Genomic DNA, 72,089 nt, shown 5'->3' on the forward strand with positions numbered 1-72,089 from the left:
TCCAGAAAACATTTATGACGTCATCGGCGCATGCTCAGTTTGTCTTTCAATTCATGGCACAATATGTGTGCCGTTTCCATAACAACAGCATGACTGGTCTCAGTTAGTCCGAAAACGGCACAGCTAGGAAGATACTGTGCCTTTCTCCTCAGCTTCCTGGTTCTCCCCTTGTGACTGTGAAACGTCACACAGGGGGAGTGAACCAGGGAAGCATCAGCTTTAGCAATACAGAGTGCCATACTGCGGGGCTCGGTTGCCGTAGTAACGGTGGTCGAGAAAGAGGCTTGGAAAGCACCAGATCGCAGAAACGTCCGCAGGGGGAGCCGACAGCTAAGACAGCTAAGATGGCGCAGCCGAGTCCAGGAAGAAGCTAAAAGTAAACTTCAACAAAAAGGTATTTTCTAAACTTTTTAATATAACTATTTAATGTGCAATTCAGGGGCGTAACTACAGGGGTTGCAGGGGTTGCAATCGCTACCGGGCCCCATGCTCCAGGGGGCCCGGTAGCAAACCAGTGGGTGAACTTCCAGGATCGCAAAGGTCACACTTGCGACCGGACCCTGGCATTGCACCACTGTGGGGAGGCCCCAAGATTGCAGGAAGGGGGCCCACAAGATTGCAGGAAGGGGGCCCACTGCAGAACCTGTGAAAGAATCCTGCTGCGGGACCGTAATAAAAGGCCATGCAACGAGTGTAAAGAGCCCCAGGATTAGTGGGAAGAGCCCTGGGCTTGAAGGTAAGGGCCCCGGCCAGGGGTCTGGGGGGCCCTTCATGGTTTCTTGCATCAGGGCCCTGAAGGTTCTAGTTACGCCTCTGGTGCAATTCATTAACATTGTTTGTTCTATACATACATTAGAAAACAAATGATTATTAAAGCTGAGTTTACTTCCTCTTTAAGTGTCACTTCAACATCTTACAAAAAAAGGAGTGTGATTGGCCGGCTATAAGGGGTGGAGGAGGCCGGATGTTTTTTTTTGTGATGTTAAATAATATATATATTTTTTAAATAATCCATACACATCCACTACCTAATGTCTCTGTAATTTATTTTCAATGAGGTCATTTCTTATTGTGTTTTCTGCCTTGCATCCGTAACATCCTCCATGAGCTCCGACACCTCTCCTTTTCTCTCTCACATCTGTTTGTTTGGAATGAGCAGTGCACATTACTGGCAGTCATGTACAGTGCTCTGTGTACACTGTAAGTCTCATATTGCACAGGCAATGCACTTGCTTACTGTGAGGACCATGGAGAAGGAACATAGCCACCCTCTAACAGGAAGTGACATCACAGGGAAAACAAAGGAATTTGGAGAATAGGAGGCTGAGACCAACAGAAGGGACTTTTTTAAGTTAAAGTGATTATAAACGATCACCTAGTAAGACAACCCATTCAGTTGAAAATAAAAAAGAAAGGCAAAACATTTTTGTGTAGATAATGTTTTTTTTATAAGTGATCACATTCTCTCTGTTCTCAGCTTCATATGAGCTGGGGCAGGAGAAACAACAGTACACTGAGCTTCCCAGTGAATTGTTATGTAGACGGGGATGTGTCAGGACAAGTCTGATCATTGGAGAAGATTACACTGAGTTCTCAGCACAGCTAAGGGAACTGGCCACGCTGTGCTTTTCTGCTTAGTGTGGACAGTTTATAATAGGAAAACAGAGTGACTGGCAGGAACATCAGGAATTTCACATAAAGGAAGCAATAGAAAGAGAACAGGAGACTTTCTCATACAAGTACATGGTACAGCAGCCACATATCAGGAATATGAAGTGTTGGGGTAACAAACGCTTTAAGAACACATACCTGAACAGAATCTTTATTTTTTTTAACCAGAGTTTAGTGTCTAAAAAAAGGGGGGGTCACCAGCGCCAACAGACCACCTCTGTGGGTATAACCTACTAAAAAAGTGCTAAATGATGTAATATAATATAAAGCAGCTGCTGAACCCCCTCCTGCCATGGAGATAACATAAAGAGAAAAACAGGGGGTAAAAAAACCCTCCCAGTTCAGCGCTTGCGAGTACCAGTACCATTAAGTACTAAAAATATTAGTAGAATGTGGATAAGGATTAAGTGAGTGGTGGGAAGGATTTGCATATAATCATTCTTAGAAAATCAATAAAAACCAATAAAATGTGCTGCATACATTCAGTGCAAACTAAACATAGGCTGCACGTGATATGAATCAGAAGGGTGCTTAAGCCTAGCGCTTTATGTGTGCCACATCCCTAATGATAATAGGCAAAAAGTGGGGTTCCCCTTAATTGGGACTTTACAGGCACATAAATTATATGAAAAGAAGTTAATTAGAAAAATAATAATTTTATTATAAACATGTATGATAATGGTTTAAAAACAATGCAGGCAAAAAGAAGAGACAGGTAAATCAACCACAGCAGTCTGAACTGAAACCCGACATGTTTCGAAGCCAGGGGAATTTGCTTCTTCTTCAGGGGATGGTTCAAACGGTACTCTAGTAAATAGATAAATTAAAATAAAAACCAAAAAGTGCAGCGCTGAAATCAGTATACAATTATATAGCTGAAAAGCTCATATAAAGAAAACAAAAAAGGAGAGGGGATAATGTCCAAATGAATAGTCCCAATATTAAGTGCAGAGATGTGAATCCACGTGCAAAATAACTTTCTTCCAGTGACACCAGGGAAAAGTGTAGGAAGGGGACACCCTTGTGCTCAGGTATAACAAGCAGCTTACCGAAATTCCGTGGCTGCTCAATTTAATGAGACAGCCTCTCCCAGCTAGTAGTAAACCAGTAGGTCAACCGATATCAAGCTCAGGTGCTTCGAAAGACTCCAAAAGCCGAAAGCCGTTTCCGGTGTGTTGTTAAACCGATCACATTAATATGTGGCACACTTGGAACTTCTCATATACTCCATTGAACGTAAAGCCATATGTAGAAAGAAACAGAGGCCCATAGCGTAATCCCGTAAACCAATAGGTAAATTTATTAAAAAAACTACTTACAATTTAAAAGACAAAAACAGGCATGTAGTATGTGCCGGTCATGGATCTAACCGCGGCGTCCCGCAAGTCTCCAGATCAGCATATGGATAAACGGCCGGCTTCGTTGGGGGGCGTGTGGACGTTTATGTCTGGGATCGCCAACGTTTCGTCATAAGAAAGACTTCTTCTGGGCGCCCAGAAGTCTTTCTTATGACGAAACGTTGGCGATCCCAGACATAAACGTCCACACGCCCCCCAACGAAGCCGGCCGTTTATCCATATGCTGATCTGGAGACTTGCGGGACGCCGCGGTTAGATCCATGACCGGCACATACTACATGCCTGTTTTTGTCTTTTAAATTGTAAGTAGTTTTTTTAATAAATTTACCTATTGGTTTACGGGATTACGCTATGGGCCTCTGTTTCTTTCTACATATGGCTTTACGTTCAATGGAGTATATGAGAAGTTCCAAGTGTGCCACATATTAATGTGATCGGTTTAACAACACACCGGAAACGGCTTTCGGCTTTTGGAGTCTTTCGAAGCACCTGAGCTTGATATCGGTTGACCTACTGGTTTACTACTAGCTGGGAGAGGCTGTCTCATTAAATTGAGCAGCCACGGAATTTCGGTAAGCTGCTTGTTATACCTGAGCACAAGGGTGTCCCCTTCCTACACTTTTCCCTGGTGTCACTGGAAGAAAGTTATTTTGCACGTGGATTCACATCTCTGCACTTAATATTGGGACTATTCATTTGGACATTATCCCCTCTCCTTTTTTGTTTTCTTTATATGAGCTTTTCAGCTATATAATTGTATACTGATTTCAGCGCTGCACTTTTTGGTTTTTATTGTATTTTTTGAATCACTGTTAGTTGATTTTGTGCCAGCTGCTCACTATTGTTCTTAATCATTTGGTTTTCTGTCACATCTAGCGCGGAAATTTTTCTTCTATTTATATTATATTAAATAGATAAATTGATATATAAAAAACCATGAATTTTAAAGGTTTTTTAAACATTGCAACGTAACTCTAGAGGTTTGCATGATAAGTATAATAACATTGGCGAGTACTTACAGGGTTGAAAAATAACTGTACTCAGATAGCCTGCACAAATTAAAAGCATCTGGTGGGTGCGAGTGTCCTTGCGACAGAATGCAATAAAGGAAATGGTAAATGGATATCCTGGTCAATAGACCATGGCTGTTGAGGTCAGGTGTGTAACCCACAATCACTGGACGTCTGAAGTCCTCAAATTGAAGAAGCCAGGGACAGCCTTTTAGCATAGAAGGATACCAGGGGTATAGGTAGCACCGATCTGAAAAGTAGACAGATCAGGGCTACATTGGTTGATATATATAATTAATAAACGAAGGCAAAAATATATTAATTAATGGCACTTTAACAAACAATGTGCCCTAAGTGGCCCAACATTAGAAGGGCATATAAGGTCGATAAACAATGTAGCGACTAGGTATAAAGCCAAAAGGACGTTTAAGAATACTGCATGAAAAACGGGTCTATTGAAAAAGGAAGATCAATACCTGGATGGTAAATGGTGGTAAGGTGAACGGCGTCCTCTCTGCACCACAGCCAGCAAACAAATGCGTTGGCTGTGTGTTGCGAGAGGTACACTATAAGAGTGCTGGCCGATTAGTGAAAGACGTTTGTCAGCTGGCTTCAAAGGGGAAGGGCTTCCCGGAACGCTGGTGCCGGACCCGCCCACAAACAACGTGCGTCACACATGACACAATGTGGGCGGGAGCGGCATCTGCGCTCCACCGACACGGGGATCAGGGCCGGAAGTGTGAATACACTGCGGCTAATAATTGGTCCAGGCTGAACCACAGGGGGACAGAAGATGGAAGAGGAGGACCAAACTACCACGCACGTAGCGCGGTGTATATCTCCCCGTGCCGGGACGCCCAGTGAAGGAGGGACACAACCCGGAACCAAAACAAGATGCTGAAAAAGGTTTACAATAACAAAATATTACCGGATTGGTTATAATGCTGGAAAATGTGCTATGATTGAAACAATCAAGGGTATAAATAATAGTTATAATTATTGCATATACTTGTCAGCAAGGAGACAACCCACAGATGTAAACAATTACAGACACAGGAGAACAAAAAATGATAGGGTCATCAGCGACAGAAAGAATGTACGTATAACATATGTCAATAATAAAGGAACAATATAAGATAATGAAACAATCATCAAAAAGTATATATATGTATTTTTTACACATGACCATATCAAACATATAATCTTTATACTTTAAAGGATTACATGTTATACAATATATAATATATAGTTGGAAGCAGGGCAATAGAACCATATAGACAACGATATACAATATAATAGTATGTAGAGCCCCATTGTGCTAAGGGTGAATAGACTGATGGCAGTCTGGCTGGGAGGGAGAATTAAATCTCCATTCCTCCAGAGTTAAAACCCTCAAGGAAGGGCTTAAACGATAGGGATCCATTAAGCCCTGGGGGCTCAGTGGCCCTGAGCGAATAGATCCACCTTAATTCAAGTTGGAGGAGGGACTTATTCCAGTCCCCTCCTCTAGGGGCAGGATGGACTCGATCAAGGATCAAGAACTTCACCTTAGGCATTTTGCCGGCGTGTGTTGTGGCCACATGCCTGCCCAGAGGTAATTCAGGGTCTGCTTTCCTCATGCTTAAAAGATGGCGATAGGCGCGTTGCCAGAATTCCTGTTTGGTCTTGCCAATGTAAAAACACTGGCAAGAACAAAGTAGGAGATAAACCACGCCCATCGTGCGGCAATTGGCAAAATGCCTAGGTCGGTGGACAGTTCCATTGGGCAATATAGGGGATCTTTGTGTGAACATGTAGCCACAATATTTGCAATTGTCACACATATATGTCCCTCTGTATTTGCAACAGGTGGACATATCGGTGTCGCGAAACTCACTGCGAACAACTTTGTCTCTCAATGCTGTAGCCCTTTTGTAGGTGAAATCGGGTGAATCTGACACGTATTGGCCCAATATAGGATCTGAGGTCAATAGGTGCCAGTGTTTGGATACAATGCGCCTAACTTTTTGATGTTGTTGGTTGTAAGGAGTTATAATCCTTATTGTGTCCTCCTTTCTAAGACTAACTGGTGTTTTTGGAGCTAATAGTTCATGTCTATCACTATTGTAAGGCTCGTTGATACGCTTGTTTTAGCGATTTCTTAGAATAACCCCTACGTAGCAGACGTTTTTGGAGTGCGTCAGCAGCCGCTTGAAACAGTTTGAGGTCTGAACAGTTTCGTCTGAGCCTCAAATACTGACTGGTGGGAATAGATCTAAGTAGAGGGGTAGGGTGGAAACTTGATATGAATCAGTGGATAAATACCCAAAAAAACATCAAATTAAGATTAGAAAGAAATACATAAAAGGAATAGGAAATATTGCATTGACTATAATGACCCACATATATATATATATATATATATAGCAAATTTTCAAGCACGTCTATTGTGCAAGAGTGCAAAAAAGGTTATTCACAGGCTGTAGTAAGTCCGCATACAAATAGACAATGTCATGCAGGATTGGTGATCAAAAAACACAAATAGCTCCCAGGAGAAAGAAGGTTGAATGTAGAGGATGAAGATCGGGGTCACCACTATGTGCTCGGGGGATGTGTCAGGAAAACTCACCAGATGTGATGGATCCCCTCTTGCCTTACGGTAAAGGGGATCATTCAGGCTTAAGGTGGTCTCCCCCACCAGGGAGCTGGTCAATACCTCCTGTGATCCTCTCCTGACTCCTCTCCCTTCTCCTTCCTCCTTGTCTCCCAGAGGACTCAGGCGTGTGTGGATATGTGAGAAAGAAGGTACAGATGCCTCATAGTGTAGTCCGGATTTAGAAATCTTTATTGATTAAAAAAGTCAATAAAACACATAACTTTCCATGCAACACACAGTTTACTCCCATGCAACATTTAGAGCCCATTCACACTAGCACGACTTGTGAGGCGACTTGTGTAGCCCCAGGTCGCTTGATATAACAAAAGCAATGTTAATCAATCAGTGCCGTCTTAATTGGCACTACTGAAGTCGCTCCGACTTCAGAAAAGGGTCCTGTACTACTTTGAGGCGACCTGTGATCCGACTGTCCCATATACTTCAATGGGAGTCGCCTCCTTATCTTAATTGAAGCGACTTGTTATCAGACTTTCCAGGAAGAAGAAAGAGATTAGCCAGGCATTCCCCACATTGCAGCCATGCCTATATGGTATATATATATATATATATATGTAATGGTATAAATATTCCATTATCTCTGCTTGCTCTGTGTGAGTGGCACTGGTGGACACTGATATGTGGCACTGGTGGACACTGATTTGTGGCACTGATACGTGGCACTGGTGGACACTGATTGGTGGCACTGATACGTTGCACTGGTGGACACTGATTGGTGGCACTGATACGTGGCACTGATACGTGGCACTGGTGGACACTGATTCGTGGCTCCGATACGTGGCACTGGTGGACACTGATACGTGGCACTGGTGGACACTGATACGTGGCACTGATACGTGGCACTGGTGGACACTGATTAGTGGCACTGATACGTGGCACTGGTGGACACTGATTCGTGGCACTGGTGGACACTGATTCGTGGCACTGATGGACACTGATACGTGGCACTGGTGGACACTGATAGGTGGCACTGATACGTTGGCACTGGTGGACACTGATTCGTGGCACTGGTGGACACTGATACGTGGCACTGATATGTGGCACTGGTGGACACTGATACGTGGCACTGATTTGTGGCACTGGTGGATACTGATATGTGGCACTGATACGTTGCACTGGTGGACACTGATTCGTGGCACTGGTGGACACTGATTCGTGGCACTGATACGTGGCACTGGTGGACACTGATACGTGGCACTGATATGTGGCACTGGTGGACACTGATTTGTGGCACTGATACATGGCACTGGTGGACACTGATTCATGGCACTGACATGTGGCACTGGTGGACACTGATTCGTGGCACTGGTGGGCAGTGGCACTGGTGGACACATACGTGACACTGGTGGGCAGTGCCACTGGTGGACAGTGATACGTGGCACTGGTGGACACATACATGGCACTGGTGGGCAATGAGGAAATTAGTAAAAAAAAACAGAAAAGGGGAATCAGGTTACAACACATCATATTCTGATTGGCCAAACACAAAGTCTTCTGTCATATAAGTCGCGGTAAAAAGTCGCTCCGACATGGGGCGACTTATGGTCGCGGCAGTGTGAACCCCGGCCACGGACCTGTGACGGTCCACAGCCTGTTGATGACCGGCTGCACAGCAGGAGATAAGCGGTGACTGCGTTAGACCCGTGCAGACTGCGGTCGCCGCTCATCTCCTGCTGTGTGGCCATGCCTGCATATCCTCTCCCAGCACCTCCGCCCACCTGGCTAATGATGTCATCCAATCAGCAGGGTAGGGGGCGAGAGGAGGTGCAGATCAGAATGGAGAGTTTCACATGTGCTCTTCACATGTCTTTCCTTCCTCCTCTACTCCGTGTGCCTTCTTTTTATTTGTCTCCCTCCCTCCTCACTACTTCCACCACTCTATAGCCCTACTGTACTCTTCACATCTTTCCTTCCTCCTCTACTTCTTATTCCTTCCTTTTCCTTCACTTCTTCTCCACTACTACCGTTCACTGTCCTACTGTGCTTTGCGTGTGTGCATGCCTTTCCATCCTCCTCTACTCCTTGTTCCTTCTTTCTGCTTGGCTCCTTCTCCACTCTTTGGCCTACTGTGCTCCTCACATGTCTTTCCTTCCTTCTCTACTTCTTGTTTCTTCATTTTCCTTTGCTCCCTCTACACAACTTCCACAATTCTGTCTTTCCTTCCTCCTCTACTCCTTCTTCCTTCTGTTTCTTTTGCTGCCTCTCTGCTACTCCCACAACTCTATGGATTACTGTACTCTTTACGTCTTTCCCCCTCTACTCTATGGTTCTTCTTTCTGTAATTGCTACTCCCACCACTCTATGACCTACTATACTCTCCACATCTTTCCTAATTCTTCTACTCCTAGTCCCTTCTGTCTCCTTGTTCCTTATTTCTTTTTGGCTCCCTCTCCACTACTCCCACAAATTTGTCTTTCCTTCCTCCTCTATGCCGCCTTCTTTCTTTTCTCTTTGCAGCTTCTCTGATACTTGCACCAATCGATGGCATACTGCTCTTTCCGCATGTCTTTCCTTCCTCCTCTGCTCATTATTTCTTCTGTCTCCTTGGCTCTTTTTGCCTTTTTTATCTGCTTTAAACACTTGAACCGGCACTAGCGTACCGCAACCTCATGCATCACACAAGGTTGTGGGGTGCCCCCATTTAGTTAAATGGCTCATGTGACAGCCCGATGAACATCACAGTAGGAATAATTGTTTCCATGTGGCAAATTTACCCCCCCCCCCGCCTTTGCAGCATAAGGTAAGAAGAGTTGGGGTGGCGGTAGACGCACATCTTTCCCATTTCCCCTCCCCAACAAACACAAGTGTAAATGAGGCCTAAGGATGGGCTCACCAGTCGCTCTGACTCACCTTCCATTTGCTCTCCTTCTCTCATATAGGCATTATGGAGACAGGAAGTGACAAACAAAAATCTGAAAATTATTCCCCATGCTGTCTAAAACTAAAAACCATAACTAAAGCTGCACCAGACATGGATCCTCAAATAATATAAACCCACTTTATGTGTACCAAATTCCTTATCAAAAGTAGATAAAAGTAAAAAGTAGCAGTGACATCATCACCGTTCTGTACATAACCTGTGCAGAGAGCAGAGCTGTGGGAGGGGCTGTCTGCAGAAAACTGCAGGAGGGGGCGGAGACAGGACCAGTCACCCTGCAGAAGGAGAGAGAGCAGCAGTGAGTGGTCTTTATTACAGGAAGTCTCACACTGGAAGAAATACACAAAGTACACCGAGATACAAGGAAGAATACACATGGCTCTTGTCATTAGACAATATTTGCTGATCCGGGAGTTCAGCTTTAATTGGGGTTGGCTTTAGTCCTGTCTTTCACTTCTGTTTTCTAACCTATTGTGACTTTCAGAAAAATAGAATTGAGCTTTTTTATCTGCCAGTTAGCAATACAAATGTCTTATGTGTTTGTAGAGAGCAAAGCGCTGCTGCATGAAGGAGACATCGCTGTGGATCTCGGACGCAATGCTTTAAATTGTGACGACAACTCCTGCACATGGAGAAAAAACAGCACTGGATTCGTGAACGTGCCCGACACCCTCTCCTCCGCCTTCAGTGAGTATTCTGACTCCTCCCGTGATGAAACATCAATCTGCAGTACTATGGCCCCGGGGGCCATTTCCCAGCAGGACACTATGAGCATGAAGGCTTTGTCTACTCTCTTTGCCTGTGTGCGGCTCCTGTACAAGACAGTATTTCAGGCGTCTAGAATAGAAGGGGCAACACCTGGATGAAACGTCTATTTTCCTTTATTTATTTATTTTATTTTTTTTGTAAGTTCTTATGGTTATTGTACGATAACTGTGTGCAGGAAAGGGGTTTAGCTTCTACAGCGGATGGTCACAAGACTCTCTGCAGCTCAAAAGGTACACAGTCATCCTCTCTTTCTCTTTAGGGTGCAGTTTAGCCAGTTGTACTGCCTAATTCAGTGGCAGCTTTGGCTTAGCAATGGTATAATGCTAACCCATAGTGCATAGTTGATGTAACTGATACAATAATAAAGCATGTGTATAGCGCCATCATCTGCCATGCCAAACTACAGTGACAGATATTACAAGGGAGGATGGGGCGTGTAATACAAGAGCAGGGCTCTCAGATTCCTGCTGTATTGAATTGTATTGTAAACATACTGTCTGTGCAGATGTTGTTAAGTGCTGCACAGAGCCCTCTTGTATTAAATTGTATTGTTGCTGTATTGTCTCCCTTTATATTGTAAAGCGCTGTGTAAACTGTTGACGCTATATAAATCCTGTATAATAATAATACAGAACATGTTCCATAGACTAGAAGATAGAGCTGTTTAGAAAAAAAAAAAAAAAGCAATAAGTGGAAAATAGCTGACAAAAAGGGTGGTATACTGAATGAAGGTGGTCACAAGACTCTCTGAAGCTCAAACGACATTATTATTATTATTATTCAGAATTGATATAGTGCTAACTATAGTGACAATACAGCAACAATACAAGAGGGTTAGGAGGGCCCTGCTCCTGGGAGCTTAAAATCTAATAGACATGCACTCATCTTTTCCTTCTCTTCAGGGTCTTGTACTCTGCAGTTCAGTCAGTTGCACTGCTTAGTTCAGTGGCAGCTTTGGCTTAGCAATAACATACGGTCTGCCCTAGTGCATAATTGATTTATTTAAGTATAATACAATACAGAAAATACTCCATAGACTAGTACCTAGAGCTGTTTTGCAAAATAAAGCAATAACAAGTGCAACATAACTGCGACAAAGGGTGGTATACAGAGCAGCATGCTGTATTTTCAGTTCATACTTTTGTTTATTCTTGCATTGTTTACAGTCAAATACAATTTTTTTACACTAGTTTCACATTTTTAAATGCGTGTCGTTTTATCTTTTGATAGTGCATTGATTAAGTAGATAATTGTTGATCAGCCACTAGAGGGAGCAAACTCTCCATTTGCATTCACCCACTTCAGCTTTCCTCCCATTACCGTTGGGATGGTATGAATATGGCTGAATCCGTGTATATAAAGCGGGTGTGGGAAAACGCAATGCCAATATTATTTCACAAGATGCGCCTAATAAAGATGTCTTCTGGTTCCACAGGTTCCTCCAATATCGCAGTATTCCTCAGCGCCATGCAAGAATTTGCGACTCTCACCTGCGTTCGCTTCATCCTACGTACCACGGAATCAGACTATGTACTATGGATGGGTATGTGAAAAATTCTTCTCCAGCCTCCCTTTCCTTTTTTTCCAATTTGATGTGAATGTGGAGCCAGTACTCGTTTTTGCAGCGGCGCGAGCTAACCGTGACGGGGGCGGCTAACATTTTTTCATTTTTTTTCCTATTTATTTTATTTTTATTTTTTACTTTATTACAGGTTTTTTAAAAAAAAATAAAATCTCATCACTTTTATTGCTGTTACACTCACAAGCAATGTAAACATCCCTTGTGACACCAATATGCAGTGACAGGTACTCTTTATGGAGGGGTCGAGGGTCTAAAAGACCCTCGACCCCTCCACTACACTTTCATGTATGCAAAACGCCAAAAACGGCATTTTTGCATACAGCCGTTTTTTTAAATCTGCCGCCCTTTGCAGCAGACGTCATGGACGCCGCCTCCGGATTACGTCATCGGAGACCCGATCTAAGCCGCTTCCAGCTTAGATCGGGACTCCATCCAGCCGGCGGACGCGCCAGCTGGGTGCTCGGGTCTCCCGGTGGGACGGGAGGCCCGGGCAAAGTCACGGAAGGCGGCGAGAGGGGGGGGGGTGCTCACCCGGGTAATGATCGAGCGGGTCCCGAGCCGCATCGGTCGTTACCGATGGAAAGCCGACCGTTGGCTGTAAACCACGGTACCGGGATGGTGCCTCTAGCTAGAGGCATCATCCCGGTATAATACCGCAAATCTGCTGACGTACCCCTACGTCACTTTGCGGTAAGTGGTTAAAACCCTTATTTTTTAAAGAAAATTACTTAGAGCCCCCAAGCATTTTCTGAAAGCCAATGCCCTAGAGAATAAAATGGTAGCTGTTGCAATTTTTAGTTAGTTACTAGGGATGCACCTATACTAGTATCGCTGCCTATACCAAGCATTTTGGCAAGTATTGGTACTCACCTAGATTCTCAAAAAGCTCAGGTCCATAAAGACATGGATGAGAGAGTTTGGGATGGGGGAACTTGACTGGCCTGCACAGAGTCCTGACCTTAACTCCATTGAACACCTTTGGGATGAATTAGTGCGGAGACTGTGAGCCAAGCCTTCTCTTCAACATCAGTGCCTGACCTCACAAATGCGCTTCTGGAAGAATGGTCAAACATTCCCATAGACACACTCCTAAACCTTGTGGGCAGTCTTCCCAGAAGAGTTGAAGCTGTTATAGCTGCTAAGGGTGGGCTAACTCCATATTGAACCCTACGGACTAAGACTGGGATGCCATTGAAGTTCATGTGGGTGTAAAGGCAGGCGTCCCAATACTTTTGGTAATATAGCGTATATAGATTATTTTGCATGTGGCCACATATGTACTGTGAGTTCTGACATTTTCTAAATTGCCCACTAGATGGCGATTTAATACCCATTTATACACACACACAGGAGCAGTGGGGGAAATCCCGTATGATTTGCACCAATTTTTTTTATTGATGCAAATCGCATAGCAAAGTATTGGTACTTGGTATCGGCGAGTACTTGACCGAAAGTATTGGTACTCGTACTCACCAATAAAAAAAACGGTATCGGTGCAACCCTAATAGTTACTATAGTTGCAAATAGTTTTACATTTTCTTGAAAAAAATCACTTAAATGCATTTCAGTGTACTCAAACACAACATAATACCCATTTTTTCGTAAAATATAAAATGTGATGTTGCGCCAAGTAAATATATCCCAAACACAGCAAGATTTCACATTGCTAGTGAATTGCTGCCAAACTACGGCACTTAAAATTGTCCATAGCTGATGATTTACAATGATTCTAAAGTTTTGTCTTTTTTTTTCTTTATTATTAAAAAATAAAAAAAAATACTTACCTGCTCTGTGTAATGGTTTTGCACAGAGCAGCCCCTCTTCTTCTTGGGTCCCCTGCTGGCGGTCCTGGCTCCTCCTTCCTCTAGCTATGGAGGCACTTGAGCAGGCTCGCTACCGAGTCGCGCTCCTGTGAAAGGACATTGCAAAGTGCCAAGTGGCCCCCCGCGCTCTCCTTTTTGGCTCAGAAGTAAGAGCCAATGGTTCCCGCTGCCTTTATGAATCAATGAGGGAAGAGAGACACGGTAGAGCTGATGCTCTTGTGCACATCGCTGGATCAAGAATGGGCTCAGGTAAATATAAGGGGGGCTGAGGGGGAGCTGCACTCCCAGTATATACTCCCTGCATAAGTAAAATGCATTAAAGTAGAACTATAGGCGAAACTGTGGGGGTTTTTTTTTTCTATTTTGGATAGAGCAAGGGAGGGTTATATTTTATTTTATTTCGACATCTGTGTCCCATTGCAGAGATTTCCCTTCACTTCCTGTCTGATAGGCAAACAGGAAGTGAGAGGAAATCCCTGTAAATTAAGGGAATTCCTTGGGGACCCCCAGGCCACCTAAACTAATGTCCCCATTCAAAAGATTTTACCTTTATTTCTTTTCTGAGGACAACCCAAAATTTTGGATTTTATTTCACTTTCAATGATAATGGTAAACAGGACAAATAGAGAGGCTGAATCTTCCAAACAGGGGCACAGACTGCAATATAAACTGACAGGTGTTCTAATCCCTCTTCACGCTATCCAAAACTAAAAAAAATGTTTTGCCTTTAGTTCTACTTTAAGGCAGGGGCGTAACTACAGGGGTTGCAGGGGTTGCAATCGCTACCGGGCCCCATGCTGCAGGGGGCCCGGTAGCAAACCAGTGGGTGAACTTCCAGGATCGCAAAGGTCACACTTGCGACCGGACCCTGGCATTGCACCACTGTGGGGAGGCCCCAAGATTGCAGGAAGTGGGCCCACAAGATTGCAGGAAGGGGGCCCACTGCAGAACTTGTGAAAGAATCCTGCTGCGGGACCGTAATAAAAGGCCATGCAACGAGTGTAAAGAGCCCCAGGATTAGTGGGAAGAGCCCTGGGCTTGAAGGTAAGGGCCCCGGCCAGGGGTCTGGGGGGCCCTTCATGGTTACTTGCATCAGGGCCCTGAAGGTTCTAGTTACGCCTCTGCTTTAAGGTAAAAAAAACCTCCAAAGAACCACTTTGAAAACCAGGAGTTTGTTTTGTTTTCTTAATTTTTCTTTATTTTATATAAATTTGTTTTACACTTTTTTTTTATTTTTCATTTAACTTTATTGCTATCACCAGGAGTGAAGAAGCACCTTGCGATAGCTTTGGGCAGTCACAGGTACTTTTTATGGAGACATCAGGGGCCTATTAGACCCCTGATGTCTCCGCTGCCTTTTAAAACATCTGATTAAGCACAGATTGTGTTTGTTCAGATGCTTCCTTGGCTGTACCGGCCAGACCAAGGCAGTTTCGAAAACCGGAATTGACAAAATCTTTGTCACTTCCCGCTTCATTGTCACAGAGGAAATGGGGGATCGTGGCTGCAGCAGCCTTGATATACACTGTTCCCTACACTTTAATGTGATTGGTTACTGAATGCAGCTCTTGGCACATCACCCTTTGCGATGACATAATAAAATGGTTATCTTTCATTCCCTACAGATGCTGCTCCTATGTTGGTAAGCAAGGAGGAAGTCGAGAGGCTTTATGGTACACGGCTCTATCCAGTACGAGCTGAACCACGCTCTGGGATTCTTCCATGAGCACTACATCAATATCATATACAGCAACATCATACCAGGTATCCGACTGGGTGAGATCATTAGACTAAGGGGTGTATCATTACAGTTTCATAGCTGTTCATCCATAGAAACTGCATGTAAATTCGTTCTGTGATAATGAGTTGGATTAAATGTTTTCAGGCTACAATGTATTCTCTGCAAATCATTTGGGTTAATGGGCAAAATACTACATTGTAGCCAGAAGATGGCGCTGAGTTACATAAGAAATAAATATGCCCATCAGTGCCACCCAGTGGCCATAATGCAGTATTCTCCTCATTTATATATTCAGTCTACAGAGAATATAGCCTAAGAACATTAAATGTTGCAAAAAAGGATTAACACGCAGTTTTGATGGAGAATAAATTATGCAATTTTTTTTTATAAATATTATATAAATGTAATTAGGCCTGGTTCACACCTGATTTGCACAGGAACGCAGAACGCAGAATCAGTGCAGTACAATTTTCAGCCCTTTCATTTGAATGGGCTGATATCGCACTCAATCACACTACTTTTCAAAAATGCACTACACCAAATTGCATGGTAGTGAGTGATCTGCTGCAGCAAATGCAATTTGTGTTTGGGGTTTCATTAGGAATATATTGGCACCCACAGCGATGCATTTTGAAGGTGGTGTGGGAAATGCTCATTGAACGTGGATTTCCAGCACTGCGTTCTGGTGTGAACAAGCCCTTAGAACATATTTTGGATCATAAAATACACATCTCCGTTTCATATCTCTAGTGTATGAAAAGTAATGTTTTTGGCTACTATGAGCAGCATAAGTCGTACTTTTTAGGTCACTTTCATAAATGAGGGTCATTTAAAGAGGATCTTCCGTCAATTTAAAAAAAATGAGGTCAAATACTGTGACTGCTGACTTTTAATAAAGAGATACCTGTCCAGGGATCCAGCGCTGTTCTCACCTGGGCCCGCTCTTCACCAGTCTTTAGGTCCCCGATACCGCCATGTTTACTGTGGGAAGCCAGCTGTGACTTCCTGCAGCTTCAAAGTTAGGTCCTCACTGAGCATGTGCACTGTGCGACTGGTCCCACAGCCTCTTGGAACCTGTGAGGTGTGGAAGTGGGTGCAGGTACCTGCCAGAAATAGGTACTCACTCCCTAGAAAAAAAAAACAAAAGTGCCCAAGGATAAAGGGATCAGTGGAACTTCTTGGTGAAATCCTGCTTTAAAGTGGAACTCCAGCCTACAATTTTTAGGCCACACTGGGCGGCAAAAATGCCACTTTTCAGGGCAGTTGACTTTTTTCTGCCTCTAAATGCCAAACTATGTCAGCCTATGTGTCCATGCAGAAATAGGTGTTTATATTTATATATAGAAAAAAAAAAATCACTTGTGCGTTCAGAAGAGGTACATTTGAGCATTAAAAACAGCAAATGCACATTTACGTTAGACGCATACGTACATTAATGCATGCGCATTCACAAGAGGAGCGTTTAAGCAGAAAAAAAAATGCCTAACGCTCCCAAACATGCCTAAGCACTAGGTGCGTTCTTTCAAAAATTAATATTCGGGCCAATTGAATAAATAAACACCCGGACGCCAGACACACTTAAAGGCTTCTAATCACATTTGCAAAATATGGCTTTAGGTGCATTTATTACACTGCTTTGCTCTTGCCAGGAGAAAAAGCATTCAAAGAGCTGGACAGGGGGGCGTGTCCAAGATGGCCACTGCAGCGGACGTGTTTTACTGAAGCCTCGTACACACACAAGAAATTTCCGCCGACCGGTCGTCCGTCTTTTGTCCAGCGTGCTGTCTGTTGGTTGGAATGTGGTCTAGACTGCACACAAATTTTCCCGCATGACAGAATTCTACTTCAGAAGTGATGTCATGTGTTGGATTGCTTTGTGTGCGTTCTTTCATCTCTGAACATGCCTAGTCTTGCTCATAAGATTTTTCCCCATTGAAATCTGTAGTGACTGCACGAAAATCAGACGTGTTTTGACGTAGAACAAATATTTTATAGCCTGCACACCAGGATTTTTTAGGCCGAAAAGTCAGAGTCGGTTGTCGAGAGCACCATACTAACAAGCCGAAAATCGGCAGATCGTTCGTCGGACGAAAATTCCCAGCCGAATTTCCACTCGTGTGTACGGGGCTTGAGGCTCGAAACCTAGCTGCTGTTTTCACCCTGTTTTCTCTGCAGAACTGGGGCTGATTACCCACCTTTCACACCGCCCGGTTCTACATGCATTGAAGAGTAGGGACTCTTCCTCCTTCCGCGCCCCTGCTAAATCGCATTCAACTCTACTGCGGCCGGCGGGGTGGGATGCTCTCCTGCCACTCTCCTAAATATGCCGACCCAAACAGAGGACACTGAACCGGCTCTGGTGGAGCAAGCCAACTTCACTGCTCTCATGCAGGCTATCGCTGGCGGCCAGGCGGCCCTCACCGGAAAGATCGACCGTGCAGATGGATGTCGGCCTGATCCGGAGAGATATGGAAACCTTCCGCTCCAGGCTGAAAGAGGCCGAGAGGCGGGTGGGGGATGCGGAGGATATTCTCAATGCCCACGACGGGACCCTCCGCACGCTCACCACCAGGGTGAAGGCCCTGGAGTCCAGGGCTGAGGATGCTGAAAACCACAATAGGAGGAACAACCTGCGCATCGTAGGTCTCCCAGAGGGGGCAGAGGGCGCAGACCTGCGCACACTTCTCCCACAGGCCCAATTCTCCCCCTTCTTTGTGGTGGAGCGGGCGCACAGGATGCCATCGACCCGAGGCACCCCCCCCCCTCTTGCACTCTCATCCTGCGTCTAATTAATTTCCGTGACCTGGTGCTTCGTGAAGCCCGGAAGATAAACTCCCTCCGCTATGAAGCAGCGAAATTGATGATATTCCCGGATTACTTCATTGACACCCAGCGCCTGAGAAGGTCCTTTGACCAGGTCAAGCTGCAACTCTGCAACCGTAGCATTAAATACAGTATGCTGTTCCCTGCAAGACTGAGGGTTCTAGATGGTGAGATGGTGCGATTTTTTACATCCCCTGAGGATACTATGCAATGGCTGGAGTCGCTTCCTAGAACGCGCCCCTGATTCTCATCCTTAAATGACCTGAGGTTTTACGCTGGATGACCCGCTGAACTGTTTACCTCGTAGTGTCCCCCTTGGTTTGTGAGTATGTTCCCTTTGGGGGGCGGTGAGGTACTTGGCTGGGTGGCCGGACGGTGCTGAACGCTTGCCTTCAGGGCCTGCTCTTGCTGACTTGCGGGTCTGGTTGCCCCCCCCCCCCCCTGGCCCCAGGCCTCTTCCCTACTCCTGCTCACTGTTTTGTTTGTACCAAGTTTAAGGCTGCGTCCCCGGATCAGAGGTCCGTTTAAAGCGCAGAGAGAATCATGAAGAACAAGGAACACACCAGGCAGGTCCGAGATACTGTTGTGGAGAAGTTTAAAGCCGGATTTGGATACAAAAAGATTTCCCAAGCTTTAAACATCCCAAGGAGCACTGTGCAAGCGATAATATTGAAATGGAAGGAGTATCAGACCACTGCAAATCTACGAACACCTGGCCGTCCCTCTAAACTTTCAGCTCATACAAGGAGAAGACTGATCAGAGATGCAGCCAAGAGGCCCATGATCACTCTAGATGAACTGCAGAGATCTACAGCTGAGGTGGGAGACTCTGTCCATAGGACAACAATCAGTCGTATACTGCACAAATCTGGCCTTTATGGAAGAGTGGCAAGAAGAAAGCCATTTCTTAAAGATATCCATAAAAAGTGTAGTTTAAAGTTTGCTACAAGCCACCTGGGAGACACCAAACATGTGGAAGAAGGTGCTCTGGTCAGATGTAACCAAAATCAAACTTTTTGGCAATAATGCAAAATGTTATGTTTGGCGTGAAAGAAACACAGCTCATCACCCTGAACACACCATCCCCACTGTCAAACATGGTGGTGGCAGCATCATGGTTTGGGCCTGCTTTTCTTCAGCAGGGACAGGGAAGATGGTTAAAATTGATGGGAAGATGGATGGAGCCAAATACAGGACCATTCTGGAAGAAAACCTGATGGAGTCTGCAAAAGACCTGATACTGGGATGGAGATTTGTCTTCCAACAAGACAATGATCCAGAACATAAAGCAAAATCTACAATGGAATGGTTCACAAATAAACATATCTAGGTGTTAGAATGGCCAAGTCAAAGTCCAGACCTGAATCCAATCGAGAATCTGTGGAAAGAACTGAAAACTGCTGTTCACAAACGCTCTCCATCCATCCTCACTGAGCTCGAGCTGTTTTGCAAGGAGGAATGGGCAAACATTTCAGTCTCTCGATGTGCAAAACTGATAGAGACATACCCCAAACGACTTACAGCTGTAATCGCAGCAAAAGGTGGCACTACACAGTATTAACTTAAGGGGGCTGAATAATTTTGCACGCCCAATTTTTCAGTTTTTAATTTGTTAAAAAAGGTTTAATATCCAATAAATTTCGTTCCACTTCATGATTGTGTCCCACTTGTTGTTGATTCTTCACAAAAAAATACAGTTGTATATCTTTGTTTGAAGCCTGAAATGTGGCAAAAGGTCGCAAAGTTCAAGGGGGCCAAATACTTTCGCTGTGTGAATGAATGACGTGGACGTGTGGGGGAAGCGCTGATTTTAAAAAGTGACAGCTAGTACAAGGAAATTCTCCCCTTACTGCTGTCACATATATATAAATAAATATAAAAAAAAAAAATATATATATATATATATATACACACACACATTGGTATGCAAAAACCAATATATTAGTGTTACTTCCTATATCTAACCAACCCAAAAATATATTAATTTCACACATATACAATGTTTTATTTTTGGGGAGGAGCCATATTAGTGTTGCTCAGTGCCATCCTAAGAGCCTTATAGGCCCCTGGGCAATGCAGTGCACTGGGGCTCTGCCTACACAATCACCCACGAGAATAAAAATGCAAATTATCGATAAGGCGATATTTATTGGTATCTCCAACAAAATCAGCGTTTAAACTTTAACACAACGTTTGGACAACATGGGTATAATTTGGGTATAACATGGGTTTGAAACACAAGGAATTGAAAAACAAGAAATTACAGTACAAAAACACTTTGGATTATTGAATAACAGAGAGAACATGGCAGGTATACGATGGCACAGAGACAGCGGATGTACATGACAGGTATAGGATGGCACACAGAGGATGTACATGACAGGTATAGGATGGAATACAGAGGATGTACATAATATATATAGGATTGCACAGTGTAAGGACTTACAGTGCAGGTACAGGAGGGCACATGGACACAGAGTATACATGGGAGGTATAGGATGGCACACAAGAGGATGTACATGACAGGTATAGGATGGCACACAGAGGATGGCACATAGAGGATGTACAGGACTGATATAGGATAGCACACAGAGGATGTACATGGCAGGTATAGGATGGCACAGACAGAAGTTGTACATGGCAGGTATGGGATGGCACAGAGGATGTACAGGACAGATACAGGATGGCACACAGAGGATGTACAAGAAAGATATAGGTGGCACATAGACAATAGCATACAGAGGATGTACATGGCAGGTAAAGGATGGCACAGACAGAGGATGTACATGGCAGGTATAGGATGGCACAGACAGAGGATGTACATGGCAAGTATAGGATGGTACATAGAGGATGTACATGGCAGGTAAAGGATGTCACTGACAGAGGATGTACATGGCAGGTATAGGATGGCACAGACAGGGGATTTACATGGCAAGTATAGGATGGCACACAGAGAATGTACATGGCAGGTATAGGATGGCACACAGAGGATGTACATGGCAGGTATAGGATGGCACAGACAGAAGTTGTACATGGCAGGTATGGGATGGCGCAGAGGATGTACAGGACAGATATAGGATGACACATAGACGATGGCATACAGAGGATGTACATGGCAAGTATAGGATGGCACCCAGAGGGTGTACATGGCAGGTAAATGATGGCACAGACAGAGGATGTACATGGCAGGTATAGGATGGCACAGACGGAAGATGTACATGGCAAGTATAGGCTGGCACGCAGAGGATGTACATGGCAAGTATAAGATGGCACACAGAGGATGTACATGGCAGGTAAAGGATGGCACAGACAGAGGATGTACATGGCAGGTATAGGATGGCACAGACAGAGGATGTACATGGCAAGTATAGGATGGCACCCAGAGGATGTACGTGGCAGGTAAATGATGGCACAGACAGAGGATGTACATGGCAGGTATAGGATGGCACAGACAGAGGATGTACATGGCAAGTATAGGCTGGCACACAGAGGATGTACATGGCAAGTATAGGATGGCACACAGAGGATGTACAAGACAAGTATAGGATGGCACACAGAGGATGTACATGGCAGGTATAGGATGGCACACAGAGGATGTACATGGCAGGTAAAGGATGGCACAGACAGAGGATGTACATGGCAGGTATAGGATGGCACAGACAGAGGATGTACATGGCAAGTATAGGATGGCACACAGAGGATGTACATGGCAGGTAAAGGATGGCACAGACAGAGGATGTACATGGCAAGTATAGGCTGGCACACAGAGGATGTACATGGCAAGTATAGGATGGCACACAGAGGATCGCCCACAGAGGATGTACATGGCAGGTAAAGGATGGCACAGACAGATGATGTACATGGCAGGTATAGGTTGGCATAGACAGAGGATGTACATGGCAAGTACAGTATAGGATAGTACACAGAGGATAGTACACAGAGGATGTACATGGCAGGTAAAGGATGTCACATACAGAGGATGTACATGGCAGGTATAGGATGACACAGACAGAGGATGTACATGGCAGGTATAGGATGACACAGGCAGAGGATGTACATGGCAAGTATAGGATGGCACACAGAGGATGTACATGGCAGGTATAGGATGGCACACAGAGGATGTACATGGCAGGTAAAGGATGGCACAGACAGAGGATGTACATGGCAAGTATAGGCTGGCACAAAGAGGATGTACATGGCAAGTATAAGATGGCACACAGAGGATGTACATGGCACACAGAGGATGTACATGGCAAGTATAGGATGGCACACAGAGGATGTACATGGCACACAGAGGATGTACATGGCACACAGAGGATGTACATGGCAGGTAAAGGACGGCACAGACAGAGGATGTACATGGCAGGTATAGGATGGCACAGACAGAGGATGTACATGGCAAGTATAGGATGGCACACAGAGGATGTACATGGCAGGTAAAGGATGGCACAGACAGAGGATGTACATGGCAAGTATAGGCTGGCACACAGAGGATGTACATGGCAAGTATAGGATGGCACACAGAGGATGGCCCACAGAGGATGTACATGGCAGGTAAAGGATGGCACAGACAGATGATGTACATGGCAGGTATAGGTTGGCATAGACAGAGGATGTACATGGCAAGTACAGTATAGGATAGTACACAGAGGATAGTACACAGAGGATGTACATGGCAGGTAAAGGATGTCACATACAGAGGATGTACATGGCAGGTATAGGATGACACAGACAGAGGATGTACATGGCAGGTATAGGATGACACAGGCAGAGGATGTACATGGCAAGTATAGGATGGCACACAGAGGATGTACATGGCAGGTATAGGATGGCACACAGAGGATGTACATGGCAGGTAAAGGATGGCACAGACAGAGGATGTACATGGCAAGTATAGGCTGGCACAAAGAGGATGTACATGGCAAGTATAAGATGGCACACAGAGGATGTACATGGCACACAGAGGATGTACATGGCAAGTTTAGGATGGCACACAGAGGATGTACATGGCACACAGATGATGGCACACAGAGGATGTACATGGCACACAGAGGATGTACATGGCAGGTAAAGGACGGCACAGACAGAGGATGGAGAGAGAGAGAGAAAAAAAAAAAAATCAAGCAGCTGCAGCAGTCTAATTACCTTCCACAGTGGCCGCACAGCACATGAAGGGAGGCGGTGGGTGGAGCCATTCTAGGTGCCGAGGACGAGGGGGATCCTCCTCCTGCTGTGCATGCTGGGTCCCCTCTCCTCAGGACGTCACTGGTTGCTAGATGCCAATCGGCGGGCCTTCCTAGCAACCAGTACAGCGTAGACTGACAAACTGGTCAGGGGGGGCCCCTAGACCACCAGGTAAACTAATATGACCTGGGGGGGGGGGGGACGACGACAGATCATTGCCACCCTGTGTGTGGGGCCCCTTGGCAAGTGCCGGGTGTGCCCATTCGGAAAGACAGCCCTGGTGTTGCTTGTCATATAGAACAGAGACAGTTGCAGGTAGTTCAGGGATTTGAACGTCCAAATACACTGTTGCACAACAGATTTGCTAACCACTTAGCCACCTGGTGCTCATGACATTTTTGAAAAGCGTGTGATTTGGTTATAGACTTCTTTTAAAAATAAAAACAAAAACATATATATATATATATATATATCTGTGTGCATATCTATATATAGACAGCTGCCTATGCTCAAACAGTTTGCAAATTTTCACATTTTCCTGTGTTTTGATATAGGAATATATTTGTTGGTTGAGTGGGGAGCCATATTAGTGTTGTTTCTGTTATAAAAAACTCAGATCCGGTGATTTTGGAAAACAAGAGGAATTTGTTTATTTACATGTGCATGGAGATATATACAGAGTTCAGTCAAAGCAGCCTGTGTCATGCATAAAAATCTACCCAGACAATAGGGTTTGCACTTTTTATAGTGATGAATATTTATGAGGTATAGGTGTGTTCTGGGGCTGCTCTAAAGTGTAATAGCATTTTTCATCCAATCAATGTCCACTTCTGCATCTGGTAGAGTGACGGTTAAATCAACTGTCCCAACTGTCCCATCCTTTAGCTGTTACCGGTCAGAGTTGGTTCTGGAAATTGGTCTTGGAATGAAGCATCCTGCTTCCTTATCTCTCAAGGTTTTTTGCTGTAGGAATAGACACACAAACTTTCCTTTCATGCATGCAAGGGGGATGGGGGCCTCTATCACTAGAAATAGGTTCATCATAAAGCATCACTCTAACTACTGTGATTTATATAAAGTATTCACCTCTATCTACATTTCTAGGTTCATATATATATATATATATATATCTACAGTTACATTTAGTGAAAGATTCCTGACTTAGCCAATTCTTCCAACAGTTTCCTATATAGAACCACATTAAACTCTGAAAAAATGCAAACTGTTTTAGTGTAGCTGAACCCAGAACTCTTTCCTTAAAAACTACATATATATGTGTGTGTTTGATTTTTTTGGCATATTCATATATATATATATATATATATATATATAAATATATTTATATATATATATATATATATATATATATATATATATATATTTATATGTTTTATGCTTAATACTAAGGTGTCTACAACTTATTTTGCTTGACTGTTGGATATTGTAAGCTCTCTCTATTCATCATATGTTGTATCTTTGCACTGTAATTTGAATAAAGAGGACTTGATTTGGGGGTTTTGGCGGGAACATTTCACATTTCATCTGCCTGCTTGAGTGATTACTGATGTTTTATACATGTTCAATAAAGCTTATTCATTTGTACACAGCTCCTGTTTTTTTGTTTTCTTTTCTTCATATTTGTCTGGATGTAATTCAGATATCTTTTGTGTCTTTTGAATGTAATCCATTTCTTGTATTTTTTGTGTGTGTGCAATGCCAGTACAGTATGAACGTGTATGGCTCCATCCCTGGAAAGCGGCAGGGTTATGGTTTCTCCCTTTACTTCAGCGAAGTGTGTGTGTGTGTGTGTGTGTGTGTATGGGGGGGGGGGGGGGGGTGTGGGTGTATATGGGTGTGTGTGGGGGGGAGGGATGGGGTGTGGGGGGGATGGGGGTGTATGGGTGTGTGTGTGCGGGGGGGGGTGTGTATGTGTGGGTGTATGGGGGTGGGGCGTGTGGGTGTGTGTGTATATGGGTGTGTGTGGGGGGGAGGGATGGGGTGTGGGGGGGATGGGGGTGTATGGGTGGGTGTGTGTGTGTGTGCGGGGGGGGGTGTGTATGTGTGGGTGTATGGGGGTGGGGCGTGTGGGTGTGTGTGTATATGGGTGTGTGTGGGGGGAAGGGATGGGGTGTGGGGGGGATGGGGGTGTATGGGTGGGTGTGTGTGTGTGTGCGGGGGGGGGGTGTGTATGTGTGGGTGTATGGGGGTGGGGCGTGTGGGTGTGTGTGTATATGGGTGTGTGTGGGGGGAAGGGATGGGGTGTGGGGGGGATGGGGGTGTATGGGTGGGTGTGTGTGTCTGTGTGTGTGTGTGGGGGGGTGTGTGCGTGTGTATGGGGGGGTGGTGTGGGGCTAAATTGTAAGAAATAATTTAAGTGTGTATGTATAGATTTAACTAAAAATATATATAAATTAAGGAATAATGCAGAATTTCCGTTCAGCCTCTGTGGATGAATGTAACCAAAAAATGTAATAAAAAAAATCACTAAAAACGATTACTGAATAAAAGATTGCTACAGCGCTGTATTCATACATGACTGACTCACCTTTTTTTGGCCTAGGTTAGTGATAATGAACCTTGGCAACACAGGTGTTTTGTAACAACATTTCCCATGATGCTCACCTACACTGTAGAGTACATGAGCATTATGGGAAATGTAGGGCAAAAACATCTAGGGGGGGGGTTAAGGATTACCATCACTGGCCTAGGTAAAACATTTCCAATACATGTTAGTTGTCTGTGTGCACCACTTTTAAAATAAAGCAAAATCCCTTTAACCACTTGCCTTCTGTGCACTTAAACCCCCTTCCCATCCAGACCAATTTTTAGCTTTCAGCGCTCTCACACTTTGACTGACAATTGCGCGGTCATGCTACACTGTACCCATATGAAATTTTCACACAAATAGAGCTTTCTTTTGGTGGTATTTAATCATCTCTGGGTTTTTTATTTTTTACAAAAAAAAAAGAAAAAAGACAGAAAATTTTGAAAAAAAACGTTTTTCTTATTTTCTGCGAGTAAATTTTGAAAATAAATAAAATGTTCTCCTTCACTGATGTGCGCTGATGAGGCGGCACTGATAGGCTGCACTGATGAGGAGGTACTAATATGCCGCACTGATGAGCACCGATAGGCGGCACTGCTGGGCACTGAGAGGTGGCACTGATGGGCACTTTAGGTGGCACTGATGGGCACTGGCGCATGGCACTGATGGGCAGCACTGATGGGCAGCACCATCAGTGCCCACACTCAGTGCCCATAGTGCTGCCAGTCAGTGCTCATCAGTGCCTAGATGAGCAGGCACTGACTGGCAGCACTATGGGCACTGAATGTGGGCACTGTGGGCAATTTGTGTATGTTTTTTACCTTTTGTAATAAGGACACTGGTGATCAGTGCCCTGATTACATTCTTCTGTGTCCCCGGCGCTGGGCAGCTCTCCCTCCTTCCTCACACTGCAGTCTCCGTGTGAGGAAGGAGCGCTGGCGATGAGAGATGATCTCATATGTTTACATATGAGATCATCTCTCATTGGACGGTCCGATCACGTGGTGAATGGCCGCTGTGATTGGCCATTCACCACGATCTGTGATCGGCTGTGTCCAAGGGACACGGCCGACACAGATTTACCCGATGCGCGCTCTCGGGAGCGCACAGGGAGACTGTTTCTGGGAGGCCGTTTAAAAACGGCCTCCCGAAAAAGTGAGTCCGCGCTGCAGCCGTATATAGGCTATAGCGCGGACCAGAAGCAGTTAAAATAAATTGCAAATGGCACATGGGCATTCGCCCCTGGACCAGAAATTACACTAGATTGGGTTGCACACATTCCAGGAAGTGGTCACAATCAACTGGCTAATCATGGTGAGGGCCACTTTCAGCCGTGAAGAAATGGCATTCATATGCAGTGTGGAGGGTGGGGGGTCTGTGCTTGTAATCAGAGCATTGATTACCAGTGCAGACCCTTGGGGGATGCCACTAGAGCCACCAGGGATTGCTGACCCATGGCCACCAGGGATGCCCACCCATGCCACTATTGATGCCAATCAGTGCTCAGGGAGCCTGTTAGTGCCCTCCTCATCAGTGCTGCCCATCATTAACATCTATCAGTGCTGCCCACAAGTACATGATCCAAAACTTCCGGGTCTGGGGCATACACAGCAGGAGCTGCTCAGCAGGTACCGTGGACTCGATGTCTGCCGGCAGTCGCCCATTGTTCGGTGCAGAGGGAGAACAGCAATCTGTCTATGTAAACAAGGCAGATTGACGTTCTGTCAGTACAGAAGATATAGATCCTGTGTTTCTGCAAAGCAGGGGCACTGATCAATGTGTTACCCTGGTACAAGCACCTCCCCCACAGTCAGACAACAGCAGCTAGGTACACAGTTAACCATTTATTCACCCCTGATGTTAACCCCTTCCCAGCCAGTGTCATTAGCCCAGCGACAGTGTATATTTCTTTAGCACTGTATTAGTGTCACTGGTCCCCAAAAAGTGTTTGTGTACGATTTGTCTGTCAAAAATATCGCAGTCCTGCTATAAGACGCTGATTGCCCCCAATACTAGTAAAAAACAAAAATTCCCCATAGTTTGTAGAAACTATAACCTTTGCACAAATCAATATATGCTTATTGGGATTTTTTTTTTAACCAAAATTATGTAACAGAATACATAATGGCCTAAATTTATGAAGAAATTCGATTTTTTTATTGGATGTGTTTTATGGCAGAAAGTAAAAATGTATATGAGTAGTCTAGGAGAGGCTACCTATAGCGCTTGCTCTAAAAGACATACAATAAACAGTGCATAAATAGTCCCATAAATATATTATTGGCAGCTGCTATAGTAAAAGGATATATGTAGATAAGTAGTCTAAGGAGATCTAGGCTACCTATAGCGCTTGCTCTTAAAGGACATATAACAAACAGTGTAAAAATATTCCCATAAATAAATATATATAAATACAAGTGAATATGTGTAAAACTGATACTAGTTTAGCAGCTGCTATAGTGAAAAGTAGGCTGGAAGGTAAATAGTCTAAAAAATAGGCTACCTATAGCACTTGCTTTAAATACATTCAATAGTGTACACAAATAAAATGACATGTATAAAAAAAATAGTCCAATAGATTAAATCTTCAGTGAAAAATAATCGCCAAGTGAAAGTTCCAAAGGAAAAAATGTGCAAACAATTCTTATATAAACGGTGGTTCTTCAGTGCAGGTTCTTTCATAAGTAAAGTGCAGGTGCTGGGTGCCATATTACATCCAAGTGATAATGGTAGAATTCAATCACTCACCAAATGTTGTGGGTCCTGTGTGCCTTATAGCACCAGGACCTATTCAGACTTGTATAGCCCCCTGGGCTAAAGAGCGATCTTTCTGTCTTGCTTCTAAATGGGTAGGGTGATGGGGTCCCCCTCCGTCTCCTCTCCCCTTACCACGCCAGGGTATATGCAAGAAATGAAGCTCCAGATAGTATGTTATCTTTTAAAACTCTTTATTCCCAACTGGGCAAAAAATGCATGCACACGAACAAAAAGGTTTTTGAACTTCAAGCAAAAAAGGCAAATTCTCAAATAAAAAGCAAAAAAAGCCAAAAAACCAACACTTCACGTCAAAAGGATCATGCAGGGGAAGTAAGTTCTTATCCCAATTTTTAGCCTCGTGGGCCGCCTGTGATCGTGTGAGTACGGTGCAAACCGTTTGGTGTGGACGCTCCCGGGAGAGTTTCCGGCTTGCATTCCACCCCTCACTTATGTCACCACGCTATGCGTTTCGTCACTTCCTGTGACGTCTTCGGAGATAGGAACAAACGGTTTGCACCGTACTCACACGATCACAGGCGGCCCACGAGGCTAAAAATTGGGATAAGAACTTACTAACTTCCCCTGCATGATCCTTTTGACGTGAAGTGTTGGTTTTCTGGCTTTTTTTGCTTTTTATTTGAGAATTTGCCTTTTTTGCTTGAAGTTCAAAAACCTTTTTGTTCGTGTGCATGCATTTTTTGCCCAGTTGGGAATAAAGAGTTTTAAAAGATAACACACTATCTGGAGCTTCATTTCTTGCATATACCCTGGCGTGGTGAGAGGAGACGGAGGGGGACCCCATCACCCTACCCATTTAGAAGCAAGACAGAAAGATCGCTCTTTAGCCCAGGGGGCTATACAAGTCTGAATAGGTCCTGGTGTTATAAGGCACACAGGACCCACAACATTTGGTGAGTGATTGAGTTCTACCATTATCACTTGGATGTAATACGGCACCCAGCACCTGCACTTTACTTAAGAAAACTTTGCACTGAAGAACCACCGTTTATATAAGAATTGTTTGCACATTTTTTCCTTTGGAACTTTCACTTGGCGATTATTTTTCACTGAAGATTTAATCTATTTATTGGACTCTTTTTTTATACATGTCATTTTATTTGTGTACACTATTGAATGTATTTAAAGCAAGTGCTATAGGTAGCCTATTTTTTAGACTACTTACCTTCCAGCCTACTTTTCACTATAGCAGCTGCTAAACTAGTATCAGTTTTACACATATTCACTTGTATTTATATATATTTATTTATGGGAATATTTTTACGCTGTTTTATATATGTCCTTTAGGAGCAAGCGCTATAGGTAGCCTATATCTCCTTAGACTACTTATCTACAGAAAGTAAAAATATATATATATTTTTTTAAATTGTCAGTCTTTTTTTTTATACCGCAAAAATTAAAAAACCGCAGAGGTGATCAAATACCACCAAAAGCTCTATTTGTGGGAAAAAAGAACACACATTTTATTTGGGTACAGCGTTGCACGACTGCGCAATTGTCAGTTAAAGTTAGGCAGTGTCCTATCGCAAGAAATAGCCTGATCACGAAAGAGGGTAAATCTTCTGGAGGTCGAGTGGTTGATATTTAGAGCAAACCCCCCCCCCCCCCCTTCCTCCATCCATGTCTCTATGCTTTATTTTGTTGAGAAATCACTTTGAAAAGCCTCTAACATTTCTAGTAGTGGCCATCTTTAATATAAGCAAATGATTTATGTAGAATTTACTTCCTGGAATCCTTCTGCCCTTAGCTCAAGCAGGCATGCAGGAGAGTTTGATTAGTTGAGAAAAACCCTCCTCCCCTTCTGAAGACACCTGGGATGTATGCCATAATTTGCCTAGGCAAGGAAGTAACTGAAGAGATGGAAAAAAAAAAAGTTGAAAACAAGTAAATGTGATATACTTTCTTATCTATTTGCAAATGCTAGCAGCATGAGGAATAAATAAATAAATGTTGATTGGGAGAGTGAAGTTCCACGTTAACTGAGACAAGTACACTGTAAAGAGGGATATGCTTTATTCATATTTCATGTCTGAGGTTTACAATCACTTTAGGCGTTTTAAAAATCTCACCTTGCCTTGCAAGCAGTGCAGGTGGAGGAATCTATCACTGCTGGCTATCACATATAAACAAAGAAGGTTTAAGGTTTAAACATCAGAAAGATGCTTATCTTAATGCATTCTATGCATTAAGATAAAAAAAAAACATTCTGTGTGCAGCAGCCCCCCTAATACTTACCTGAGCCCTATCTTGATCCAGGTATGTTGCAGGAAAGTCTCAGCTGCCTGGGACTCTCTCTCCCAATTGGCTGAAACAGCAGCATTGCACCGATGGCTCCTGCTGTTGTCAAAAAAAGTCAGTGAGCCAATGAGGCAAGAGGGGGGCGGAACTGAACTGCAGCTCTGTGTATCCATACAGCTGCTTGCTGTGGGGCCACTTGGCAGGAGGGAGGGGCCAGGAGAGATGAAGAGGAACCCCGAAAAGAGGATCTGGACTGCTCTGTGCAAAACCAACTGGACAGAGGAGGTAAGTATAACATTTTTATTTTTAAATGAAAAAAAAAAAAAAGACTTTAGCATCACTTTGACGCCCCTTTCACACGATCGGTCAGTGTTTCAGGCAGACTCAATCGGGCTACCCATTGACCTCTATGGGGAGGCAGATGCCAGCAAACATGTGCCAACTGACAACCAATCTGACAAGATCCACTAAAGACAGATGGCGATACGTTCGCCATCCATCAGGCTGTCTGTTTTCATCCGATCTCCCCGTAGAGGAGAGCGGGACTCTACAGGTCCGTCTATGCACAGTGAGCGGAGATGGACCTGTCATCCACCTGCTCAGCAGGGATCTACGGAACGATCCCCACTGAGCAAGCAGAGTCCGTGAAAACAGATGAAAGGGGCCCAAATAGATTTATTTTAATAATAAGACAAATGAATCCACTGACAAAAGCTATAAAGATATATATTTTTATTATTTCCTGAACTGAAAAAAACATACAAGATCCTATAATAAAAATCACCAAGCAGTGTTATTTCCACACTTTTTTTACCAAAAAGAGGTTTGGGAGGTAATGGAGGAGGATGACAGAAAGAGGCAGAAAGATAGACAATTTCATTAAAGTCACTGGTGCCTTAAGGAAAAAATGTAATGTCCTTCAACCAATGGGTAGGGTGTTGGGTGTTAGTTCACCTTTTTTGAGAAGGTTGTAATTTTAAATAATTTATAACGTGTTTAGCTGTTTATATTTTGAGTTTGTTGCTACGTTTTGTAGTCTGGTTTTGAGTGGATGAATGGTCTCCTTTTTGTGGTAAAAGCCTGGAGTGTTCACCTGAGAGGTGGTGGCTCCATCATGAACGGCCTCCTTTCTGTGGTAAAAGCCTGGAGTGTTCACCTGAGAGGTGGTGGCTCCATCATAAACGGCCTCCTTTCTGTGGTAGAAGTCTGATATCTAGTATCAAATATTATGTCTACTACAGGCAGATAATAAATAATAATATAAAAAGTAACAGTATCTATCTATCTATCAGCATTATCTACTGTAACTACTAGAAGAAAAAAATAGCTAATAAACTGTATATATTGGTATAGATTACTCCATTTTGTTTTCCAGGCCTTTGAAAGAAAAAGGGGTTCTTTATACATATATGAAAACCACATGGGGGTCTACCTTTTCATCAATCCCCAGGAAAACCTGAATAATCATAATGTCTATATCATATGGTTCAGGAATAATTGCCCGGCACACGGGACAAGTTGCAGTTTGTTGAAGCCATGTGTCCATACAAGCAGAGTGGAAACTATGAGAACAGTGAAGTGTTCTCTGTCTTCTGCAACATAGTCATACAGATGTAAGAGATAGGCTGCGCCATGGCTGGTGGTCCCTGTGGCGCTGGGTGGTGCTCAGCATCCCTGCGATCTTTGGGGGAATGGCTCCTGTTGTTGGCTGCGTCCTCCCATCTCCTCCGAAGTTGGCCTCTCATCCTGTGGGCGACTGGAGACTCTCCGCCCTCCTGACGTGATCGCCTTCCATGGGATCGGCGTCGTAAAGGTCGTGGCATCCCGATGGTGACTGATGTCAGTGTACCTGAAAATAGCAAATAAATTAATATAATAATAATAATAATATATACAATAATAGTATGGTGGAGGGGATTGGGGGATTTAAGCTGTGATGGGGAATTTGGGGGGAGTAGATTTCAGCTAGGAGGGGGAATTGGGAGTGGGATGTGAGGTGGGATTGGGGGAGGAAAAGATTTGATCTGGGAGAAGGGGCCCCTGTCAGGTAGACTGTCCGAGGCCCCCGTGATTTATAATGGCAGCTCTGATCCTGTGTGAAAAAGTGATTTCTCTTCCCTCCAATCAGAAAGGAGGAGAGGAAAGAACACACTGACAGCATAGTTGCCATCATTGGGGAAAAAATTGTTAGGGACACTGTTTCTTTGTATCTGGGCAGAAAGAAAGTGAGTGGAGAGTTATGCTAATTAGGGACGGAGCAAGAGATTTTGGGTGTGACCATAGTAAAAGCATGTGGCACACTTTGCGGGGAAAATGGGAGTGGCTAAACTCATGCTAAACATTGGGCGTGGCTTAACCACTTACACACTGGGCATTTAAACCCCCTTCCTAACAGACCAATTTTCAGCTTTCAGTGCTCTCACATTTTGAATGACAATTACTCAGTCATGCAACACTGTGCACATATGAAATTTTTGTCGCTTTTTTGACACAAACAGGGCTTTCTTTTGGTGGTATTTAATCATTGGGTTTTTTATTTTTTGCGCTATAGATGAAAAAAGACTGAAAATTTGGTTAAAAAAAAAAAAAAACACAGCATTTTTCTTCGTTTCAGTTTTAAAATTTTATAAATTTAGTAATTTTTCTTCATAAATTTTGGCCAAAATGTATACGGCTACATATCTTTAGTAAAAACAACCCAAATAAGTATACATTCTTTGGTCTTTGTGAAGGTTAGAGTCTACAAGCTATGGTGCTAATCATTGAAAATTGATCACACCTGATGTACTGACGGCCTACCTCATTTCTTGAGACCCTAAGGCCCCTTTCACACAGGCGGACCGTTCAGATCCGCCTGTCCGTTTTTTTGGCGGATCTGAACAGTCCCCCCATGCATCTCTATGGGGGATCGGATATCAGCTGAGACATGTCCGCTGACACCCGATCCGTCAAATCTGGACGGATGGAAACCCTATTTTCCATCCCTCCAGCGGATCGGATCAGATGAGAATGGATCGACGGTCCGTTCCCATCCGATTTACCCCATAGAGATGCATGGGGACCTGACAGCTGTGTCTCCGCACACAGCGCAGAGACACAGCTGTCATCCTCCTGCTCAGCGGGGGATCTGCGGCTTGATTCCCCCGCTGAGAAAAACGGAATCCGTCCAACGGACAGATAGTGTGAAAGGAGCCTAACAAGCCAGTAAAGTACAAATACCCCCAAATGCCCCCGTTTTGGAAAGTAGACATTCCAATGTATTTAAGTAAGAGGCATGGTGAGTTTTTTGAAGTTGTGATTTTTTTCCACAATTCTTTGCAAAATTAAGATTCTTTTTTTTTTTTCACAAAATGGCCATATTACAAAGTTATTTCTCACACATTTTATTGTCATACTTGCAACTACACCCCAAAATATATTCTGCTACTCCTCCTGAGTATGGCGATACCACATGTGGGACTTTTCCACAGCCTGACCACATAAAGAGGTCCAACATCCAAGTAGCACCTCCAGGTGTTCTAGGAGCAAAAATGACACAAATAATTTCCTGACAACCTATCACATTTTGAAGGCCCTGGAGCACCAGGACAATGGAAACACCCGCAAAATGACCCCATTTTGGAAAGCAAAACGCACCAACACATAATCTAGGAGCCATAATGCGTCTTTTGAATATGCCATTTTTTTCCACGTTTTTGGAATATGTGGAAAGAAAATGAAAACTCATTTTTTTTTTTTTTTTTACACAAAGTTGTCAATTTATAAGATATTTCTAACACATAGCAAAAATTACACCCCAAAATACATTCTGCTACTCCTCTTGAGTAGGGCGATACCACATGTGTGACACTTTTATACAGCCTGGCCACATACAAAGGCCCAACATGCAGGGAGCACCATCATTTCCTGACTTCCCATTACAATTGTGAGGCACTGTAGGGCACTGATAATAAGCACTATAGTGACACTGATGTGGCATGGATGAGCAATGATGTGGCGTGGATGTGGCACGGATGAGCACTGACGTGTCATGGATGTGGCACGGTAGAGCACTGACATGGCATGGATGTGGCACGGATGAGCACTGGCATGGCATGGATGAGCACATATGTGGTACGGATGAGCACTGATGTGGCACGGATGTGGTACAGATGATTACTGACATGGCATGGATGTGGCGGGATGATCACTGATGTGGCACGGATGAGCCCTGATGTGGCATTGATGAGCACTGACGTGGCATGAATGTGGCATGGATGAGCCCTGATGTGGCATTGATGAGCACTGACGTGGCATGTATGAGCACTGACGTGGCATTGATGTGGCATGGATGAACACTGGGGTGGCATGTATGAAAACTAATGTGGCATGGATGAGACACGTATGAGCAGTGAGTTAGCATGGGTGGGCACAGATGTGGTATGGATGAGGCACGGATGGGCATAATTGAGGTATGGAGGAGGCAGAGGATGGGTGCAGCTGCAGTTTCTTTCCTCTCCTCGCACGCTGTAACGATAGTTGTGTACAGTGTGTGAGAGGAGAGAAATTAACCAGACATGAGCCAGTTTGTTGACAAGTGATCGCTTCGCCATTGGACGGAGTGATCACGTGGTAAAGGGTCGCTGTCTTTGGCCCTTTACCACAATCCCTGATGCGCAGGGTCCCCGGCGCCCGTAAAGCGCGTTTCTGTGAGGAAGTCATAGAATAAGCTGACCGCGCTGTAGCCATCATTCGGCTATGGCCTGGTCGGCAAGTGGTTAAATGGGGTGTGCTTAAATGTCTAACATAGCTTACATCCTGGATTACAAGAGTTTACAAGAGAGGGTCAGAGACTGCTGGCGTTGTAAAAGAAAGGGACAGAGACTGCTGGCATTGTCCAAGAGAGGGACAGAGACTGCTGGCATTGTCCAAGAGAGGGACAGAGACTGCTGGCATTGTCCAAGAGAGGGACAGAGACTGCTGGCATTGTCCAAGAGAGGGACAGAGACTGCTGGCATTGTCCAAGAGAGGGACAGAGACTGCTGGCATTGTCCAAGAGAGGGACAGAGACTGCTGGCATTGTCCAAGAGAGGGACAGAGACTGCTGGCATTGTCCACGAGAGGGACAGAGACTGCTGGCATTGTCCAAGAGAGGGACAGAGACTGCTGGCATTGTCCAAGAGAGGGACAGAGACTGCTGGCATTGTCCAAGAGAGGGACAGAGACTGCTGGCATTGTCCAAGAGAGGGACAGAGACTGCTGGCATTGTCCAAGAGAGGGACAGAGACTGCTGGCATTGTCCAAGAGAGGGACAGAGACTGCTGGCATTTCCAAAAGGGAGACAGACTGCTGGCATTTCCAAAAGGGAGACAGACTCTGCTGGCATTTCCAAAAGAGGGACAGAGAATGATGGTATTGTCCAAGAGAGACAGAGACTGCTGGCATTGTTCAAGAGAGAGACAGAGACTGCTGGCAATGTATAGAGAGGGCCAGAGACTGCTGGCATTGTGCAAGAAAGGGTCAGAGACTGCTGGCATTGTACATGAGAGGGACAGAGACTGCTGGCATTGTCCAAGAGAGGGACAGAGACCATTGGCATTGAACATGAGAGGGTCAGAGACTGCTGGCATTGTACATGAGGGTCAGAGACCACTGGCATTGAACATGAGAGGGTCAGAGACTACTGGCATTGTACATGAGAGGGTCAGAGATTGCTGGCATTGTACATGAGAAGGTCAGAGACTGCTAGCATTGTACAATATAGGGTCAGAGACTGCTGGCAATGTAATAGAGAGGCTATTATACAAACAAAACAACACCGGCCAAAGTGGGTGGATCAGCGCTTACTGGTGCATACAAATAATGATAAATAAATACAAAAGGGAATAAGAAACAAATAATAGGTGCATAAAAGTAAACCAATAAAAACAAACATTGATATCAAAAGCCTGAGCTGGCATATGTCCAGGGCAAATGGAGGGGGGGGGGGGAAGAAGGAAAGTTCCTGTTGATATGATAGCCAAAGGCACTGTCAAACTGTAACCAAAGAAGAGATGCAGGCAACCGGCAGCTCCTATGAGAGGTGTGGGAATCCTCCGGAACAAATATGCAATAGAAAACAAAGGGCGCCAGGTCAGTGAAGGAAGTAATAAAAACACATTTATTATTCGCACACTTACATTGAAATTGGCACAGGTCAATGTGGGGAAAGGCAGGTCATCCTCATGAGTAAAGTGGCGTCACCCTCGCCGGTATCCGTGGAGGATCCGGCGTCTGGGGATGAAGCCATTTCCAGTTACCAGCATCCAGCTGCCGACGCTTCTGTGTGAGGCACGGCAGCAGTTAGACAGCGCCATTCAATACACATCTCCCTGCTGCTGCAATCAGCTCTTTGTACACAGCAGTGCCTGCACTGATACTCACGACTTCTGTGTCACCCTCCAGCCCACACCATCATCTGGACACTTTACTCATGAGGATGATCTGCCTGTCACCACATTGACCTGTGCGAATAATAAAGGAATTTTTGTAAAATCTTACCTGTAAAATTCCTTTCTCTGAGTCCTCTGACAGTCGCCGCCTCCTCGAAGTCATCACTGTTGGGTATTGTCCTCTGCTCCGCAGGAGTAGCTAGGCATATAGACTTAGTTAAAAACAAAAGGCATTTTCATATACACACCCATGGGGGCTATCCCATCTGGTCAATACCCCCTTTGCAGTATCACTCCCAACTCAGTTTGGTAGCATAGCAGTAGGTAATAAGAACCCCAAAAGAGGGGCGGGGGCGGCGACTGTCGGAGGACTCAGAGAAAGGAATTTTACAGGTAAGATTTTACAAAAATTCAGTTTTCTCTTACGTCCTCCGACAGTCGCCGCCTCCTCTAAGTCATCACTGTTGGGATGTCCCAAAGCAGTATAGACATGAGGGGTGGGAAACGCAACCATAGAAAAGGCAACGCAGTGCCCACATCAGAGAAAGGAATCTTACATGCACCGTAAGAGAACCTACTGGGCAACAGAAAAAAAAACAATGCTCAACAGGAGCAACAGCCCAGGAAAGCAAATACCAATAGCCAGGGACCCAGAAAAAAAATTCAAGGGTCCTTCATGGCACTGCCGCACTGAGAACTTTGCGGCCAAAGGAAGCATCAGCTGATGCCAGAACATCTACTTTGTAGAATTTGGAAAAAGTGTGCACCGACGACCAAGTCGCAGCCTTGCACACCTGGGCCACCGAGGCCCGATTCCAATAGGCCCAGGACGCACTCAAAGATCTAGTAGAGTGCGCCTTAACAGGGAAGGGTGGAACCCGTCCCTTCAAAGCATAAGCCTGCTCAATGGTCTGTCTGATCCATTTGGCAATAGTTGCTACAGACGCAGCCATGCCCTTCCGAGATCCCTCAGGAAGGACAAAGAGGGAATCCGTCTTCCGAAAGGATTCCGTAGACGACAGGTAAACCCTGATCGCTCTGACGACATCCAAGGAATGCAAGGCAATCTCCTTTGGATGCTTAGGCTTCGTACAAAGCGAAGGCAGGACAATGTCCTCATTAAGGTGGAACTCAGTGATCACCTTGGGACGAAAGGACGGGGGTGGTCGCAAAACCACCTTATCCTTGTGAATTATCAAGTAAGGGGAGCGGCAAGACAACGCCGCCAGCTCCGACACTCTGCGAGCCGAAGTGATCGCCACTAAAAAAGCAACCTTTTTTGACAAGCAGAGGCAACGATATCTCCCTGATGTTCTCAAAGGGATCATGCTGTGGCACGGACAGAACCAAGTTCAAGTCCCATGGAGGTAAAGGCTCCCTCCTGGGAGGAGCCAAATGTCGCATACCTTGAATGAAGGTGCGAATCAAGGAATGAGACGCCACAGGGCTTTGGAACAGGATAGCCAGTGCAGACACCTGGCCCTTTATTGTGGCCAGCGCCAGGCGCTGGTCCACTCCAGACTGGAGGAAAGCCAAGATTCTCGACATCGAGTAAGAACGAGGGGAGAACCCCCTGGACTCACACCAGGCAAAATAAGCTTTCCAGGTACGGTAATATATCTTACCAGAGGAGGATTTCCTAGCCTTGATTAGAGTAGGGATAACCTCCGGGGAGAGACCCTTGTCCCTGGGTCTCAACAGCCAGGCCGTTAAAGCCAGCGACTGTAAAGCAGGATGAAAGATCGGTCCCTGAGACAGTAGATCTTCCCGCATTGGCAGCCGCCACGGAGGCGCCACTGCCAGGTGAACGACGTTGGCGTAGCAGGACCGGCGAGGCCAGGCCGGCGCCACCAGAATCACCAGGTGCGGTTCCGAGGCTAACCTGGGGAGGAAACTGGACAGCAACTGAATCGGAGGAAAGGCATACATCAGACGATACTGATGCCAAGGGGCCACTAACGCATCCGAGGCATCCGCCAGCGGATCGCACGTTCTTGCCACGAACCTTTCCAACTTTCGGTTTAGCCGAGATGCGAACAGATCCCCGTCCGGGGATCCCCACTTCGCACACAGCATTTGGAAGACCTCCGGGTGTAGGGACCATTCCCCCTGGTCCAGGGTCTGGCGGCTCAGATAGTCAGCCTGCCAATTCTCCATACCCGGAATGTGAACTGCTGAGATCGCCGGGACAGGAGTCTTGGCCCAAGACAGAATGTCGGTCACCTCCCGGGCCGCCCTAGCACTCCTGGTGCCCCCTTGGTGGTTGATGTAGGCCACCGCGGTAGCATTGTCCGTCTGTACCCGGACAGGACGACCCTGAAGACGGTCCGACCACTGGAAGAGACCGAGTTTTATCGCTCGTAATTCCAGCACATTTATCGGGAGGGAGGATTCCTCCCCCGACCAAGTGCCCTGGGCAGACAAGTTGCCCAGGACCCCACCCCAGCCTGACAGGCTGGCATCCGTGGTAATCACTGTCCACACCAACGGACGGAAGGACTTGCCCCCCGCCACCGACGGGGACTGGAGCCACCACAAAAGAGCCAATCTGGTCTGACGACTCAAGGAGACACACAGATCCAGGGACTGAGGCAGTCCGTCCCACTTGGCCAGGATCTCCGCTTGGAGAGCCCGTGTGTGAAACTGAGCAAAGGGTATCGCCTCAAAGGCCAACACCATTAACCCCAGACACCGCATACAGGTTCTGAGTGACGAGGACGGTTTGTCCCTGAGGGACCTGATCTCGTCCTGCAAGGTCCGGAGCTTGTCCTCCGGCAAGAACACCTTTGCCTGAGCAGAGTCCAGAATCATTCCCAGATAGGGAAGACGAACCGAAGGAGACAATGTCGATTTTTGAACGTTGATGGTCCATACGAACTCCCGGAGCGTCTGTACCGTGGTGGACAGATCGCGCACTAGGTCCTGGCTGACACTCGATCTCAGTAGGAGATCGTCCAGATACCCCAAGACTGCAATGCCCTGTGCCCTTAACAGGCCCAGAACCGGCGCCATCACTTTGGTAAAGATCCTTGGAGCCGAAGCGAGACCGAAAGGTAACGCCACAAACTGATAGTGGTCCTCTGCGATAGCAAACCGAAGGTACCGCTGATGACCCTCGAAAATGGGGATGTGTAGGTACGCATCCTTCAGGTCTATCGAGGCCACCACCGAACGGAGAGATTACATGCGGAACTTCCGAACGCGCACGAAGCGGTTCAGCGCTTTCAGGTCCAGAATAGGACGTACGTTGCCCTCTTTTCTGGGCACATTGAACAGATTGGAATAAAACCCCCAAAACCTGTCCCGATGAGGCACCGGGACAATCACCCCCTGAGCAAGAAGGTCCAGAACCGCTCGTTGCAGGTCCTGCAGGCGCCCCGGAGGCAAATGAAGATTTGAGGGAAAAAAATCTGTCCGCCGGCCGGGAAAGGAATTCGATCTTGTACCCTGATCGAATGATTTCCTGAACCCACCTGTCCGAGATTCGGAGCAGCCAAGGTTGGAGGAAACCGCGCCAACGTCCCCCCACCCCTGAAACGGGTGCCAGACTTCTGCTTGCCCGTCCAGGGCTTCTTCTGGCTACCTTGGCCCTTGAAGGGCTTGCCCTTAGTTTGGTTCCGAAAGGCACGAAAGGACCCCTGAGTGGATCGAGAAGTAGAACCCCGCTTGCCGCGAAAGGACTTGTTCTTCGGGTTCTGGGGCAGCAAGGTGCTCTTGCCCCCCATGACGCCTTTCACCAAGGTATCCAACGCCTCACCAAAAAGGAGAGAACCAGCATAGGGAAAATCAGCAACTGTTTTCCGTGATGACTGGTCAGCCGACCAGCTCTTCAGCCAGATCAGTCGACGGTTAAGCACCGCGACACTAGATAGGTGTGCTACCAAAGGGGCCTCATTCAAGGCCGCATCACACAAATACATGACTCCTTGGTGAATTTGATCCACCATAGCCAGCCGGGCAGGTGGAACCGCATCAGACACGAGGTTGCTCCTAAGCACCTTAGTCCAATCAGCCACCGCCTGAGCCACCAAAACGGACGCGAAAACCGGTTTGAGCAAGGAACCCGCCACCGTAGTAATGGCAGGCTAGAGACTCCAACCGTCGGTCCGTGGGATCCCCAAAAACCGGGGTCTCCTCAGTAGGAATCAAGGTAGCCTTGTTTAACACGGCCACAGTGTGATCCACCTGTGGAGGCACACACCATCGCGATTCCGTAGCCGGTGCAAAGGGATAAAGTAATTTGAACCGACTAGGCACCAGAAATGGATGTTTTAAAGTGCAGTGCAAATACAGCGCAAAGATAAGTGAAAAAGCTATTTGTCAATATTAAAATTATTGAAAACATTTCTAGAATGCAGCTGTTCATAAATTGTGGTAACCCAAAATTCACAAATGCAAGAAAAATATATCACAGCGCAAACAATAGTGAATCATATAAAGAATAATTAGGTAATTAGGTTCTACTCAAAAACTCATAAAGTGCACCGTGCAAATATGTGCAAAAATGGCTGGAGTGTAGAAACCATGTAAACATATACTAAATAAATAAAGTGCCAGTCCAGATAAAATAGTTCTTTAAGATCTCAGTAGATAATAAGATATAAACAGTCCCAAAAATATGTCCCACGAAAGTGCTGGAGTGCCAGGAAGAAAGTGCACAAACATGCAATGGTGACCCCTATGCTGTATAGCTATAGAGATCGACAGGGCTTATGTCGATCTCTATAGCCAAGCCCTGTCGATCTCTATAGCTATACAGCATAGGGGTCACCATTGTCCGGTAAGTGAACACCCAAAGGGGGAGGACCGGCAGTTGCTCACTGCACCGCAAAAGATTGCATGTTTGTGCACTTTCTTCCTGGAACTCCAGCACTTTCGTGGGACATATTTTTGGGACTGTTTATATCTTATTATCTACTGAGATCTTAAAGAACTATTTTATCTGGACTGGCACTTTATTTACTTAGTATATGTTTACATGGTTTCTACACTCCAGCCATTTTTGCACATATTTGCACGGTGCACTTTATGAGTTTTTGAGTAGAACCTAATTACCTAATTATTCTTTATACGATTCACTATTGTTTGCGCTGTGATGTTTTAAAGTGCGCCACAGTTCATTAACAGTGTAATGAAACTCAGCGGGGCAGGGAAAAACCTGCGCCGACTTGCGGGTCCTGTGTGTCCCAAAAGAGGACACAATGCCTGGAGGACTGGGCTCATCCTGCAAATGTAGTGTTTCCTTCACAGAAACAATCAATGCATCCATGGTCGCGCATTCTTCATGCGACCCCGGGGGAGAATCATCAACCCCCCTCCGCCTCCCCCTCAGATCCCAGCGGGTCTAAGGATGAGCGAGACCCTGAAAAGGGCACGCCCGCCGCAGCAGCCATATCACCATCTGAATCAGAGGAAAGAGACAATCTGGGCCTCTTTCTAGTAGCACGTTCAGCCATCAGCACCTCCATTTTGGACACTAAGGACGCCACTACAGCGGCCAAATCAGGCATAACAGGGGCCACAGCAGGACTGGGGTCCCCCACCAGGGCTGGAGGGAATTTGTTGTCCTGAGAATCCATTGCCCAAGGTGAAAATAATAGTGCAAGAAAAAGGGTACTGTCCCTTTAACACCGCTGCGGAGTGCGCAGCCCACCGATATGTGAACAATGACAAAAGACCCCCAATAGGAGAAGAAAACTGAGCCAGAAATGACAAAACAGAAGGTTATGGAAGAGACAGTCTGCAGAGCCCACAGAGTGTTACCACCTAGGTAGCTGCTTCAGAGGAAAAGGAAGTGAGGTCATGAGAGGCTGAACTATAAGCTGCAAATGACTCAGGGAAAATGGCTGCCCATAGGACTGAATGGGAGACTTCAGGAAAATGGCCGCCGAACACGTGCCGAAAGATCGTTCGGCCACGCGCAAGATGGCGTCGGAAGGCGCCAAAACAGCATGTAAAGCAGCCCACAGTGAAGCCAACATGCCTGCCCAAAGCAAAAATGGCGGACCGTGCGGTTTTTCCCCGCTGTGGCCGCCAAACACATCGTCTGCACCCCCCCTGAAAACACCAAAGTGACACAGGGAAAAAGGGGCTCCCACAACACACAGCACCATAGTGCAGCGTATGTACATACAGTAAAAGACCCCCTCAGGGATCACAAACAGGGATGCCCACACCAGCACAGACATGGGGGACACACACAGAAACACAGGACTGCCACCCCAGACAGAGGCCCCACACAGAAGTACTTACCTGTACCAGACGGCGTGGGGAGCCTCTCAGAACGGAAAGCCGCTGTCCTCATCTGACAGGGAATGCCGTTAGCCAGGCACATTACACTGCAGCACCGCAGATGTGTCCAGTGAGGTAGCCACCTCACGGCTGCATCCCTGCTGCGAGCAGGGATGGGTCGTTCATAATGCCAGGACGAACCACGGCTGAATGCTCGATGGCGGGCTGGGGGTCCCTCTGACCCTATGCCCTGGAAACCCAGGGCGGTCAGTCCAATTCCCAGCTCCGCAGGAATCCATCTTCATCTGAAGAATCAACTAAAACTACAGCTGACAAAATAAACAGCTAGTAAATCAAAGAAAAAAACTGAAATTTTCAAAGAAAAATCAAATAAAAAAAGATAAGAAAGGCTGAGACTGTAGCCCCAGCACTGAGAATCCTAACTACTCCTGACGCTAGGCAGAAAGAAAACTGGGTTGGGAGTGGTCACTGCAGGGGGGTATTGACCAGTGGGACAGCCCCCATGGGTGTGTATATGCAAATGCCTTTGTTCTTTTGACTAAGTATTTATGCCTAGCTACTCCTGCGGAGCGGAAGTCAATACCCAGTAGTGATGACTTAGAGGAGGCGGAGGACGTAAGAGAAAAAAAGACGTAAATTTTGTTTGGGTACAGGGTTGCACGACTACGCAATTGTCAGTTAAAGTCGCGCAGTGCCAAGTTGCAAAAAGTGGCCTGGACGTTAAGCAGGAAAATCCTCCGGTGGTAAAGTGGTTAAAGAAAAATCGAACGCTGCGTTCAGTCTATAAAATTGTTATTATACCGCACATCCAGTTTTTGTTGTATGAAAATTGGCTGTCGAATACACTATACCAACGATCCAAAAATTGGCAGATCGTTTTGTCGGACGAAATTTTACCTCCTATTTTCTTATCGTGTGTATGGACCTTTAATCACCAGATATGAACTAAGCTAAGGGTGGCCATATACACTACAATTCGATTGCACAATCCCTGTACCCCTCAATTATCTGACCAATTTCTATCCAATCACCCGGGCCTTTACAAGATAAAGTTATTGGTCCATATTCACGTCAATAAACAATCGATTTCTTTTACGACTGGAATAATCCAGCTATAGTCGAAAACCCGTTTGATTGCTATGCCACACAAGGGGAAGTGGATTTGGATTTTTAGGATGCCATTTCAACTTATGATCATAAACCATTGATTGCATCTCTGTTTCCGCCCCATATTCTCATAATCTAAATATGGTTGTATCAATGAACAAAGTACCCCGGTCAATCCATTCCGTTTGATTACATTCGATTGAAATGAAGTCTAAAGCTTTGTTCAAACAGTTGAGCTTTTGCTGTACTAAAAACGCAGCTTCGCAGCATGGCAAAAGTGCATGGAAAAAAGTCCCTAAATCCTACCTTGCTGTGTTTTTATACAATTTGTACAATCTGCTTGCTACATCTTCCTGCCCTGTTTCAAAAACGCATCTTCCATTATAGTCAATAGAAACGCACCCAAAATGCTGCAAAAACTGACCCTACTTTAAACCACTGCCGCACGGCTATTTACTGCGGCGGTCAGCCCCTCACAGGCAGAGTGACGTACATCTACGTCGCTAGCCTGTGAGGGTCTAGGGAGCGAGCGCGAGCCCCCAGAGGCGCGCTCCTGCTTCGCGTGGTCACGGACCCCCCCCCCCCCCTGCGTGTGACCGGCAGACCCGATGTCCGCCGGTCGCTCGCCGATCGTCGCTGCAAAGGGAGAAAGGCAGGCGGCTAGTGTAAACAAGCCGCCTGTCATTCTCCCCTGTGTAGAAACACTGATCATACGGTTCTATGTAGGACCGTTGATCAGTGTTTCTACAGCTCAAGCCACAGCCAATCACGCCCCTAGGGACACACACAGCCCCTCCCTCTCAAATAAAGTTAACCCCTTCACTACCAGTGTCATTTTGCAGTAACAGTGCATATGTATAGCACTGATTACTGCAGTAATGTCACTGGTAACCCCAAAAGTGTCAAAAATGTCAGTCAAGGGTCCGATCTGTCCGCCGCAAGGTCGCAGTACCGAAAAAAAAAAAAAAAAAAAAAAAAAAAAAAAAAAAAAAAAAAAAAAAAATCGCAGATCGCCGCCATTACGCGTTAAAAAAAAAAAACAAACAAATATTACAAAAATCTTTCCCTTTTTAGTAAACGCGATAACTTTTGCGCAAACCAATCAAAATACGCTTTTTGTGATTTTTTTTTACCAAACATATGTAGCATAAAACAAATTGGCCGAAAATGTTAAATTTAGAGATTTTTACATTTTGGGGGGGGGGGGGGGGGGGGTAATTTCATATAAAAAAAGATTGTGAAAAATATTGCTAATTTTTGCAAAATTTACGCTCTTTTTTTGTTTATAGCTCATGATCAAAAAATCGCACAGGTAAAGAAAGCTCTGTTTGTGGGAAAAAAAGGACGTCGAATTCGTTTTAGGTACAGCGTCGCACGGCCGCGCAATTGTCCGTTAAAATCACACAGTGCCGAATCGCAAAATACCCCCTGGTCAGGAAGGGGGTAAAATCCTCCGGGGCTTAAGTGGTTAACCACTTAAGGACTGCCCCATAGCAGATTTACAGCTACAGGGTAGCCCTCCTGTGCAGAATCACATACATACATACACATATACACACACACACACGATTCTGCACTTCCGCCTGGGGGATATGCAAGCTGCCGGTAGCCCGTTTCTGCTGTAATTACAACAGAAGCTGATCTGTGGGTGCTCGTTGGGCAGAGACACAGAACGTTGGGCAGAGACACAGAACGTTGGGCAGAGACACAGAACGTTGGGCAGAGACACAGAACGGAGAGCTCCCTATAATGTAAACAAGGCACAGCTTCTTTCTGACAGGGATTGATGGATTTAACCCCCTCCTTCCCAAGCCTATTCTGACACTTCACTCCTACATGTGAAAATCTACCTTTTTTTTTTTTTTGCTAGAAAATTACTTCAAACCCCCAAACATATTTTTATTAAGCAGAGACCATAGAGAATAAAATGGTGTGTGCTGTAATTTTTTTTTATGTCACACAGTATTGCGCAGCGGTTTTTCAAATGCAATTTTTTGGGGGAAAAAACACATTAATGGAGAAAAAAAAAAAAAAAAAAACAGTAAAGTTGGACGGGCGCTTTATCTTTTTTGTACGAACTTTATTGCTATCACAAGTGATGAACAACATCCCTTGTGACAGCTTGGGCTGTCATCCAGTCATGGTGGGTACACCCAGCCCCCCACCTTGGATGCAGTGATGGAGGGTACACCCAGCCCCCCACCTTGGATCCAGTGATGGAGGGTACACCCAGCCCCCCACCTTGGATCCAGTGATGGAGGGTACACCCAGCCCCCACCTTGGATCCAGTCATGGTGGGTACACCCAGCCACCCACCTTGGATCCAGTCATGGTGGGTACACCCAGCCACCCACCTTGGATCCAGTCATGGTGGGTACACCCAGCCCCCCACCTTGGATCCAGTCATGGTGGGTACACCCAGCCCCCCACCTTGGATCCAGTCATGGTGGGTACACCCAGCCCCCCACCTTGGATCCAGTCATGGTGGGTACACCCAGCCCCCCACCTTGGATCCAGTCATGGTGGGTACACCCAGCCCCCACCTTGGATCCAGTGATGGAGGGTACACCCAGCCCCCCACCTTGGATCCAGTGATGGAGGGTACACCCAGCCCCCCACCTTGGATCCAGTGATGGAGGGTACACCCAGCCCCCCACCTTGGATCCAGTGATGGAGGGTACACCCAGCCCCCCACCTTGGATCCAGTGATGGAGGGTACACCCAGCCCCCCACCTTGGATCCAGTGATGGAGGGTACACCCAGCCCCCACCTTGGATCCAGTCATGGTGGGTACACCCAGCCACCCACCTTGGATCCAGTCATGGTGGGTACACCCAGCCACCCACCTTGGATCCAGTCATGGTGGGTACACCCAGCCACCCACCTTGGATCCAGTCATGGTGGGTACACCCAGCCCCCACCTTGGATCCAGTCATGGTGGGTACACCCAGCCCCCACCTTGGATCCAGTGATGGAGGGTACACCCAGCCCCCCACCTTGGATCCAGTGATGGAGGGTACACCCAGCCCCCCACCTTGGATCCAGTGATGGAGGGTACACCCAGCCCCCCACCTTGGATCCAGTGATGGAGGGTACACCCAGCCCCCCACCTTGGATCCAGTGATGGAGGGTACACCCAGCCCCCCACCTTGGATCCAGTGATGGAGGGTACAGCCAGCCCCCCACCTTGGATCCAGTGATGGGGGGTACATCCAGCCCCCCACCTTGGATCCAGTGATGGCAGGTACACCCAGCCCCCACCTTGGATCCACTGATGGGGGGGTACACCCAGCCCCCACCTTGGATCCACTGATGGTGGGTACACCCAGCCCCCACTGATGGGGGGGGGGGAGGGGTACACCCAGCTCCCACCTTAGATCCAATGATGGTGTCTGCTGATCACACCCCTATAGAGATAACCCAGGTAGGTCATGATTTGTGATGACAGCTTGTCCCCTATCCCCAGTAATGCAGACTCCCCTCTTCTATAGAAATCCTACGGTGGAATGTCCTGTGTACTAGTCCAATCAATGTCATCACGTGCCCCCCCCCCCCCCCCCATGACAGCCTCCAATGTGCTGACCATGGAATGATCGTTCACCACCCCGCCCCTCTTACTGCTAAAAGAACCCCATAGACAGGGTGATGATCGTCATCCACAACAGGCTGGCCCTCTGGAAGTGGGCAGAGGCAGCGCTGCCAGCCGATGCCATGATGCCAGGACCGTGCACAGCTCCAAATACACACCGCCCGGGAACCTACACACAGCTTCCTATGTGACAGCCAATAGCGAGACAGATCGCTGACACTGAGCCAATCAATGTGCGGTCCCGCCCCCCTAATTGAGAGCACCTTGCTTGCTCCTGTATTGGCCGGCTGATGGATCATGTATCTCTATTGTACCATTGACCCCAGGGGGCGGGCTAATAGTCCTCATTGTTTCTTAACCCTTCTGCTGCCACACACACATTATAGTATAACCCTTCTGCTGCCACACATACATTATATTTGTACACATACACTATTAGAGCACATATTCAGTATGTGGTCACTTCAAGGCACATCAACAGAGTACATTACCGATTCTTTTATAAAATATAAAAGTGGTTCTAAAATCATTTTTTATTTACTTTAACCACTTAACGACTGCCTAACGCAGATCTACGTCGGCAGTCAGCCCCTCACAGGCAAAGCAACGTAGGTCTACGTCGCTAGCCTGTGGAGGGTCTAGGGAGCGAGCGCACGCCCCCGGAGGCACGGTCACGCACCCCCCCCGCGCGTGTGACCGGCTGACCCGATGTCCGCCGGTCACTCGGCGATCGGCAGGGGAGAGGGAGAAAGTCAGGCGGCTTGTGTAAACAAGCTGCCTGTCATTCTCCCCGGTGTATGAAGGATGATCATACGGTTCTACTATGTAGAACCGTCAATCACTCTTCATACATCTGAAGCCACAGCCAATCACAGTAGAAAGCACGCCCCTAGGGACACACACAGCCCCTCCCTCTCAAATAAAGTTAACCCCTTCACTACCAGTGTATTTTTACAGTAACAGTGCATATGTATAGCACTGATTACTGTAGAAATGTCACTGGTAACCCCTAAAGTGTCAAAAATGTCAGTCAAGGGTCCGATCTGTCCGCCGCAATACCGCAAAAAAAAAAAAAAAAAAAAAGATCGCAGATCGCCGCCATTACGCGTTAAAAAAACAACAAAAATGACAAAAATCTTTCCCTTTGTTAGTAAACGCGATAACTTTTGTGCAAACCAATCAAAATACGCTTTTTGCAAATTTTTTTACCAAACATAGGTAGCATAAAACAAATTGGCCGAAAATGTTAAAAAATTTTGATTTTTACATTTTTTTGGGGGGAATTTCATATAAAAAAATGTGAAAAATATTGTTATTTTTGCAAAATTGACGCTCTTTTTTGGTGTATAGTGCGTGATCAAAAAACAAAATCGCACAGGTGATCAAATACCACCAAAAGAAAGCTCTGTTTGTGGGAAAAAAAGGACTCCAAATTTGTTTAGGTACAGCGTCGCACGACCGCGCGAATTGTCCGTTAAAGTCACGCAGTGCCGAATCGCAAAATACCCCCTGGTCAGGAAGGGGGTAAAATCTTCCGAGGCTTAAGTGGTTAAGGACCGGAAGGATTTGCCCCCTTAATGACCATTTAACAAACAATTGTGCGGTCGTGCGACACTGTACCCAAATACAATTGGTGTCCTTTTTTTCCCCACAAATAGAGCTTTCTTTTAGTGGTATTTGATCACCTGTGTGACTTTGACAATTCTGAAAAAAAAAAAAAAAAAAAATATTATATATATATATATATAATATTTTTTTCTTACTTTCTGCTGTATAACATTCCCCAAAAATAAATAAAATAAGATTAAAAATCAAAAGGTTTTCATTCTTTTAGGCCATTCTTTTAGGCCAATTTGTATTCTTGTATGGGAATCACAAAAACACTCGCGCCAAAGAAAAAACAAAATACAAAACAAGATCAATTATGACTGCTAATGCTGCAAGCCACTAAGGGGCATAAGGTATATATAAATTAACCGCAACTATATATGTGATCAGCAGCGCAAATTTGAAAGCCAACTGATTAATAATTGTGCAAATTGAGTAAACACAATTTAGCAATAATGACAATAAAGTGCTCTGTGCAAGTAAATAAGTGGAAAAAGAGAGAAAAATAGAAAAGTATAAAATAGAAAAAAAAAACTGTGCAAATTTAGTCCAAAAGTCCAATAATAACTGTGTGCTGGCTCCTTTAAAAATATCCCACCAAGTGAACACACTCTTCCTAAGGTGCAATAATTCCTGAATATAGTGATGGTGGCACCCTCCATGTTAAATAATGGCAGAGATTCACACTCACCAGATAGTGTTGATCCCTCTTGCCATAAGGTAAGCAGAGATCCAAGCAGTAGCGCATGAAATCACTGTTAGATGACTTAAAGTGTAAAAAGCATGCTTGTCAAAGATACTGCTTGATATTAACATGACCTGTTTTATATGCAGAATGTTACTGGTAATGCTCTGCAGATCCACATCGGCACGGGGTAGTACTCCAAGGAATAATAATGTTATCTTTTTCCCATATTATGTGATTTGGATTGTCATTTTTCAGTGCTAAAGTGAATCTATTATATGGCAGGTTTCCTTATTGTTGTTATTGATGTCGGAAGTTCCACAGTGCGGTGAGCTGGTTAACTTCCGGTTTACTTACCTCATTGCCGATCGGACGCAGAGCGTTCCAGCAGGGCTATTTAGATGCCGGATGTTGTCGTTTAGGTCACGCCTCCAGTTGAAGTCGGACATGACGAAACCGGTCGGGGCGTGACCAGACCACACATCCGACATCACGTGACACGGCAGAGGAGCTACCCGGAAGGGACTGGGCTGGCGTGGAGTTAGCCCAGTACACTGGACGAGTCAGGCTTCCTCTTTGACCGATATGGAATTCAATGCCTATCCATATGCTTTTACATGTGAGTGCAAAATTTATATATTTTAATAAAGCAAGTGTTTTGATGGTACTTCACTATTTGGAGCCCTTCTTTCTCTCCATAATACCATTACATTGAGGAAAGTGTGTGAAGGGTACTTCTATGCGGCAGTGGTGAAGAGACTCTGGTCTTCCATGCGTGTGCTCCCTACATCTGTATGGTATCCCTGCTCAGTTTGCTCTGGTGTGAGAACACTTGAGCATCGTTTTCTGGTGAGTTGCCATTTCTGCTATCTATCGGTGTGACACCTGGTGGTGGATGGTGATCCATTTATATACTTCACGCACTCCTGGATTTTATGGACTTGAAGGACATTGCTTTTCTTTATATTTTTTTGAGTGTTTATCAAGCAGTATCTTTGACAAGCATGCTTTTTACACTTTAAGTCATCTAACAGTGATTTCATGCGCTACTTCTTTTCCATTTCTGTATTTCCAAATATTATCCAGTATTTGTTTAAGTAGCAGCAGTGTTTCCACATTATAGCAGGCAAGTGACTGACTCCTCCTAAAGTGCAAAGATATTTGGACTTGACAGTGGGTGTCTAAGTTTATATATATATATTAGAGATCCAAGCAGGCTTATTAGATCTCTATGATCTTAGTACAGGTCCTCAACTTGTCCTCCCGATGGGTCCTCTCCACTAGGTGGACGCTTTATGCGAAAATCCCCGGAAAGGCAAAGAGAGAGAGGTGGACTCCTCATGGTGTAGTACCATAAAATTATAAGTCATTGAATAAAAAAAAAAAAAAAAAAACTTTCCCGATAGGGTCAGATGCAATAGATTACAATAAATATGCAAGCAAAACAGAGCTCCCGGAGGGGGGAGGAAGCAGATCAGCGCAGTTCCACTTTAAGAAGATATTTGCCACGCTGGGTGCTTACTTAGCTCCCATCGCAACTCCCTTATGTTGACGGAAATATGTTCCATCATGCCAAAAATAGTTGCTACCCATGGCTCGGTCCAACATTTCCCCCAGAAATATCTGTTGTTCCATCTTAAGCGAAGATTTCTCTTTTAAAGACCATTTAACTGCTCGAAGCGCCTCACCCTGGCCAATGTTCCTCTAGAGGGACTTCACATCGCCTTCTACACTCATCTCTTCTAGTATGTTAAGAAGTTGCAAAAAAAAAATCCCAATAAACGTATTTTGATTGGTTGGTTTGCGCAAAAAAGTTATCACGTCTACTAACTAGGGGAAAGAGTTATGTCATTTTTATTTATATTTTTATTTTTTTTACTAGTAATGGTGGCGATCAGCTATTTTTAGTGGGACTGGGACATTGCAGTGGACAGATCGGACACCTAACTGACATTTGGGGGACCAGTGACATTACTACAGTAATCAGTGCTAAAAATATGCACTGTTACTGTACTGACACTGGCAGGGAAGGGGTTAACCCAGGGGCGATCAAAGGGTTAAGTGTGAGCCTAGGGGGTGTTTCCTAACACCCAGCGGGCGGAAGGAGAACACAACGTGTTTCAGAGCATGCACGGCGGCTCCACTGGGCATGCGCAGTCCTTTTTCAAGTGTACAGGGAGGAGGAAGGACAAGGAATTTATATGCTGTTAGATGGGCGTAAAAGCTACCATTTAAAAGGGAAATGGACTAAAGGGAACTTAAAGCGCCAACAGTTAACAGGCACAGAAGGAAATGCGCTGATGAGACGGGACTGATGGGCACTGATAGGCCGCACTGATGGGCACTGATGAGGTGGCACTGATGAGGAGGTACTAATATGCTGCACTGATGGGCACTGATAGCCGGCACTGAAAGGCAGTACTGATGGGCACTAAGAAGCGGCACTGATGGGCACTGACGGGCAGCACTGATGGGCAGCCACTGACTGGCAACACTATGGGCACTGATGGTGGGCACTGATGGGCATTGCTTGGGGGGGACTTATGGGCACTGTTTTTTACTTTACAGTAATCAGGGCACTGATGAACAGTGCCCTGATTACCTTTCCTAGGCTTCCCTTTGAGGAGGAGCCGCTGATCGGCTCTCCTCGCCACACACTCTGACAGTGGATGCATTAAAGACCCCAAGCATTGGTGTCGGTGGACGCATTAAACCCCCAGCATTGAATTGAGTGGACACATTAAAACCCCCAGCATTGATGTCAGTGAATACATTAATAACCCCCACCATTGATGTCTGTGGATGCATTAAAGACCTCCAGCATTGGTGTCAGTGGACACAAAAAAGACCCCCTCAGCACTGATGTCAGTGGACGCATTAAAACCCCTCAGCATTGGTGTCAGCGGACGCATTAAACCCCCCCAGCATTGGTATCAGTGGATGCATTAAAACCCCTCAGCGTTGATGTCAGTGGACGCATTAACCCCCCCTTCCCCAGCATTGATGTCAGTGAACGCATTAAAGACCCCCGGCATTAATGTCAGTGGATGCATTTAAGATCCCCTAGCATTGGTGTCAGAGGCTGCATTATTAACCCCTAGCACAGGTGCCAGTATTATTAACCCCCTCCCCCACATTAATAACCCTCCAGCATTGGTGCCGATGGACGCATTAAAATCTCCAGCAATGATGTCAGTGGATGCATTAAAACCCGCAGCATTGATGTCAGGGAATGCATTAAAGACCCCCAGCATTGGTACCAGGGGATGCAATAAAGACCCTCAGCACTGAATTCAGTGGGCGCTATAAAACTCGCAGCATTGATGTCGGTGGATGCATTAAAGATCCCCCAGCATTGGTGTCAGTGGACACAAAAAAGACCCCTAGCATTGATGTCAGTGGACGCATTAAAACCCCTCAGCATTAATGTCAGTGGACGCAGTTAAACCCCCCCCCCCCATCCCCCAGCATTGGTGTCAGTGGATGCATTAAAATCTCCCAGTATTGGTGTCAGTGGACGCATTAAAGACCCCCCCCAGCATTAAGGTCAGTGAACGCATTAACCACTTAAGCCCCGGAAGATTTTAACCCCTTCCTTACCAGGGCCTATTTTGCGATTCGGCACTGCGTTGCTTTAACGGACAATTGCGCGGTCATGCGATGCTGTACCCAAACAAATTTCACGTCCTTTTTTCCCCATAAACAGAGCTTTCTTTTGGTGGTATTTGATCACCTGTGCGATTTTTTGATCATGCTCTATAAACAACAAAAGTGCGTCAATTTTGCAAAAATAATATTTTTCACATTTTTTTTATATGAAATTCCCCAAAAAACAAATTTAAAAATCAAAATTTTTTAACATGTTAGGCCAATTTTTTTCTGCTACGTGTTTGGTAAAAAAAAAAAAAAAAAATGGCAAAAAGCGTATTTTGATTGGTTTGCGCAAAAGTTATTGCGTTTACTAACAGATCGGACCCTTGACTGACATTTTTGACACTTTTGGGGTTACCAGTGACATTACTACAGTAATCATTGCTATACATATTCACTGTTCCTGTAAAAATGACAATGGGAGGGAAAGGGTTAACTTTCATGGAGAGGGAGGGGTTAAGTGTGTCCCTAGGGGCGTGTTGCTAACTATGATTGGCTGTGGCTACTGGTGTAAGAACAGAGATAAACGGTCCTACATAGTAGAACCGTATGATCTCCATTCTTACACAGGGGAGAATGACAGGCGGCTGTGTTTACATTTGCCGCATGCCTTTCTCCCGCTCTAACGGACGATCGCGACTGCCCGGCGGACATCGGGTAAGCCGGGCACACACGCGGGGAAGGGGGGTTGGGGGGATGGTCCGTGAGCGAGCGGGAGCGCGCCTCCGGCAGCGCGCGCTTGTTCCCTAGAGCCTCACAGGCTAGCGACGTAGACCTACGTCGCTTTGCCTGTGAGGGGCTGACTGCTCACGTAAATAGTCGTGCGGCGGTCGGCAAGCGGTTAAAGACCCCCAGAATTAATGTCAGTGGATGCATTAAAGATCCCCTAGCATTGGTGTCAGGGGATGCATTATTAACCCCTAGCACAGGTGCCAGTATTATTAACCCCTAGCACAGGTGCCAGTATTATTAACCCCCTCCCCCACATTAATAACCCCCAGCATTGGTGCCGGTGGGCGCATTAATACCCCCAGCAATGATGTCAGTGGATGCATTAAAACCCCCCAGCATTGATGTCATGGAATGCATTAAAACTTCCCAGCATTGATGTCTATTGATGAAGACCCCCCCAGCATTGATGTCAGTGGACGCATTAAAACCCCCCAGCATTGATTTCAGTGGACGCATTAAAGACCCCCAGCATTAATGTCAGTGGACGCATTAAAGACCCCCAGCATTCATGTCAGTGGACGCATTAAAGACACCCCAGCATTGGTGTTGGTCGACGCAATAAAGACCCCCCCCCAGCATCGATGTCAGTGCACGCATTAAAACCCCGAGCATTGGTGTCAGTGGACGCATTAAAGACCCCCCAGCATTGGTGCCAGTGGACGCATTAAAGACCCCCCAGCATTGGTGCCAGTGGACGCAAAAAACACCACCTGCATGGATGTCAGTGGACGCATTAAAACCCCCAGCATTGGTGCCGGCGGATGCATTAAAATCCCAGCATTATATAGAAAAGGAGCAAGAAAGAAACAGTATTCCTTATCCCACCCACTCAGCGCTCATGTGTATGCAATACTCCTAGGATCAAAACGTATGTATCTAGCAATGCAGCAAGATATACTCATATGCCTATATAACCAATAAAGCTGCTGCTATACTCAAAACATAACATAAAAAAGGGGTGCGTATAAGAGCCTCAGCCCATATAAAAACTAGCAGCGCTATAAACAGCCTCTGACGAGGTTGAAGGTATATGGCAAAAACAAACAGCCTAACAAAATAAGGAATTGTTATAAAGCCTTAAAGTTCATAAGTCCATAATATTCTCAGGGTGAAGTCACACGAAAGAATGGGTGCATAGAAAACTCTCCTTGAGGAGGAGGTGCTGCCTATATCCCTACTAGTTGGAGTGGAATCCTGAGGGGATCACCATCCGGAAGTGGAGGATTATTGATTGAATAAAGCGCTAAACCTTAGCGTTAGGGTACGTGTCCACTCTCAAGGGGGGGGAGCACAGCGGTGAGGTGAAGGATATGATGGTTGCTGAGTGATCGATAAAGAAGTCTTGTGTTTCACCACACAACGAGTTTTCTATGCACCCATTCTTTCGTGTGACTTCACCCTGAGAATATTATGGACTTATGAACTTTAAGGCTTTATAACAATTCCTTATTTTGTTAGGCTGTTTGTTTTTGCCATATACCTTCAACCTCGTCAGAGGCTGTTTTTAGCGCTTCTAGTGTTTATATGGGCTGAGGCTCTTATACGCACCCCTTTTTTATAAAACCCCAGCATTGGTGTCAGTGGATGCAATAAAGTCCCTCAGCACTGAATTCAGTGCACGCATTAAAACCCCCAGCATTGATGTCAGTGCACGCATTAAAACCCCCAGCATTGATGTCAGTGCACGCATTAAAACCCCCAGCATTGATGTCAGTGCACGCATTAAACCCCCCCCCCAGTATTGGTGTCAGTGGACGCATTAAAACTCCCAGCATTGATGTCAGTGCACGCATTAAAACCCCCAGCATTGATGTCAGTGCACGCATTAAAACCCCCAGCATTGATGTCAGTGCACGCATTAAACCCCCCCCCCGGTATTGGTGTCAAGGGACGCATTAAACCCCCCAGTATTGGTGTCAGGGGACCCATTAAACCCCCCGGTATTGGTGTCAGGGGACGCATTAAACCCCCCCAGTATTGGTGTCAGGGGATACATTAACCCCCCAGTATTGATGTCAGTGGACGCATTAAACCCCCCCAGTATTGGTGTCAGGGGATGCATTAAACCCCCCAGTATTGGTGTCAGGGGACGCATTAAACCCCCCCAGTATTGGTGTCAGGGGACGCATTAAACCCCCCCAGTATTGGTGTCAGGGGACGCATTAAACCCCCCCAGTATTGGTGTCAGGGGACGCATTAAACCCCCCCAGTATTGGTGTCAGGGGACGCATTAAACCCCCCCAGTATTGGTGTCAGGAGACGCATTAAACCCCCCCAGTATTGGTGTCAGGGGACGCATTAAACCCCCCCAGTATTGGTGTCAGTGGACGCATTAAAACCCCCAGCATTGATGTCAGTGCACGCATTAAAACCCCCAGCATTGATGTCAGTGCACGCATTAAAACTCCCAGCATTGATGTCAGTGCACGCATTAAAACCCCCAGCATTGATGTCAGTGCACGCATTAAACCCCCCCCCCCCAGTATTGGTGTCAAGGGACGCATTAAACCCCCCAGTATTGGTGTCAGGGGACCCATTAAACCCCCTGGTATTGGTGTCAGGGGACGCATTAACCCCCCCCAGTATTGGTGTCAGGGGATACATTAACCCCCCAGTATTGATGTCAGTGGACGCATTAAACCCCCCCAGTATTGGTGTCAGGGGATGCATTAAACCCCCCAGTATTGGTGTCAGGGGACGCATTAAACCCCCCCAGTATTGGTGTCAGGGGACGCATTAAACCCCCCCAGTATTGGTGTCAGGGGACGCATTAAACCCCCCCAGTATTGGTGTCAGGGGACGCATTAAACCCCCCCAGTATTGGTGTCAGGGGACGCATTAAACCCCCCCAGTATTGGTGTCAGGAGACGCATTAAACCCCCCCAGTATTGGTGTCAGTGGACGCATTAAACCCCCCAGTATTGGTGTCAGTGGACGCATTAAACCTCCCGGTATTGGTGTCAGTGGACGCATTAAAGCTCCCCCAGTATTGGTGTCAGAGGCTGCATTATTAACCCCTAGCACAGGTGTCAGTATAATTAAAGAAGAAGTAAATCCTCCTCTGACACTTTTACCTATAGGAAAGCCTTATCATAGGATCACCTATAGGTACTGTAAATATATCTCTTGAACATGCACGGTTTAGGAGATATTTACCTTACATGCAGCCAGTGACGTCACTGGCGCATGCGCTCTGAAGGAACGGCCGCTGGTGCTGTTCCTTCAGAGTCCCGTGCCGTGACTGTCGGCTCCCGCGCGTGACGTCACCGCGGCTCCGGCCAATCAGATGGCCGGATGCCGCGATCCCGGAAGACGTGTCGCCCGTCATACAGGTAAGCGGACGGCACGGCGGGGGCTCGTTCTAAGGTAAATATTTCATAATGAGCTGGTATGCGATGCATACTAGCTCATTATGTGTTTCTCTTACAGGTTGCAAGAAAAGAAAAAAAAAGGTTGTAGGGTTTACAACCTCTTTAACCCCCTTCCCCACATTGGTGGTCAATGGCATTGAAATGTAACCCCTTCCATGACCACCAATGTGGGGGGAGGGGGTTATTAATACCACAAATGCAGAAGAGGGGAGGTGGGTTAAAATTAGTGGTGATCGACGGATATCGTTTTTTTAATGCAGATACCGATATTTTGGTGATCGGATATCGGTATCAGCGGATATTTTCACAAATTTAAAAAATGTATATATTTTTTTTCTACAGGTTCTCCTTCTGGAGGGATCCGGCGGTCTAAAAGACCCCAAACCCCCCCTCAGCACCGAAAAGCATTCCAAACGCCAAGTTTGGCTGTTTTGAATGCAGTCAGTTTTTTTTAATTCGGCGCCGAGTACCCAGAAGTAATGTCATGACATCACTTCCAGAGATCTGGGTCTTCTCTTGGGCGGCGGAGGTAGGATGGTAGACCCGGGGCGAGCCGCGGAAGGCGGCAGGAGGGGGGGGGGGAGGGGTGGACACAACACTCACAACAAGAAGTCCTGCAGCTGGGGAAAGGGGAGGGAGCAAAATCCTCCCTCCAGCAGCCATTTAGGCCTGCACAGTGCTGTATGGAACGAGAGGAAGTCCCCTTTCCATTAGGCTGTCCCCAACTCACACAGCCGAGGAGGCAACGGTGGAACCTCCAGCGCCCCCTACTGATGTGTGCTCAAGGCCGGTGCCTACCTTGCCTTTAGGTAGCAACAGCAAGTACACCGTTCATGTCAGTATACACAGTGCAGCACACACACAGCTCAGTACACCGTTCATACATGTCAGTATACACAGTGCAGCACACATACAGCTCAGTACACCGTTCATACATGTCAGTATACACAGTGCAGCACACATACAGCTCAGTACACCGTTCATACATGTCAGTATACACAGTGCAGCACGCATACAGCTCAGTACACCGTTCATACATGTCAGTATACACAGTGCAGCACACACACAGCTCAGTACACCGTTCATACATGTCAGTATACACAGTGCAGCACAGATATACTATACTTTGCGGCTTGCTATTGGGGCACTCTATACTATACTTTGTGGCTTGCTACAGGGGCACTCTATACTATACTTTGGGGCTTGCTATAGGGGCACTCTATACTATACTTTGGGGCTTGCTATAGGGGCACTCTATACTATACTTTGTGGCTTGCTACAGGGGCACTCTATACTATACTTTGCTGCTTGCTATAGGGGCACTCTATACTATACTTTGTGGCTTGCTACAGGGGCACTCTATACTATACTTTGCTGCTTGCTATAGGGGGCGCTCTATACTATACTTTGTGGCTTGCTATAGGGGCACTCTATACTATACTTTGCGGCTTGTTATTGGGGCACTCTGAAAGCAGGAGGAGCCAGAAGCACCGGTGGGGGACCCCAGGAGAAGGAGGATGGGGGCTGCTCTATGCAATACCATTACACACAGCAAGTAAAATAAGTGATACTTAAAATCTCTCTAAAACCCTCCCACTGATCAAGGCGACTAATAGTCATTGGCTAGTGCTGGGGCCCAGAGTCCTGCGTTGGAGCTCTCAAAAAAAAAAAATTGTAATCCAACAGTAAAGGGAAGAAAAACCCCAAACTGAATCCCAAATTAGTGTGGTACTGTCTCTTTAAGAGAAGCGTAACAAGACTGTAACCAACGGCCTCTCACTAGTATGCAGTCTGCTGTAACGCCGTCTCCCTTTCTCTGCTCTACGGAACCCGGGACATTCAAGGCCTGAGTCTGTGGAAATAGCAGTGACTCTGGACTCTGTAGTAAGGATCTGTTACAAAGCCAGTGCTCTCCTATCCTCCAGCTTGCTTGGTCCCTCTGATGGTAGTGGCCTCTGAGCAAGTGTACCAGCACAGTCCCATCCTGATAGAAGTAGGAATTTTAGAATAATAAACAGTAAAGTTAGCCCCATGTTTTTGTATAATGTGAAAGATGATGTTACGCCGAGTAATTAGATACCTAACATGTCATGCTTTGAAATTGCGCACACTCGTGGAATGGCAACAAACTTCGGTCCTTAAAAATCTCTATAGGTGACAGTTTAAAAAATGATTCCGGTTATCTGTTTAGAGTTACAGAGGAGATCTTGTGCTGGAATTATTGCTCTCAATCTAACGATCGGGGCGATGCCTCACATGTGTGGTTTGAAGTTGAACACTTTACATTTTTGGGCGCGACTTACGTATGCGTTACTTTGGCACGCAAGCATGGAGGGATGGGGTGCTTAAAAAAAAGTTATTTTTTACACTGTCCCTATAAAAAAAATTTTGGATCACTTTTATTGCTGTCACAAGAAATGTAAACATCCCATGTGACAGCAATAGTCACATGTCAGCTATTTGTTTGGAGAGATCGGAGGTCTAGAAGACCCCAAATCCATCCTTCGCACTTCAAAGCATTCAAAACACCAAGATCGGCGGTTTACTGACATTTAATTAAAACTGGCGCTGTTGGCTGCCGAGTAAACTGGAAGTGACATTGTGACATCGTTTCCAGGTTACTATATCCGAGACCCAATCAAGGAGGGGAGGAGTGAGGAGGAGAGGGGTGGGTCTGAGGAAGAGGGTGGTTCTAAGGAAAGGGGTGGGGGGGGTCAAAAGAAGAGAGGGGAGGTGAGGAAGAGAGGGGGTTCTCTACTAAGACAGATAAATTATTTTTACTGCACAGCCTGCAAATAGGAATTGGTGACAAAGAACAATAATGATCCTGAAGTCCCCTATATATCTAACATCAGCTGGAAAGTGTCACAATGGGGGTACAGGGTCAGAGCCAACAGCCCCCCCCCTCCCCCACCCAGGCACCATAGCAGCTGCATGGACTGTGGTGGCAATTGTTACTTCACTGCATACAAAATCCATGAGACCCCCTCTTTTCAATCAACGGGTGTCCTCATTTCTGAGCATACATCCCCTCCCCCACCACTATTATTGATGCATAAAATATATTTTTAAAGTCATTTTATTGTTGGCTATTTTTAATTACAATGTATTTTTACTCATGGATTTTCATAAATATACATTAAAAATTATTGTATAAGTGCCGGTTCACATTTCTGCGATGTAGGAACGCTGCGAATATACAGCGTGTTCCCGCATCGCATCCGCACCCCTGGCAGTTCACACTGCCATATGCCATACACTGGGGGTGTCAATTAAAAGTTAACGACACCCCCAGATCAGATGGCATATCGCAGTGCAATCTATAAGTTGGCACAGAATCGGATCGCACTAGTGTGAACCACCATGCCATCCGATTCTGCTGCAGACCAAAAAAAGGGTCCTGTGCGAGATCGGTGCGATTGCGGTGGGAATTGAGTCATACAATCTGTATGGGTGAATCTGCAGCGCACAGAGATGGCATGTTATTTTAGGAGCGCTCAGAATTACATGCCATCTCTGTGATGGCAGAAATGTGAAGCGGCACTAAGACAACATTTATGGTTTTGCTGTTGTTTTGGATAAAGTGGTGAAGGGTTCGTCCAGAGGGGGGCTTTAGCAGAGAAATGCTTTATAAATGCAAGAAAGTCATGGAAATAAAAAAATAAGATGAAAATGTAGAAAATAAATGTCTGCTTTCATGGTAAAATAAATCAATAAATAAAAAGAGAATAGACTGACAGGCTGATGGGAAAAGCACTGATAGATTTACTCGGAGACTTTACCAAGGATTACCAATGACATTTTCTGGGCTCCATATAATATAAGCCTGGGGGGGGGGGGTAGGTGAGGATCTGAGGAGATGGGGGGGGGGTATGTGAAGATCTGAGGAGATGGGGGGGGGGTATGTGAAGATCTGAGGAGATGGGGGGGGGGGTATGTGAAGATCTGAGGAGATGGGGGGGGGGGTATGTGAAGATCTGAGGAGATGGGGGGGGGGTATGTGAAGATCTGAGGAGGAGATGGGGGGGGGGTATGTGAAGATCTGAGGAGGAGATGGGGGGTATGTGAAGATCTGAGGAGGAGATGGGGGGGGGGTATGTGAAGATCTGAGGAGATGGGGGGGGGGGGGGTATGTGAGGATCTGAGGAGGAGATGGGGGGGGGGTATGTGAAGATATGAGGAGGAGATGGGGGGGGTATGTGAAGATCTGAGGAGGAGATGGGGGGGGGGTATGTGAGGATCTGAGGAGGAGATGGGGGGGTATGTGAAGATCTGAGGAGGAGATGGGGGGGGGGTATGTGAGGAGGAGATGGGTGGGGGGGGGGTATGTGAGGATCGGAGGAGGAGATGGGTGGGGGAGGTATGTGAGGATCTGAGGAGGAGATGGGGGGGGGGGGAGGGTAGGTGAGGATCTGAGGAGGAGATGGGGGGGGGGGGGGGTAGGTGAGGAGATGGGGTTCTAGGGAAGAGAGGGGATGGGTAGTTGAGAGAACTCTCAGGATGAGGAGGAGAGGAGAGGTGTGAGGAGGAGAGAGGGAAGGTCTTGGGCTGAGTTCTCCCCCCTTGTACTTAACACACCAGGAAGCATCGATTTCCTCCCTCCAGTCATGTGACCAGGGTGATAGAGGGAGGACGGCTGCCTCCCCTCACTACACAGAGGCGCTCTCTATTGCCACCTGCAGGCTGGAGGGAGGAGAAAGTCTAATCCTCTCCCCAGCTCTGTCACTCCTGTCAGTGGGCCTCACGGATGAGCGGCCTCACTGGCAGCGCGCGGAGGTGGGCTCGCGCTTCCTCTGATTGGTGCAGGGGGCAGGCGGATCATGTGATTTTATAGCACGCGGAGGCGGAGCGGCGCCATTTTTACTGTGGTTGCCAGGGAGAGGGAGTGTCTCCTGTCACTGCCGTCACAGCGCCCTATAGTGGAATCTTCTAACACTACAGCCACAGCTTCTATATCAAATCGTCTGTATCCAGGAGAGACAGTAAGTGTCATTAGCTGTCATGTCACCTTACCAGTGAGGTCGGGTCCAGTGTCTGGATATGTGTGTGTGTGTGGGGGGGAGGACAATAGAGACCTGGACCCGGTTTGTACTGTAAATGATCTGTCAGTGTTTTCTCTCCTCCTTTCTAGTTGGAGGGAAGAGAAATCACTTTTTCACACTCAGGATCAGAGCTGCCCTTAGAAATCACAGGGGCCCCGAACAGCCTCCTGACAGGGGCCCCAAACAGCTTACCTGACAGGGCCCCCCCCCCCCTCACAGGTATAAATATTTTTCCCAACTCACTTCCCCCCCCCCCCAATTCCCCCTCCTAGCAGAAATCTACTCCCCTAAATTCCCCATCACAGCGCAAATCCCCCAATCCCTTCCTTCCAGCACAAACCTCCCCCCAAATCACAGCACAAATCCACTCCTCCCAGCACACATCCCACCAATCCCTTCCTTCCAGCACAAATCCCCCAATCCCAGCACACATCCCACCAATCCCCTCCTCCCAGGACACATCCCACCAATCCCTTCCTTCCAGCACAAATCCCCTAAATCCCCTCCTCCCAGCACACATCCCACCAATCCCTTCCTTCCAGCACAAATCCCCCCCCCCCAATCCCAGCACAAATCCACCCAATCCCCTCCTCCCAGCACACATCCCACCAATCCCTTCCTTCCAGCACAAATCCCCCAATCCCAGCACACATCCCACCAATCCCCTCCTCCCAGCACACATCCCACCAATCCCTTCCTTCCAGCACAAATCCCCCCCCCAATCACAGCACAAATCCCCCCAATCCCCTCCTCCCAGCACACATCCCACCAATCCCTTCCTTCCAGCACAAATCCCCCCCCCCCCCAATCCCAGCACAAATCCACCCAATCCCCTCCTCCCAGCACACATCCCCCCAATCCCTTCCTTCCAGCACAAACCTCCTCCCAAATCCCAGCACAAATCCCCTCCTCCCAGCACACATCCCCCCAATCCCTTCCTTCCAGCCCAAACCTCCCCCCAAATCACAGCACAAATCCCCCCAATCCCCTCCTCCCAGCACACATGCACCGAATCCCTTCCTTCCAGCACAAATCCCCCACCCCCCAATCCCAGCACAAATCCACCCAATCCCCTCCTCCCAGCACAAACTCCCCCAATCCCCGCCTCCCAGCACACATCCCCCCAATCACCTCCTCCCAGCACAACCCCCCCCCCCATTCCCCGCCTCCCAGCACAAATCCTCCAATCCCCGTCTCCCAGCACAAATCCCCCCAATCCCTTCCTTCCAGCACAAATCCCCCCATTCCCCGCCTCCCAGCACAAATCCCCCCATTCCCCGCCTCCCAGCACAACCCCCCCAATCCCCTCCTCCCAGCACAAATCCCCCCATCTCCTCCCAGCACAAACCCCCCCAATTCCCCGCCTCCCAGCACAAATCCCCCCATCCCCTCCTCCCAGTACAAATCTTCCCAATACCCTCCTCCCATTACAAATCTCCCAATCCCCTACTTCCAGTACAAATCCCTCCAATCCCCTCCCAGCACCGAGTCACATTGTCCAATTGTGTCGCCTGCGATTAACTGCGATTATTAGCATTTTTATTCAAATATATTGCTATCAAACTATTATTTTATATATTACTATTATTACTAACTTTTAGCTATTTTCAGGTACACCAACATCAGTCAGCATCAGAATGCCACGTCATTCACGACAACGTACCCGTGGAAGGCGACCACGTCAAGAGGGCGGAGAGTCTCCAGTCGCCCACAGGACGAGAGGCCAACTTTGGAGGAGACGGGAGGACGCGGCCAACAACCGGAGCCGTTCTCCCAGAGACCGCAGGGATGCTGAGCACCACCCAGCGCCACAGAGACCACCAGCAGTGGAGCGGCCTATCTGTTCCATCTGCCTGAGTGAGTATGTCACAGAGGACACCAGAACACTAGGCTGTTCTCATACATTCCATTCTGTTTGTATCCACAGATGGCTTTTACACTCTGCTACTTGTCCCTTGTGCCGGGCAAGTATTCCTCTACCATGTGAGATAGACGTTCTGAAAATTCATGTCATCCTGGAGCTTGGTGAAGATGGAGACCCCCAAGTGTTTTTCTGGTATGTATAACACCTTTCTCTTCAGATGCCTGTAAAACAACATGCAGTAATTTAGACCAATATATATATATATATATATATATATTTTAGCTATTTTCTCCTTATAGTAGAAAATGCTTATTATCTGCCTGTAGGCATAATATGTGATAATAGACTACTAGATATCAAACTATTACCAGAGAAAAGGGGTCTGTTCATTCGGATCAACCCACCACCGCTCAGGGGGACATTCCAGACGTCTATCGCAAAAAGGAGTCCGTTCATTCTGATGAAGCCACCACCTCTCAGATGAACACTCCAGACTTTTTACCACAGAAAGGAGTTCGTTATCCTGATGAGGCCACCACCTCTCAGATGAACACTCCAGACTTTTTACCACCGAAAGGAGTCCGTTATCCTAATGAGGCCACCACCTCTCAGATGAACACTCCAGACTTTTTACCACAGAAAGGAGTTTGTTATCCTGATGAAGCCACCACCTCTCAGATGAACACTCCAGACTTTTACAACAGAAAGGAGTCTGTTATCCTGATGAGGCCACCACCTCTCAGATGAACACTCCAGACTTTTTACCACAGAAAGGAGTTCGTTATCCTGATGAGGCCACCACCTCTCAGATGAACACTCCAGACTTTTTACCACAGAAAGGAGTTCGTTATCCTGATGAGGCCACCACCTCTCAGATGAACACTCCAGACTTTTTACCACAGAAAGGAGTTCGTTATCCTGATGAGGCCACCACCTCTCAGATGAACACTCCAGACTTTTTACCACCGAAAGGAGTCCGTTATCCTGATGAGGCCACCACCTCTCAGATGAACACTCCAGACTTTTTACCACAGAAAGGAGTCTGTTAATCCTGATGAGGCCACCACCTTTCAGATGAACACTCCAGACTTTTTACCACAGAAAGGAGTTTGTTATCCTGATGAGGCCACCACCTCTCAGATGAACACTCCAGACTTTTTACCACAGAAAGGAGTTCGTTATCCTGATGAGGCCACCACCTCTCAGATGAACACTCCAGACTTTTTACCACAGAAAGGAGTCCGTTATCCTGATGAGGCCACCACCTTTCAGATGAACACTCCAGACTTTTTACCACAGAAAGGAGTTCATTATCCTGATGAGGCCACCACCTCTCAGATGAACACTCCAGACTTTTTACCACAGAAAGGAGTTCGTTATCCTGATGAGGCCACCACCTCTCAGATGAACACTCCAGACTTTTAACACAGAAAGGAGTCTGTTAATCCTGATGAGGCCACCACCTTTCAGATGAATACTCCAGACCTCTACCACAGAAAGGAGTCCTTTCATCCTGATTAGGCCACCGCCTCTCAGGTAAACACTCCAGGTATTTACCACAGAAAAGAGTCCGATAATCCTGATGAAGCCACCAGCTCTCAGGTGAACACATTTTATCCTTGAGGCACCAGCGACTCTTATGAAATTGTCTCTGTATGTTTCTGCCTCCTTATGTCATCCTCCTCCATTACCTCCCAAACTTCTTTTTTAGCCCGCAACCCAAAACCCATTTCAGGAAGTTAGATCAGAAAAAAGATAAAATAAATAGATATGTGGAGGAGTCTAAGATCAGTAAAGAACACATACCTGAATTATATATTTTTAAACTAGATTTAAGTGTCACTTCAACATCTTACAAAAAAAGGAGCGTGATTGGCCGGCTGTAGGGGAGGAGGAGGCCGGACTTTTTTTTTTTTTACACTAAACAATATCCTTTTCCCCTTCAGTTCTGCTTCTTTGGAACGAGCAGTACACTTTAGTTGCAGTTATGTGCACTGCTCCATATACACTGCAAAGCCCATAGCCTACAGTCCATGGCCCACCGCTGATAGCCTACAGTCCACCCCCTCAACACAGTGGCGGAGCTAGACTTTTAAAACAGGGGTGGCAAAGGGGTGGCAAGGTATTATTTTGGGGGGTCAATATACAAAGTGTTCAATTACACCGCAATGTCGCAGTCCCTCTAATAATCGCTGATCGCTGCCATGACTAGTAAAAACAATTAAAAAAATAAAAAGTTCCATAGTTTGTAGACGTAATAACTTTTTTGCAAACCAATCAAAATACACTTAGGATTTTTTACAAAAAATATGTGGCAGAATAAATATTAGCCTAAATTTATGAAAAAATTTGATTTTTTTCATTGGGAATGTTTTATAGTAGAAAGTAAAAAGGATTTGTCGCTAATTTTATGTTTATAGCGCAAAATATAAAAACTGCAGAGGTGATCAAATACCACCAAAAGAAATCTCTATTTGTGGGAAAAAAATACATCAGTTGTATTTGGGTACAGCGTCACACAACCTCGCAATTGTCAGTTAAAGCAATGCAGTGCCGTATTGCAGAAAATGGCCTGGTCATTAAGGGGGAGCTGAAGTAGTTAAAGGGTCAGTTTTTTCAGATAATCTTGCCCATTTAAGACTTTTTTCTGAGTGGTCAGGGTATGGTAAAAACAGACAACTCGAAGTCTAGATCACAACTGGAACCCCTCTACATGTGCCACAGCTTTGATGGTTTATGTTAAGCCTATGTGAAATTTGGCTATCCAGGTCAATGGGGCCATGCCACAACCATAAGCCAAACACTTGGCTTGCTGTTGTGGCTTATTAGTCCCATAAGAAATCTGCCACTCTGCTAAAAATAAAAAAAGCAGGATTTAGGAGAATTATTATAAATAATTTTGCCCCCCTTTAATAAGTCATTGTAATGCCACCCATATTCCTGTCCTTTTAAACAGGGTGACTGACAGTAAGCTGACACTAATGCTGCACAGGTGTTACTTTCACCCTGGTAAAAGGGCAAGAATATGGGTGGCATTACAATGACTTATTAAAGGGGGAAACATTTTTGGTAAGGAGCATAGACTGTACAGGAACAGGCGCTTCTGCTACTTGGGCAAAACTGTCCCTCACCTCAGTCACTGCAGGCTGCCCAGGAACTCCTTTCAGAGCTGATCCATCCCACAAGACCCACACCAAGACAGGAAGACCGCGGGAATCGGGATGAAGATTTAAGGCATGTGATTGACAGACAGAGCTTCCGATGCACCCATTGGCTGTGTAAGTAGCAGGAGGCGGTGCAGCCTGCAAGATTTAGGCTGCACCGACTCCTGCTGCCTCCCCAGCCAATGGGTATTTGAGGTTCTCCTTAGTCCCTCCCTTATGACATCACCCAGAATTGGGAGGACACAATGTAAGATACAGGACAATTGTCCAGTCTTCTTGTCTTGGTGTGGGATGGATCGGCGCTCCCCTGTGATTACTCCGCTCCTCCTCCCTCCCTCTGCCTACCAGCTCTCCATCCACCTCCATCCGCAGCTCTCGTACAGCGATCCCAAGATTCCTCTGCTGCCATGCACCCGCCCAGGATCGGGGTGGCAACAGGGGTGGCAAGGACTTTGTCTGGGGTGGCAATCGCCACCCCAGCTAACGCTCTGGCTCCGCCACTGCCTCAACAGGAAGTCAGATCACACAAAAAAAAAATGGAGATTTGGAGGAGTCTGAGATCAGTAAAAATCATTTTTTTGGAGCCCAAAACCCACAGCCCGGAGCCCAAAACCCACAGCCCGCAGCCCAAAACCCACAGCCCGCAGCCCAAAACCCACAGCCCGCAGCCAAAAACCCACAGCCTGCAGCCAAAAACCCACAGCCTGCAGCCCAAAACCGGCAGCCCAAAACCCACAGCCTGCAGCCAGGGCCGTACCAAATGGTAGGCAAAACCGGCGCCCACAAGGGGCGCAGGCTGAGTGGGGGGGGGTGCAAAAACATTGGCAGTGTAGCTCCTTCGGCCGGCGCCCCCTTCGCCCCCCCTCCCGTCACAAGGCTGTGTGTGTCTCACATAGCCCAGTGAGCGCAGCTCCCCTCCTCCAGGAATGGGAGAGGCTGCATCTGCTCGGCCTTCTCCCGCCCCTCTCTCTCTCTCTCTCCCTGTGCCCGCCCATACGTTCAGTGCAGCCCGTGCGTGCTATCTGTGAAGGAGATGTGTGGGCGGGAAAGTTACTACATGGTGAACATGGCCCCTGACTGAGTAAGATGAGCACTGTGACCGAACTTACTTCTCCCTACCCTCTCACCCCCCTCTGTCCCTGTCACCCCTCTGTCCCTGTCTCTCCGTATCAGCCCCCTTTCCCTCTCTCCGTGTCAGCCCCCTTTCCCTCTCTCCGTGTCAGCCCCCTTTCCCTCTCTCCGTGTCAGCTCCCTGTCTTTCCCTGTCACCCGCTCTCTCTCCCTGTCACCCCCTTCCCTCTCTCTCTGTCACCCCCCTCTCTCTCTGTCACCCCCCCCCCTGTTTCTCTCTGTCAAACCCCCTCTCTCTGTCGAACCCTCTCTCTCTCTCTCTCTCGGGGGGGGGAGGGGGGGGCGCCGATACAGCTTCTCGCCAAGGATGCTGGAGACCCTAGGTACGCCTCTGCCTGCAGCCCAAAACCCACAGACCACAGCCCAAAACCCAGAGCCCGCAGCCCAAAACCCACGGCCCGCAGCTCAAAACCCACGGCCTGCAGCCCAAAACCCACGGCCCGCAGCCCAAAACCCACGGCCTGCAGCCCAAAACCCACAGCCCGCAGCCCAATACCCACAGTCTGCAGCCCAAAATCCACAGCCTGCAGCCCAACACCCGCAGCGAAAAACCCACAGCCTAAAACCCGCAGACCACAGCCCAAAACCCAGAGCCCGCAGCCCAAAACCCAGAGCCCGCAGCCCAATACAGACAGTCTGCAACCCAAAACTGGCAGCCCAAAGCTCACACCCTGCAGCCCAAACCCACAGCCCAAAACTCATAGCCTGCAGCCCAAAACCCATGGCCCACAGCCCAAAACCCACGGCCCGCAGCCCAAAACCCAAAGCCTGCAGCCCAAAACCCGCAGCCTGCAGCCCAAAACCCACAGTATATTTTTTAAGCTAGATTTAAGTGTCACTTCAACATCTTATAAAAAAAAAGGAGCGTGATTCGCAGGCTATAAGGGGAGGAGGATGCCAGATTTTTTTTTCTTTTTTACACTAAACATTATCCTTTTTTTTTTTCAGTAAAAATCCATACACATCCACTAGGTAATGACCCTGTTACCTATTTTTCAATAAATCATTTCTTACTTTTTTTCTGCTTCCTTGTTCTGTAACATCCTCCATGAGCTCCCACACCTCTCCTTTTCCCCTTCACTTCTTCTTCTTTGGAACGAGCAGTACACGTTAGTTGCAGTTATGTGCACTGCTCCGTGTACACTGCAAAGCCCATATCCACGGCCCACCACCCATTGGCTACAGTCCACGGCCCACCGCCCATTGGCTACAGTCCACAGCCCACCGCCCATTGGCTACAGTCCACAGCCCACCGCCCATTGGCTACAGTCCACAGCCCACCGCCCATTGGCTACAGTCCATAGCCCACCGCCCATTAGCTACCGCCCATAGGCTACAGTCCACAGCCCACCGCCCATAGGCTATAGTCCATGGCCCACTGCCCATAGACTACAGTCCACGGCCCACCGCCCATAGCCTACAGTCCACGGCCCACCACCCATAGCCTGCGGCCCACTGCCCATACCCTACAGTCCACGGCCCACCGCCCATACCCTACAGTCCACGGCCCACCACCCATACCCTACAGTCCACCCCCCCCCCCCCACCCACAGCAGGAAGTCGGAACACAAAAATAAATATGGAGATTTGGAGGAGTCTGAAATCAGTAAAAATCACTTTTATGGAGCACAAAACCCGCAGGCCAAAACCCACAGCCCAAAACCCACAGCCTGCAGCCCAAAAGCCACAGCCCGCAGCCCAAAGCCCATTTCAGGAAGTTAGATCAGAAAAAAGTTAAAATAAATAGATACGTGAAGGAATCTGAGATCAGTAAAAAGCATTTTTATAGGTAAAGAACACATACCTGAATTAGATATATATTTTTTAACCAGTTCCAGACCGCATGCCGCAGATATACAGCGGCAGGCAGCACCTCCTGCGCTAACCGATGTAGGGCTACGTGGGGTCGTGAGCACTGCTCGGGGCGAGTGGTAGTGAGCCCTCCGTCCCGTGATGGTCTGATTCGGTACAGAACCGATCAGTCATCAGGTCCAGGCCAATGATTTTTGGCCTGGTCCTGGCGATCGGTTCTGACGAATGGCAGAACATCCTGTGTCTGTGTTTTGCAAACACAGGCACAGGAAATGCTGCTCTTTCCCCTCGTGGAGCCCTTTTCGGTTCCAGCTTGAGAGGAGAGAGCATCTAACCCTGAGTACACCAATCACTATACGTACACCACCTCAGATAGGCACATTTAACCCCCTGATCACCCCCCAGTTAACCCTTTCACTCCCTGTCACAGTGCACACTATATACAGTATATAGCTGTTTTGCTGATTACTGTAATAGTGTGCCTTGTGACTTCATTTAGCGCTAGCGGCTGTTAGTTTCTGTCCCAAATAGGTTTAGGGTACCCGTCAGCCCCCCCATAAAGATTTAACCCCCTGATTACCCCCAGTTAACCCCTTCATTGCACTGTCACAGTGTCACTTTT

This window comes from Pelophylax lessonae (assembly GCF_965119305.1).
Source record: "Pelophylax lessonae genome assembly, chromosome: 9".
NCBI classification, from domain to species: domain Eukaryota; kingdom Metazoa; phylum Chordata; class Amphibia; order Anura; family Ranidae; genus Pelophylax; species Pelophylax lessonae.